The sequence below is a fragment of the Ochotona curzoniae genome, unplaced genomic scaffold (assembly GCF_017591425.1).
Source record: "Ochotona curzoniae isolate NIBS_2020 unplaced genomic scaffold, NIBS_Ocur_1.0 scaffold_4505, whole genome shotgun sequence".
NCBI classification, from domain to species: domain Eukaryota; kingdom Metazoa; phylum Chordata; class Mammalia; order Lagomorpha; family Ochotonidae; genus Ochotona; species Ochotona curzoniae.
In genome coordinates, this window is record NW_024467118.1 from 50116756 (window position 1) to 50188844 (window position 72089).

General features: G+C 39.5%; 1 protein-coding gene across 1 annotated transcript in view; it reads right to left on the reverse strand.

Annotated features, from left to right (window-relative positions):
- LOC121146401 (disintegrin and metalloproteinase domain-containing protein 25-like) overlaps nt 1-1699 on the reverse strand; it is a 2184-nt gene extending 485 nt beyond the window's left edge. Inside the window, exon 1 of the mRNA XM_040965766.1 lies at nt 1-1699. This exon is cut by the window's left edge and continues 485 nt beyond it. Within this exon, the coding sequence (XP_040821700.1) occupies nt 1-1699 (1699 nt within the window).
- Nucleotides 1700-72089: the final 70390 nt, after the last annotated feature.

A 72089-nucleotide genomic window follows, 5' to 3' on the forward strand; every position in this document is an offset into this window, starting at 1 on the left:
GCACAGTAGAATGACTTGCTAGTGAGGGAATTTCTGTCACGTTCTCACACTGAATTCTTCCACACAAAATATCGGCAATAGCACATGCTCTATATGCAGTTGTGGTGGTACCACAGTTACCAAAACGGTCACCACGGGTGTTCATTTCTCTATAGCACATCTCATTTGCACTCCTGGCTTTCTTGCCAAAAATTTTCCGGCACTGTTCATCACGGAAATTACATCTCTTTTCATAGCAGTAACCCATGCCCAAGCAAGGACTTCCATCCTGTACATACACATCATCTGGACACTCATGCCAAGTTCCATTGCACCACTCTGGAAGATCACATTCACTACCTTGTTCTCGACATACCTGGCCTGATGGCACAAACTGGCAGTCCTTACAACAACTGCCAAAAGCACAAGAAGCCCCAGGTACCAGAGTGCAGTCTGTCGAACAACAGGGATCATTTGTACAGGATCCTAAAGACCCACAGTCACATTTCTCTTCTTCTTCAACAACAGCATTTCCACAACGATGTTTTGTGAAGAGAGACTCTGGATTTGGAGGGCTGCGCATACAGTGCGTTCTTATAGAGTATCCCCAATATTGAGCATAACTGCAGTTGCTGAATTTTGTTGCGGCTGATGCAGTTGGATACATTATGCATACTCTATCCTTACATTTACAGGTTGCAGTATCATGATATATACCCAAATTATGACCAAGCTCATGTGCCAGAATGTATGAAAAGCTAACCAGTGCATCAGTCCTGAAACTATTAACTGCACAATTATAAAATGAATTACACACTGTTCCAACATAGGCCAATCCAAGATATATACCAAACCCAGCCTTTATTAAAAGATGAACAACATCATGGGGCATACGAATATCTAGATTAGATCTCTTCCATTTGCAAAATTCTGTTAGGAAATAACTTATGTTTGATGGTGGTATGGGATTCCCTTCATTCCAAATTTCTATTCCAGGTAAAAACAATTCCACGTCCATATGCTCATAAACAGAATTAAGCAGATTTATAAGCTCGATTACTTCATCTTCCACAGCTGAGATATTACTGCCCTTATGAAAGAATCGTTCTTGGTCTACAACCATCGCAAGTTCTATAAACCATCGATGGGTCCACCAGCCCTGATAATCACTTTGCATCAGAAAGGGATTATTAGGTTTATGCTTCTTCAGTTGCTGTGCTATCTCTTCTTCTGTTAATCCACAAGTCATAGTATCCTCACTGTCCACCTTATAAACTAGATGTTCAAATTTGGAAGAAAACGGTTTTGGCTTGATCTCATAAATAGTGTCATTTATCTGTAACATCCCTTGAAAGCCCCCAAAACAGGTGCTAACAGCAACCATGGATTCTGGGTCTCCTTCCACATAACCATGATAGTAGCATCCCTCCCGCACAAAAGGCTGGTCCTTAATGAGAGCACCTTGGTCTGAGTAGGTGAAAATGGAGAAGTGTCTGGTTATCACATTCTTCTTGACTTTCGTGTGGAGGATGTATCTGTGGCCTGCAATTTGCAGTCTATAGGAGAGCCAGCCTTTAGTCTTCATATCTTTCTCAGTGCCAGTTACCCTCAAGGGTATTACCACTTCTGGGTGGCTGTGATGTTGACAGTGCCCAGTCTGGAGCCACCCAGAAAGTAAGAAAAACTCCCCCACCCACAGCATCAGCAGACTGATTCTCATACACGTCATGACCTCAGCCAGGGACATACGAAGCTGTATATGAGAGCAGAGGAGAGGAGGGCAGGAGGCACTGCTGGTCTGTCTGCCGTTTGTGGTGATTCTCTGCAGCCTGACCTTTAATGCTGTGTTTCTGGCAGAGTCAGTGCATCAGAGTAGCAAGCTGTAAAAAGTAAACAAAAACGTAGAGACAGAAGTGGTGTTAGGGTTAGTCACACATTTAGGGGAAAGAGCAGAGTGTGGGTTAAACTTTGCTCAACATATGAATCAGTACATTGCACTGGATTTGTTCTCAAACATTGCTGAGGAACAGTCAGAAAGCACATTAAGAAATGACAATTTGCCTCTGGTTGATAATTAATACAACTAATGAAAGACACATACATTTATTATACTGTTATTCAAATAAACAGATGTATGACATTTTTGCTACAACTTTGAAATAGAAGGATCTCAAGGGAAAGGTAAGCTTATTTTGCTCCTTCTTCATGACGGAAACTTACATGCACTGACTTGTAATAAATATTAACAGTTTTTCCTTTTAATTTCAAATACTGTATCACTCACATTTCTCAGGAGTGATTAAAACAAACCTTTTATCCTAGTCCTTAATACATATCTTTATGCTACAAACCATTATCCAGCCTATCTTCATCTAAACTTGCAAACGTCAGGGTCCAATCAATACAATCATTCCGGTCTGGTGTTGTAACACAGTGGATTAAGCTGCTACATTCAGTCCTAAAATCCTGTATCTGCACTAGTTTTGAGTTCCCGGTACTCTGTTTCTGAGTCACTTTCCTACTAAAGAGCCTAGAGAACATAGAACATAGACAAAAACATTACACAACTGTGGATCACTCAGTATGAGTTTCTGGCTCTTAGCTTTGACCTAGTTCAGGTGAGGAGATGCTATCTGGGGAGTGAAAAAAAAAATGGATGAAAGAGTTTGCTCCACCTTTCAAACAAAGAAATCTTACAATTACTACTGTCTACTTATATATAAGGGGTATATATTTGCTCAATTACACCAATGGAGTAACTTGGAGCTCAGATGTTAAAAGTGTTTGTATTTCATTATATTTGTAGGGGGAAATGGTATGTTTCAAAGACTTTGGCAACATGAAATGCAACTGCAATGAAACTAACTGGGTCAGTAATATCCGGAAATGGGAGACTACTGAAGGCAAAATAAAATACCCTTTTAAATGAAAAGGTAATCGGTGAACCTCAACGAAAACAACAGTTTGGAAAAATAATACTGAATTGCAGCAAAGGCCTGGCTATTACAGGATCATAATGTACCAAACCACTGGTCTTGACCTTCAAGTGTATCTCTCTTATAAATAAAAATGCATACGCAGAGCTCATATAAAGCACGGATCGTTTTATCTTGATTGCAAGATATATTGTCTTTTTCACCACAATTTTTTTTTCAATTATGGAATTTTCCTTCCCCCCCCCCCCAAAAAAATAACCGTTTTCTCTAGACACATTAAAAAAGAAACCATAATCCTAACAAAAAAAAACCTCCATCTCAACAATTGTGAAGCTCAATGGAGTGAAAGCTTTCCACTTTCAAATTTCCCTTATTCCATACAAATCAGACATTTTGTTATCAGAGCGTTAATTACCAAAATCACTGAAGTGATAGGCACCATCTTATCCTGTCTGTAATTATGTTTCTCCTTACTTATACCATTCACACAAATCAATGCCACAGAAACTGAAAACTACAGACTTTACAACTTAATGTTCTCCAATAACCTTACCCACACTCTCACTGAATTTGGTAAATATGTACAACCTGTGTAACAAAAAATTCTCATTTTCAGGTTTATAATTTGTCTTAAAACTTCTCTGGTTATTAACATAAGGCCATGACTACTACACAACAACCCCCATCATCTTTACTTTCATTTGTTAGTCTGTTGAAGAAAATTTTAATGCTAACTGCAATTTACTCCTGAATTCATGATAGATCCTTACACATTATCCTACTCTTCAATTTACCAACACTTTGCCTTTTGATCCCTGGAATCTAGCTATGAAGTTCACGAATTCAACTGCTGTTGATCAAAATCCTTAATTCAATCTAGAAAAAGCCTTTTGTCTGATTTTTTTCTTCTACATTATAGTGTCAATGAACATGGGGAAATAACATAGTCTAATCATGGGGATGCCCAGCATGTTAACACACAGAGAGATAGAAACTCTTATGCTGAGACTTCAGAATAAACAATGAAATACAGTTATTTTCTTAATTTAGACCTTTTTGTAATTTAAGCTTTGCTATCCACATTGATTCTTTTCTTACGATATATTTTCATTAATTTAACAATTTTGAAGAATTTTACCACAGCATGCATAAAACCAGAGCAAACAGCATTACATCGCTGGGGGTATATTTAATGTGACATGTGGGATCAAGTGAAGATTAGAGTGTCCATATATATGAATTAATCATGACCTTTTCTTTATTTAATTATTTCATTCTATGAAACTTTGTTCATAGGCTCTGGGATTCCTTCAAACCCTCCCCAAACCCTCCTCCCACCCCATATTGAATTCCTCTATGTTGTTACAGTAGTACAGTTCATAACTAATCATGATTCCTTCGTTGCGGGCATGGACCATGCAGAGACTCCAGCATCTTATTGTCCAGATAAATTCAACAGCTTCATTGGGAAAGCATCCTTGGTCTGAAATTAGAGCTGGCAGAATATCATCCCCTCCAATGAAAAGCCACTACACAACTTCAGCAAGAATTTACAACATCATGGAGTTAATTGACATGGTATTCAGTGACAGTATGTTAGAAAATGCGAGTTCTTAACCACATCCTGTGACTACTTCAATGACATCTTGATTTTAGTTTATATACAACTGGCTGCTTTATACCTTAAAATGGTTATAGAGTACTATTCAGCTGTCTCATCAACAGGATGAGGATTTTCCGTTGAAAATTAACACTGCCTTTTGTTTTCAACTTCCTATTGCTATCAAAATTAAGTAATCATTGTTTAAATTGTAAAGTCCATAATTCTCAATTTAATGCAAGCATTTTTTTTAAGATTATTTATTTATTGGAAAGTCAGATTTACAGTGAGGAGGAGAGACAGACAGGAAGATCTTCTGTCTAATGATTCACTCCCCAAGTGAAGGAACGACCGATGCTACCCCAATCCGGAGCCAGGATCCAGGGACTTCTTCCAGGTCTCCCACACAGGTGCGGGTCCCAAGGTTGAACCGTCCTCAACTGCCTTCCCAGGCCACAAACAGGGAGCTGGATGGGAAGTGGAGCTGCTGGGATTAGAACCGGCACCCATATGGGATCCCGGGGCGGGTTCAAGGAGAGGACTTTAGCCAACAGGCCACGCTGCCAGGCCCAGAAGCAAGCATTTTCTTAGTCTTTGCTTTATCATTGTAGTTGAGTGGTAGGGAAGTCAACTGGCTGTGAACATTTTTCTCATGATTACCAGCTCATTAGTTGTAATCCAATAAAATAAAGAGTAAAACACAAAATGTGAAGAGCCTACAAGAAGAAAGTTTGCTCACTAGAATATGGCTGTGAGGAAAAGCTCAAATGTCTAATTCTTGAAACTTTTTACATTCACTTCTTTATGAGGCAGAAAGACATTCACACACAACATAGTGATTGGCAGCACAGAGCCAGACAGCTCTCCCATTATTTGGTCACACTCCAAATGCCTGGCCAAAGCCACAACTTATGAACGAGCTGACGAGGTCTTCCATTTATGTGAGGTCCAAACTACCTGAGGCATCTATCTTTCGCAACACCAATATGTATTAGCAATTACTGTATTAATCTAACTCATAAAGGGACCATATTTAACCATGATAGATTTAATATCTAGGTATGATTTCTAGGATTGTCCTAAAACTCAACACAAAAAGAATGGATTAAACAGCAATAACTTACAGACTTACAGTTCTGAGGGCTGGCATAATCTCGCATTGATCTAAATAACAGGTGGTATTGGTGGTTTTCTGTATGTGGCTATTCTTACATTCATCACTTACAAGTTTCTAAGCAAGGACCCATTCCTGTCTCCTCTATTGGTTCCTGGTGGTTTCTGTGATCCATACCAGAGTAACATCAATTTTTTTAAATTAATTTTATTGCATATGTGACACAATGTTAAAGGCACTGGGATTCCTCCCACCCCTCCACAAACCCTCTCCCCATGGTGGATTTCTCCACCTTGCTGCGTTACCACAGTTCAAATTCAGTTGAGGTTCTTTCGTTGGAAGTATTTACCAAGCATCTTATTATCCTAGTGGGTGCAACGATTTCTTGGTGAGACCACCTCAGGTCTGAAGATAAAGCCGGCAAAATATCATCCCAATCAATTAGAAGCCCCGACATAACATCAACAACTATTTACAACCTTATGGCATTAATTGACATGGTATTGATTAACAATATGGTAATAGGAAAATACGGGTTCTTAACTACATCCTCTGACTTCTTCATAGACATTTCAATTTTTGGTTTGTATTCAACCCGGATCACATACACCTCAAAATGGCTATAGATTACTATTCAGCTGTCTCGTCTATTTTTTAGTATTTAGCTGTTTATCATCAGTGGAGGTACAGAATATTTTTTTAGGATGGGTGTGCAGAGAACTCCCCAATACCCCAGTGAAGCGCTTGGTCAGTTGTGCTTCAAATCTTTTAAGTTTTCCATTGCTTTGTGACTAAGGTTTGTGTTAGATGGTGGGAGTCAGGAACCTATCCATTTCATGGAGGTCTTCTGAACTGCTGGCATATGGTTGCTTGTAGTAATTTGCATTTGTGTTAGAGATTCTAACATAAACACAAACAGCAATTCCCTGGGCTAACCAGATGATGACTCAGTGGACTCACTCACAGGTCCTCGCACTCCCTTCTTCACTGATACTGGCAGCTAGCTATAAAGTAATTGCTGGTTTTCCTTCTGCCTGTAGAAGAAGCCTTCTTGGACCCAGTTTAATGGCTCAGCAGCTAAATCCTCACTTTGCACATACTGGGATCCCCTATGGGCACCATTTAGTGCCCTGGCTGCTTCACTTCCCAACCAGCTCCCTGCTGTGGCACAAGAGAGCAGCAGAGGATGGCACAAAGCCTTGAAACCAGCACCCATCTGGGAGACCCAGAAGTTCCTGGCCCCTGGCTTTGGATCAGCTCAGCTCCGGCCCTTCAGGCCACTTGGGGAGTGAACCAGCATATGGAAGATCTTCCTCTCTGTCTCTCCTTCTCTCTGTAAATCTGCCTTTCCAATTTAAACAAATAAGTTGGGGGCCTGGACTCCAATCAGTGTCTCCAGTGCACGAGTCAGGCACACATGTTTCTGAACCATGACTGCACTGGGAATTCATTAGCTTTTATAAGTAGAGCCAGAGCTCAGCCTTAGGAAACTGACTTGAAATAGTGGCTTAAACCTCTGCAGTGAACAGCCACCAAAGTAATTAGTCTATACATCATTGTGCGCACCACACTGATTTCTGCTCATCTATACTGCTCACTAGGATCACTATTTCACTCATGTTTACTTTTCTTATTTCAGATTTTGGTTAGCTAAAAAGAAGCGCTAGTGTCTTAGTTAATTAAGAATGTGGGAGGGAAGGTGTACCCTGTTGGTGGGAATGCAAACTAGTGCAACCATTATGGAGACCAATATGGAGATGCCACACAGATCTAGAAACAGATCTATCATCTGACCAAGCCATCTGACCAAGCCATCCCACCCCTGGAAATCCATGCAAACAAAAGGAAATCAGCAAGAGAGAGAGATATGTACACCCATGTTCATGGCAGCTTGAGCCACAATAGCTAAGACATGAAATTAACCCAGGTATCCATCAGCAGATGACTGGATCAAGAAAAAGTGGCTATATACAATGTGGAATACTACTCAGCCATTAAAAAGGATGGAGTCCTAGCTTTAACAACAAAATGGATGCTGCTGGAAACTATTGCACTCTGAAATATGCCAGTCTCGAAAAAAAAATATCATGCTTTTGCCTGATCTTTAGTAACTAATACACACAACACACACTCTCTCTCTCTCTCACACACACACACACACACACACACACAAATGCAATCTTTATGAGCAAGACTGACATTTCCAAATTTCATTATTGTTTGACTCTTTTGTATATACTCTTGAGGGACAATGAGTTTTTTTTTTTCCCTACTTGACATTTGTTGAATAATGGAGTGACTGTTAAGTGAACTGAAAATGTCATTTTTTAAATTTTTTTTTTATTTCTTTTTAAAAATTGGGGAAGAGGCTAAGTGGAGAACACAGAAAGTAAAGAGACTGGAGTGGAAAATACATGTTCCATAATCTGGATTGTGTAATACATAAAATTTGCTCACTTTATATAACTAACATAATTTAAATACTGAAATAGGTTCTTTTTTCCAGACATAGTTATAAGGTTCTGCCTAAACATCCACAATGAATTACCTGTATTTTAAGTTTGAAATTTCTTTAAATAAGACATATGATACTTACACTTTGGGAACAAAATTCCTAATGAAAATAAAAATTAAAGAAACTGATTTTAATACATACAGTGTGAACTATGCTATAATGCTTTTCCCAAATCAACTCTACTCAGGAGAATTTTCTCAGTTACATATTTCTGCAGTCACCACAAAACATAGTTTTTAAGATTTATGTTTTTATCAGAAAGCTTTATAGAGATAAGAAGAGACAAAGAGAGAAAGATCTTCTATCCACTGGTTCATTCCTCAAATGATGGCAACAGCTGGAGCTGAGCTGAGGCAAAGCCAGGAGACAGGAGCTTCCTCCAGTTCTCCCACATGGGCGCAGGAACCCAAGGCTTTAGACCATCTTCCACTGTTTCTCCAGGTCATAAGCATGGAGCTGGAGCAGAAGCCCAGACACTAACCAATGTATACATGGGATGCTGGCACTTGTAGGTGGAGAATTAGCTGATCAAACCATTGGATCAGCTTCTACTGGATAAGGAGTGATCATTTATTATTAAGCATTTGCCACACAACATAAGTTTAAAAAAATGAAAATCTGAAACGTGGTCAAGTCAATGGATCTGCCTGAGTTTGCTCATCTGATAAGTGATGAAATGGGGCTCTAACTCAAGCTAACCATTCAGTTAGCCAGTGTTTCACACTGTCTAGTCTTCAGCTTGGAAACATAGAAAATGAAACCTGTGAACTAGAAATATGTATTACAAAGTATCTCTTAGGCTGACTGAAGGACTCCTAATTTACAGAGAACTTTCCAACTGGCAGAAAAATGTTTTGGTTTTGCTACTTCACTTTGATTAAAGCATTAAAATATTCTCTCAGATGTCTCTTCAATGTAAAACTTATCTTTTTGGGTAATGGAGGCAGTATATTAAATAAGGCATTTTATTGAGAAAAACAAAAGTGTTTTTTAATTGTAAAATGATACTAACTAAATTATAATTTCATTAGAGCAATTATATAGTTTATGCACCAATAATGAACTCACTAAAAAGAAAGCAAGATATCCTGCTCAAATAGCTACCAAAAAAAAAAAAAACCCTTCATAAATAAATTTAACCAAACAAGCAAAAGAAGTCCACAATGAAAATTACAAAACATTGATGGAAAAAATCAGGGACACACACACAGACAAAAATGAATTTATATTCCTTGCTGGTGAACTAGAAGAATCAATGTCATTAAAATATCTATACTGTAATATACAGATTCAATCCAATCAACAAAATATGAATGATCTTCTTTATATAATTGAAAAAACAATAAAAATCAAATGTAATCACAAAAGACCCCAAATAGCCAAAGTGGCCCTGAGGGTAAAATAAAATCAAGCACAGGCAACATGACATCTGATTTTAAAGCTATAGAACCACAGTCATTGAAACATCAGAGAATAGTAATTAAAACATCACGGTACTGGCATAAAAACTGACACATAGATCAATAAAACAAAATAGTCCATAAATTAATCCATACAGATATCTGATTATTATAGGGCCCACAATACACATTAGAGAAAGGAAAACATCTTTAATAAATTGGACTGGAAACCATACATACATAGGAGAAAGAAATTACTTCTATACCACTCAACATATACAAATACCAAAGACAGAACAAAGACCTAAATGTAAAATGTGAGGCAATAAAATTACTGAAAGAGAGAAACTAGAAAAAGAAAAGGGAAGGGAAGAAAAGAAACAGAGGGGAAATATCTCCAGATGCTGATGTAGCAAATGACTTCTTATATAATACCACCCAAAGCTTGAACAACAAAACCAAAACTATATAAATTGAGTTCTAACTCAGAAGCTTTTGCACAGAATAGGAAATAACCCATAAAATGAAAAGACATGCAAAAGAATGAGAGAAAATATTTGTAAGCTACTATCCTATACAACGACTGATATTCAGGATATATCAGCAGATTAAGAGATTTAAAAACATACAATTCTCAAAATAAGAAAAACAGGGCCGGGCGCGGTGGCGCAAGTGCTTGAGGTGCTCACCTTGCACGCCCGGGATCCCATATAGGCGCTGGTTCTATCCCGGCAGCCCCGCTTCCCTTCCAGCTCCCTGCCTGTGGCCTGGGAAAGCAGTCGAGGACAGCCCAAAGCTTTGGGAACCTGCACCCACGTGGGAGACCCGGAAGAGGCTCCTGGCTTCAGATCAGCATAGCATTGGCCGTTGCGCTCACTTGGGGAGTGAATCATCAGATGTAAGATCTTCTTCTCTGTCTCTCCTCTCTGTATATCCGCCTTTCCAATAAAAAAATAATAATAAAAAATAAATCTTTAAAAAAAAAGAAGAAAAACAAATGACCAACAAACACATGAAAAAATGTTCAAGGTCCCACAATAACCGCCACCAGTAGGAGATGGAGAAGCAAAAGCCTGGAGCCAGGAACTTAATCTGGGTCTCCTGTATCAGTGCCAGGGATCCACCCACTGAGCCATCACTTGCTATTTCCAAGGGTGTCTATTCACACGAACCAAGAGCAAGGGTCAGAGCAGGACTAACTCAGACACACAGATACAGTGTGCAAGCAATCCAAGCTGCAGCTGAAACAAGAGTCAATGCCTGTCCCTAACTCTTCCCACGATTCTCACACTGAAAGGCAAGCCGTTTTTTGATGGTTTCAGTTTTTGCTAATATTTTTCTTATTTTAACTATCTCTTTGCCCTCTTTTCTGCCCCTAAAAATATGTGTAGGTGGACAGCTAGGTTTCAATCAGTGTCAACTAGAGCTGGGATCTTACTTGGTTTTCTACGGGGGAAGGATCCACTTCCAAGTTCACAAGGGTTTTAGTAGAATTCATCTTCTTGCAAGTTGTCAGACTCAGGGCCTTGCGTCCTAGCTGGCTGCTTGCTGACCAGTCCTGGCTTTGGTTCCTTGCTACACCAGCTTCTTCAGCTTCTTCATCTCGCAGCTTGTTTTTATCAGAATGAGAGAGCAGGGAGTCAAAGAAAAGACCCCAATAACAGGAGAGAATTTAGCACTTAATCACAATCTTGCAAGTGGTGACATGCCACAACCTTTGCTCTGCTGATTAGAATCTATCATTAGTTACAAACAAGATCTCACACTTTCAGAAATGCTTTCACACTGGGTGTGAATCCTGGAAGGCCCAGATCACTGGGTTCCAGGAGAGCCCACCTGCACTATTGCTTTGTGACATCTGCAACATTCCAAATCTCCATCAAGAGCTGGCTATCCAGGTCCAGCACAAGAGTCTAGTGGCTCAAGTCCTTGCCTTTCATGTGCCAGGATCCCATATGGACACAGGTTCTAATCCTGGCAGCACCGCTTCCCATCTGCCTCCCTGCTCATGGCGTGGGAAAGCAGTGGAGGACAGCCCAAAATCTTGGGACGCTGTATCCATGTGGGCTTTGGATTGGCCAAACTCTGGCCATCATGACCCCTGGGGAAGTGAGTCAGTGAATAGAGGATCTTTCTCTCTGTCTCTCCTTCTCTCTTTAAAATCTGACTTTCAAATAAAATAAATAAATATATAAATAAATAGATTTTTTTAAAAAGCACCTGGGTACCCTTCTTCAAACTCATTCTTCATTAATGCCCGTGGAAATGCAGTGGATAAGAGCCAAAGCACTTGGCATTGGTCACCCACCTGGGAGACACAGATGGAGCTCCAGATTCCTGCCTACTCCAGCCCTGGCTATTGCAGCCACCTGGAACATCATTCATTGTTTTTTAGATATACTTATTTTTATTACACATTCAGATACACAGAGAGGAGGACAGACAGAGAGGAAGACCTTCCGTCCAATGATTCACTCCCCAAGTGACGGTACGGCCCGTGTTGTGCCGATCCAAACACTAGGACCAGGAACTTCTTCCAGGTCTCCCACATGCAGGTGCAGCGTCCCAAGGCTTTGGGCTGTCCTCTACTGCTTTCCCTGGCCACAATCAGGGAGCTGGACGGGAAGTGGAGCTGCCAGGATTAGAACCGGTGCCCATATGGGATCCCGGGGCATTCAATGTGAGGACTTTAGCTGCTAGGCCACGCCACCGGGACCCATCATTCATTTTTAATAAACATTTTCTCCAATGTACACTTTCCTCACTCTTCCTTGAGCACTGGAAATCTCATTCTTAAAATCTAAATGCCACCCCAGAATTCTGGGCTTGCATTCCTTACACATATTTCTCCTTCTCCTCCTCCAGCTATATGTTCTACTTTTAGACTTTTTCTTCCTCCTTGTTGAAATTCATTTACTTCCCACCGCTTGGTCTGATCTAGGCTTTTCAAGAGCTGGTTAGATGGATGCTCTGGAATTCAACACTGGTCTCTTTGGCAAACAGTGCTTGTACCACATCCCAATTGAGGCTATAGACTAATCTGTTCTCAGACCGAACATTTGTAACATATTTCTTTGTACTGATTTCATGAATAACCAACTCCAAGTCTTATTTGTGTACTGCCACACTTTTGACTCACCTGTTCTCTTAGGTCTCTCTAGTTGTCTGGAAACCTGTTATGATCGCACAGTGTCTGAGCCTGTGTTCTGGGATGTATTTGGTTTCCAGTAAAAAGCTTTACCTCCTATAAATCTATCCCCCCACCCAATCTGACCTGGTTTCCTATCTAGTTTCCTATCACATTCTAGTACACTTATATGAGTCTAGTACACTTATAGAAATCAAAGTTTGTTAAGAATAGATGATGCTTCCTCTGAAAAGCCATAAATAGTATCTAATATCACGTTCTTTAATGCCTAGAGTTTAAATACCACAATTTAGCATTTTTAATTGATATGGAAAATAAATAGCAATCTCAATTTCTGAACTATCTTCCACAAATAACATTCAATAGGCAACTAATTTTACTTTTCTTAGTCTTCTGTCTCTCTACTGAATTTTATATTAATATTTAATTTTGACATATCTGTATCCCTCAAAAATGTATTCTATTTTGTATACATTAAGGATATAATGATCTTTGAAATACTTTACATGTCTCAGAACATCACAAAGCCAAACTTGAGAATCAGCATGTTAACTACATCATTAATAACTTCATAAAGCTGCATATGCTGTGAACTTCTTTGTGGGAATCTGGAGGAAACTGCAGGGTACTTAAATTTCTCAGCTGGATCCCAACTCTAGATAACTACCATTTCCTCCATGATTGGGAATGTTCTTTGAAAATGCACCTTGGGCTCCTTGGCATGGCCTAGAGGCTAAAGTCCTCACCGTGCACCTGTCGGGATCTCATATGGGCAACGGTTCCATTCCTAGCAGCTCAATTTCCCATCCATCGCCCTGCTTGTGCCCTGGGAAAGCAGTCAAGGACAGCCCAAAGCCTTGGGAACCTGCACCCATGTGGGAGACCTTGAAGAAGTTCCTGGATCCTGGCTTCGGATCGCCATAGCATCGGCTGTTGAGCTCACTTGGGGAGTGACCCATCGGACGGAAGATCTTCCTATCTGTCTCTCATCCTCTCTGTATATCTGAATTCCCAATAAATAAATAAATCTTAAAAAAAAAAAAAAGAAAAAAATGCCCCTTGGCTGTCACTACTCTTAGACAACTTCAACTAAAGAACACTACTTCCCCTGAGCCATGCCAACATCCAAGGCAACTGATAAACTGATATCTAATGACCAACCTAAAAGGACCATAAAGGACAAGTACACTCCTACTGGGGGCAACACTGAAAGGTCATCGCAGCTCCACAGCTTTGGATGCGTTTGGCTAAATCCTTCATGACAACCTCAGTACAGTTCAACTTCTCACCAGTCTTGTTTCCTTATCCCCCTTCCCACAAGTGGTAACCCTAAAACTACTCTTTAACAAACACCTTGTTTGCATATTTCCACCTCAGAGTTTGATTCACAGGCTCCAATCCACAGCAAACACTACAATGCTCTAGGCAGGAAACAGCATTTACAAAGCAATAAAACTGTGATCCTTTGCTTTGGTGGTGGTGGTTGTTTCAAACCTGTTGCAGTACTGTCAATATGTGTTGGATAATTATTTGTTCAAGGCGGTCCTGCACATTGCTGGATGTTGACCATCTCCACCTCTACCACTAAGTGTCAACACCACGTACAAACGTGTATCTGCACACAAACATACATAATGTGATTAAAATGTCTTCACACTGGGCCTAGCGCAGTGGCACAGTGGTTAAGGTCCTCATCTTGCACCCCGGGATCCCATATGGGCGCCGGTTCTAATCCCAGCAGCCCCGCTTCCCTTCCAGCTTCCTGCTTATGGCTCGAGAAAGCAGTCGAGGACGGCCCAAGGCTTTGGGACTCTGCACCCGCGCGGGAGACCCGGAAGAGGCTCCTGGCTTCGAACCGGCATAGAATCGGCTGTTGCGCTCACTTGGGGAGTGAATCTTTGGACGGAAGATCTTCCTCTCTGTCTCTTCTCTCTGTATAGACGCCTTTCCAATAAAAATAAAATAAATCTTTAAAAAAAAAATGTCTTCACACTGCCACAAGTCCTGTGGGAGACAAACACTTCCCACTGAGAATGAATGCACTAGAGACAACTTTGGCAACAAGAGACCTGAACACAGCTGAAGGAAGCTAGAAGAACCCAGATGCCAGGAAACAGCAACTGACAATATGGCAGGAAATGGGCAAGAGAAAATGGAGTACAGGGAGTGAGGAACACATCCTTCCCTCTCCACGAGCCAGGGACATACCACCTTACAAACAGGGGTCAGTACATCGTTTTTAAACACATTATGTAGGATCTTTAACAACGCTTTATGCCGAAAGGATGCATTATCCATAGACCTCCTAAAGGTGTCAAATTCTCTAGTGAACCTGACAAACAGTAGAATTCTCCAATGTCAGAGAAAGCTTTACATTGTAATTAGTTTTCTTCCTCCAAATTCTTCAAGTGCCAATGTAATTGGCACTTCTGTAATTTTCAGAAGAAAATAGGCTCTTCTGTAATTTTCAGAAGAACTTCCATATTGTTTCCTATGATGACGATACCAATTTACACTGCCACCGTTAAGTGTTCATTGTTCAAACAGCCATACATACAGACACAAGATAACATCTTCTTTTGGTTTTCATTTGCATTCCTTTTCTTATTAATGATATTTATTTTTGATGGTAGTTGATTAGGGTGATGAGGGTCAAGGGCTACAGGAAGGTGGGTGAGATCCCCATTTCCACATTCTCCTTTTTTCCTTCCTGTATCTGGGGGAAGGGGGCACACAACGGGAGAAGCCACATCCAGCCTCCAAAATGCCTGTGCACCCTGGAATGGAGGATAGCCACCTAACTCCAACCAGAGTCCCCGATGTGGGGCATGCTCTGAGGGTCCTGCTCAAGAGCTTCTGACACTTGAACACTCCTGAATTACTGCCGAGCTCACCACTTCAAACACAACGAAATTGCTCCAGAATCCACTGGTTGACATAGTCTTTCATTTGCATTTCTATATACACAGTTTTATGCGTTTGGTGCAGTGGCTCAACAGGCTAATCCTCTGCTTGCTAGCTCTGTCAAAACGTACGGACGTCAGGTCATGTCTTGGTTGCTCCACTACCAATCCAGCTATCTGCTTGTGGGCTGAGAAAGCAGCAGAACACAGTGTAAGTCCTTGGGTCCCTGTACCCATGTGGGAAACCCAGGGGAGTGTCCTGGCTCCTGGTTCCTGGCCTCGGACTGGCTCGGCCCTGGCCATTGAAACTATTTGGGGAATGGGCGAGCACATGGAAAATAGCCCCCACTCTCTCTTTATTTTCAAATACAAATAAATACATCTTTAAATACACATGCATAATTTTAAAAGGAAATTTAAAAAGCAGGTGCTTTTATGTATATGTGTGCTGAAAAGGGATTATACAAATCAGAAGACATGGCTTCCTCTCAGCATTATCATTAGCACTGTCTTTTGGATCTAACGTTTAGTCAACTTAATTTTTACATGCTTGTTAATATGCCTCAAATCAGGGTGTTTAGCATTAGCAAAATTGTGAGATAAGAAGCAGAAAGAATACCCATGAAATAGAGGCAAGTTTTAATTTTATCAGACAATTTCTTCCCATGAAGAATTTGTAACTTTCTCATGCCTAATCAAATTCCCTGCCATAGGACCACGTTCTAATTAGAGTCATCTGCCCCGGCAGGGTATTTGTCCCAGACCAATGTGTGGCCAAACATTCTAATCCATTTTAAGCACGTAATTTGTTTCTGCACTCAAATTCGCATCAAGGAGCAGTTGCGTGTCACTGGAGACTTTTCTTATACAATAAGGGCAGACAAAGTTAAAACAGAGAGATTCGGTGAGTGGAAACTCAAGCTCCCTAATTACACAATATTAACTTTGGACATACAAATAAGATGAATGACCACGTGCACATATCATGCCTATTAGAGTAGGTGAATCTAGGAAAAACATTGACATCTCTGTTTATAAGCTTTATGTCTCCCTTTTCCTAAGGTCAGAAGGTACAAATACACTAATTTATCCAATAACGTATTCATTCATATTACAAGCTATTTTTTTTAACAAAGCACTGTATTTTGTGCTAAGGGAATATTAACAAACATATATCACTGATCTTTACTAAAATTTCTAACAGTTTTAAAAGTCATTTTCCCCTTGCTATCTTGAGAAGAAAATATACAATGAAGAAGAGTCTATTTTTGTTTTATTTTAGGCATGGAGCTTAAGTATTAAATCATTTCTTCCACAATTTGTACATTACTACATGATTTGAAGAATTTCATATATTTAGTAAAGATGGTACAGCTATGATACGGTTGTTTGCATTCAAAGGTCAGCAGGAACGAGCTCAAACTGAGCAACAGGACAAGATGACAAGAAAAAAGAGAGTTTAAGGTGCTCATAATTTTAAGGAAAAATGTAACATACTGGTTCAAATCTTTATGAATGACCCCCCACTTTCTCTCCGTCCATCCCTCTCTCCCTCACACACACAACACACACTTTTATTTCCTTTGTGAAGGCCTCTTTTGTATCTTTTTTATTCATATAAAGGGAACACACACAGGACACCTTTTGGATTGAGATGACTGTCAATCGTTTCAAATGCCAAAATAAATGAATCTACGGACACGTGGACACCAACCTTCACACAAACACCTATAACAGTTTATTTCAACAGTATACAGTACGCAATGATCTATACACACATATACACACACATATATACACATATACAAGTTAGGCTCTGGAATACATTTTTTTTTCCCATTCTAAACCCAGAAGCAGAACAGCTGGTTGCTACAGTTGATATTATTAAGGTGGTTCAGCTTTGATGGAACCTAGGGTATAGCCTGCTAAGCACAAACATAAATATGGATACAGAAATGCTGTCTATGCCCCAAAGAGGTCCAGTCTTCTCATTTCAAATCGAAGCTGGTACTGTAAACAAATTTCAGAGCTGAAATGATGACATAAGCAATCTCCACGGCAAGCAAAAAAGAAAGCAGTTCTTACTAAAAAATTTTAAGAGTTATTCATTTTTATTTAAAAGGCAGATTTACAGGAAGAGAGACGGAAATCTTCTCTCCCCTGCTTCACTCCCAAAAATGGCCACAACAGCCAGAGCTGAGCCAATCCAAAGATAACAGCCAGGAGCTTCTTTTGGGTCTCCCAAGTGGATGCAGAGTCCCAAGGACTAAACTGAGCCATTCCCCTCTGCTTTTACAGATGTCTTAGCAGGGAGCAGGGTTGGAAGTGGAGCAGCCCGGACAAGAACCAGAATCCAACAGGGATGCTGATGCCGCAAGTGGACGATTAGCTTGCTGAGTCAACCCACCAACTGACAAGAAAGCAGTTCTTAAACATGTCATCAGAGAGGCTTATGTGCAATCATTGCTTGGTAATTCCTTGTCAGCCTTATGCCACTGTTTCTATTACAACAGCATATATTAAGAGGTTTAGTCTGTGAACACTCGACCTGGGCTCATTTCAAATCAGCAAGACATAGGAGACGGTTATAAATAATGCAGTGGAGATGTGGCAAAACGGCTTGAGTGCATGCAAAATGACCATATTATAACCATATTACACACAGTTTACCAAAAGTACATTTTCGTTTGTTCACAACTGAGCAGCTTCTAAGACAAGACATCCATATAGACATTAGCCAAGCCCAGTCTTTCAACAAACCATCCTAATGAAGATATCCTCAAATAATTCAAATGAGAAAACCTTTGCATAGCTTACAAACAACGTATGTGTATGTTCTGAAGAAAATTTACATTACAGTCAGCAAATACCTGTTATATTCAGAACTAACACAGGCCCTATCTCTTTAGTGCCAAAAGTTAATTAAAGAAGATACTTCAACTGCAATGGTGGCAATTGACAGTTTATATTTCTAAATACCCAATAAGATCTTTAGCATATTTCTTCTAGTCAGGTTTGACAACCTCTAACAAAGGCATATAATAATATTAACCAGCTATTTAACGAAGGTTTGGAAAACATTGGTATGTTCTTAAATTAAAAATACCCTTTGACATCATATAGATTCCTGACAGAAAGAAAACAAACATTGAATTCCTAAATTTTTTTTTTAAATAATAATTGTTTTTATTTTGTCAATCTTTACAGAGTTAATTTGGGCAAAAAGGGTCAAGGGCTACAGGAAAGTGGGTAAGACTATTATTTCCATATTGTTTCCTTCATATATCTGAGGTAGAGGGGGATACTGAGGGAGAAGCCTCAACCGGTTTCCCACCCACACCAAGTCCCGCATGTGGGGCATGCTCCGAGATGCTCGTTGAAGTGGTTTCAATAGGTCACCAGTTTGGAAATTGCTGCAAATCTTGCCTCTCCAAACACAATGAGGTTGTTGAAAAATCCATTAATTGACATTGTCCATCATAGCGTCTGTATTTGCCCAGTATTTTGTTGCTGAGGTGGTTGATTAACTTGTTCCATCTTCTGTCCCTTCATGGTTTGGGTTCTGAGTCTAGCATTTCTGAATTCCTAAACTTAACTGGTTTTCTAGAAAGTCAACCTTTGGCAACATCGTTTCTATTTAGCAGAGCAACACAATTCCTTTTGTTTCCCTATTAATACAGAGCCTTGATTATTCTTGTCCCAAGGAAACACGTTATTCCCTTCTATTAAGAGTAATCTTGGGTCCAGCTGAATAGCTTAATTGGTTAATCCTCTCCTTGAAGCACCAGGATCCCATATAGGTACCAGTTTGTGTCCCAACAGCTCCATTTACCATCCAGCCCCGTGCTTGTGTCCTGGGAAAACAGTGGAAGATGGTTCAAAGCCCTGGAATCCTGCACCCACATGGGAAACCCAGAAGAAGCCCCTGGTTCCTGGCTTCAGATCAGTTCAACTCTGGCTGTTGTGAATACTTGGGGAGTGAACGAGCAGATGGATGATCAAATTATTTGTCTTTCTGTAACTCTGCTTTTCCAATGAAAAATGAATAAATCTTTATCACTGCTATTATAAATCCATTTCAATCTCCCCTTATTTACTTGTTTTCTCTACCTTAGAATATACAACTGAAGAAGCACAATCATAGGCCTAGTAATATATCAAATTATTCCTGTTTAGTCTAGTGTATGTGTTGCTTCTAGTTATATGATTAATACTGTGCTAACTTAATAATAATAATAATAATAATAATAATAATAATAATAATAATTTTTTGTCACCTAAATGGGAAAAAAGTCACCTTCAACAAGAATCCTATAATGTGGTTAGGCCAAAGCAGTCATAGCTGCAATCGCATTTCATCTACTTCCCACACTGGAGTACAAGTTTCACTCCTCAGCTCCAGCCTTCAGCAGCCCACCAGTGCTCTGAGGCAGCAGGAAATGCCTCAAGATAACTGGACTCCTGTCACCCATGTGGGAACCGTGGATTACATTCACACCCTCTACTGCTGAGAAAGCAGTAGACAATGACTCAAGTCTTTAAGCCCCTGCACCCACATGGTAGACCTGGAAAGAGTCTCCTGGCTCTGGATTAAATCTGTTCCGTCCCAATCTTCGCAGTCATCTGCAGTGAACCAGCCGATGGAAGATCTCTTTCACTGTCTCTCCTTCTCTCTATGACTCTACCTTTCAAATAAAAGGAAAATAAATCATTGAAAAAACATGACGTGTTTTGCACTCTAGGAGGTCACATGAAAAAAAGCATATAGAGGAAAGTAAACTGTGAACCGCTGCCATAACAGAATTTTTGCTTATGCTAAGGATTAAAAATCTTTTATTCTGTTTAAGGCTGACCCAACTTGCCTTGTAGACCTTCAGATGATGAATGATTAGATGGACGGTAATATTTGGGATTAGGGGTTTTAATTTTAGTCTATAAGTCCAGATTTTACAATGCAGAAAGCACTAACCTCTACTTGCTTATGTATTAGTAGCAAAACGAAATTTCAAAAATTATCCAAATTTGCTCATACCATAAGAGGCCAGTTCATCCTGTACTTGATTAATCTAGTGCATAATTAACTGCATTCACACTATGTGGAAAGCTTAGTTATACAGTGTAACATATTCAAATAAATAATAATAATCAGTACTCATTGTGGAGGAGGCAATCTGGAAGCAGGAGAGACAAATAGTAAAAAATAATTTAGAAGGTATTATAGCACACATACACATCAAGGAAATAATATTGTAGAAGTTTAGGGAATCAAGTATCACTATAATTGACACAGATTTTGATGATTTCACAGAAGAAACATCGTAACTTCAAAGAAGGATGTGTGATTTCCCACAAGGAAGAAAAGATGAGAGTGCATTTCAGGAGTGCATCCACAGCATGAGGAGAATTACCAATACTAGAAAAGCCGGAATATGTTTAAAGGAAAGCATAGATTTCCCTTGCTAAAAAATATTGTTCCTAAAGAGTGGGAAAGGTAGTTGGGAAATGGTATTTTTATTTAGCAGGTAAAGAGCCTTAATTGCCACTTTAGGCTTTCAAGACAATTCTATAAGCTATAGTTGATTACATGATGAAAAGAAGTCATTTTAAAATTATTTTGGTGATAAGTACACTATTGGGTAAGACAAATTTGAGGTAGGATGCAGTAAAGGCAGTAAACCAGTTGAAACATCCTTGCAATAAATCAAGCATAAGACAGTAAGAGCCACACTACAGCGATAGGAACAGAACTGGAAAATGATAAAAATGACCTTTCAGAAGAGAAACCAATGGTACTTTTTGATTGACTGAACTTGACGTGCGATACCAAAGGTCACTTTAAACTAATAAGATGGCTAGAATGATCAGACAAAGTAACGGAAGTTGATGCATCATAAAGAGGAGTGGACCATCTGACCTCTTCAGCGTCATCTAGAGTAAGTTCCAGTCCTCATGCTTGAACTGCTTCCCTGCCAGTACACCCTACCTTCCCAATTATGTTCATCTGTTAAAAAGCTATATCAAATCTTAGCATTCCATGAAAAAGTGGCTGACTACCCCTTACTGTATACAGTCTTCCTGAAGCCCCTGATACATTCTTTCTCCTGCGCATAATTCGGGCACCTAACTGCATCACCCTCTTGCACACCACAGTAATGCTTTTTTTTGTATTACTTCTTCCTACATACAAAATGCTTGATCTTTCTATATCACAAAAAGTTAGCACTGAATTAAATGCTAACTGATCTAAAATACAAACCTATAGATAAAAGTATTAAATCTAAATAAATGCATCTCGGGGCAGGTGTCTAAGCATAGCAAGTTAAGCCTCCACCTGTTTGCCAGCATTTCATGGGTGCTGGTTTATGTCCTGACTGTTCCACTTCTGATCCAGCTCTGTGTTTATGCCTGGAAGGGCAGTAGAGAATGGCTCGAGTTCTTGGGCCCCTGCACCGAACAGGGAGACCTCAGAAGAAGTTCCCAGTTCACTACTTCAGATTGGCTCAGCTCCTTTGCAGCCATTTGGGGAGTGAGCGGCAGATGAGAGACCTCTCTGTCTCTCCTTCTCTCCTTTCAAGTAAAAATAAATTTAAAATAATAAATAAATGTATCTCTTTCAGTAAACAAATTTCAATACTCAAAACAAAATCCAATACTCAAAGGATATAGAGAAGCCTATGGGTAGAATAACTCCAAAAATTTAAATAATCTCTTCTAAAATTATAAGCTAAAAGTGTTGCTAGTTCTCTGATATTACCTACTAAAAAAAGCAAGAAACCTCTACAAAGGGCAGCAATAAACAACTAAAAAGCCTATCAAAGTGTCACAAAAAAAGCACATGTCCTACATCATACGAGGAAAAGAATTCCATGGCATCTTTGTATTGCTAGGAAAAATTGCACAAAGTCACTTTCTACTTTTGAGTTTGCTCTTTGCCCTATGTAAAAAGTTGCCACAGAAATTACTTTATGTTCAGCAGAACTCAACCTGCTAATTCCAGTGACAGGAATCTCTGAAAGTCATGAAGTAAAAGCCACCTGCTGTGTCATATTGTCACAATTCAGAAGTTTCCTGTAACTCAGTATTGATGTGTTGATCTTTTTTTATGAAGTATGTATTTTCACTTAAAAAAAAGCCTAGTTTTGGTTAACTTGCACTTGATAAATAATAATTTATTGAAATTCATTTAAAAAAAAGAAATTCATTTGGATTTTAAGCACAATACTAACGGACTTGAAGAAGTGGTTGTTAAAAACAATTACATACAGAGAAGTCAACTTAATCCCAAAATAATAACAAATATTCTTACCCTGATATTTTATTTTATAAATACAATTGAAAAACATATTGCATAAGAAAAACAGAAATGATCTCTGTAACATGATCCATAAGACAACATAACTTAAGTAAGCCAATAAGACTACGAAAATTGTATAGATTTGCATAGAAACAAGAATATAATCAGTATTTAAAATCATCGAAAGGGAGCTATGCAAAATTTCATGAAGCATTTTAAAGAACACAGCAGAAACCATTCTTCAAATTTCCTCTCTAAATCTTAAATTGCAAGTTTCATTAAATTTGGGTCTTAAAAAATGAAAACTCAATAGCATTTTCAAAATGTTTTTCAATATTTGACTGTGCTAGTCATTTTTTATTAAAAAACATGACAAATAGAAATTACTAAAATAAAAAACTAATTTATGTTAATAAGTAAAAATTTAATATTACTGTTATATGTAAGTGACACCAGACTGAGATTTTTATGTCAATTTTGTCCACTTACAGTACTCTGTTTCATTTACCTTTCTTTCTTTTTTTTAAGATTTATTTATTCATTGGAAAATCAGATATACAGAGAGGAGGAGAGACAGAGAGGAAGATCCTCCATCCGATGATCTCAACGGCCAATGCTATGCCAATCCGGAGCCAGGATCCAGGAACTTCTTCCAGGTCTCCCACATGGGTGCAGGTTCCCACACAGGTGCAGGGTTCCCAGGCCACAAGCAGGAAGCTGGAGGGGAAGTGGAGCAGCCAGGATTAGAACCGGTGCCCATATGGGATCCCAGGGCGTTCAAGGTGAGGACTTTAGCCACTAGGCCATGCCACCGGGCCCTTTATTTACCTTTCACTGAAGTCTATGTTATTAAATCAATTACATGAACTTTCAAAGGACATTCAAAGCCTGCAGGCACATCTCTGAGACTGTGTAGGACATTTATGAGTTCTCCATAAAGTTTTCATTTACTCATACTGTATGCCTAACATTTGACATATGCAAACCATCAAATTAAGTGAAAATAAATCAATTAATGTAGCTTTAATATTTGTGACATATTTCCCATGTCGGTCAATTTGTTTTCAGGTTTATATCTGAATAGATGAAACTGTTCAAAGTCTGCATGTCAGGTGACTGAGATGCTAATCATCTCATACATGTTAATTCACACTGAGGTAAATACACTTCACATCTCAGGGCTGGTGTGGTGACATAGCAAACTAATCCTCAGACTGCAGCACCAGCAACCCAAATGAGTGCCAGTTCTGGTGTTCCACTTTCAATACAGCTCCCTGCATGTGCCTGGGAAAGCAGTTGAGGACAGCCCCAGGTTTTGGGACCCTGCACCCACATGGGAAAGCTGGAAGAAGCTCCTGGTCCCTGGCTTCAGATCAGCTCAGCTCCAGCTGTTGTGACCACTTAGGGAATGAACCAGCAAATGGAAGATCTTTCTGTATCTCCTTCTCTCTGTAAACCTTACTTTCCAAAGTAAAAATAAATAAATCTTGGGGGATCCAACGATACTTGGGACACCTTGCCTGGGTACTTGGACTCGCTTGCAACAACATGTCCTACTGAATGAAAAAGAGCAGTGGACACACAAGCCCTGCTGTAAAAAGGAGAATATGGCAGCTCATTTGGTGCTCTGGCAGAAGAACAGAACTAACTGGATGGACATTGGGAAGGTGACATCATCCTTGGATCAGTAAAAATGGCAGCATTTCAGCACTATCCAAACCACTTGGACAGAACCCTCAGAATATGTACACATTGAGACTCTGGGTTGACATGATATGGTGGTTCCTCATCCCTGGGTACTGGGACATTTGGAAAGTCATGAGCGCTTTCCCCTTTGTCTCGCCCCTTCCCCCCAAAACAACAAGAAGAAATAGCAAATTTGTAAGCAATGATACCCACTTTTCTCTAAACCTCGATCCTTCCTACCCTGATCCACCACAATTTTATTATAAAAAATAAAATTTATTTAAAATTAATATAAATAAATAAATCTTTTTAAAAAGAAAGAAAAAATGTTACCAAGAACAAAAACAAGGGAAGTTGTTGACATACTACTCTTCCGTAAGAGAAAATTTGGATCAAAATAAAGACTGGCTTTTCAACAAACAGGAAGCATTTATCTATGCTAAAGGTGGAAAAGTAAAGAGTGAAAATGTAATTTCTACTGTAATACAGAAATCACAGATGAAGGATGCCTAACCCGCTCACAGCCTAGTGAGTCTTGAAAAAGCCCCTCACTTGAAAACTTACAAGGACTTCAGTGGAGGTAATGTTTTTTAACAATTCCATGGGGAATCAAATTAATGGACACTGAAAAGCAAAAGACTGTGGGCCTGAATTATGGTAAATGTTTCTGGGACCTGATTTCTTATGTGAACCAAATAAGAAAAGGAATGGGGCACCGTGAGCTCAATCCTGATTGTTTCCTGAAGACAAATGAGGGGCTGCTAAGTCAAGACACACTTCATGGGTACACTAGTTGACTTTTATTTTCCCTCTAGCTGTCCATGTTATGGCAACAAGAAGAAAGACTGTCTTTGGGATCTTCTCAATAAATGGTATCATCGTCCAATCTAAAATATGAAAGAAGGCAGTCGCAGTATTTTTATGCCACTTTAATTTTCCGCATAAAATAAAAAACAGTCATCTGGGGACACAAGGTAAAGGACATATTGAGAGAGAAAGAGAAAAAGACAGAGCAAGGTAGATTTTTTTCTGTTTCGAGAGTCAAAAGTGCGAAAACCCACTCAAGGGAATGTGTAAAGCTGAAAGGTTGGTGGAGAAACACATGGAAGAATTAGAGAACAGAGCTGAAGGATTCCGCAAGGTTGGAATTGATAAATATTTCACTACATACATGGTCCTGGATTTGTAGCAAATCGTACAGGTAAAATTTTTCCGTTTTTAGCCAAATAATTTACAAATCTCTGAAAAGGTCTCACATTCTGAAGATTAACTTAAATTGCTCAGAACAGTTGTGCAACCTAAGTATGGGAAATTTTTTGTAAAAATACATTTGTAAAAAATAAAACTGAATGTTAATCTTAGGTTACAGTATTTCGTTATCCTCTTCAGTTTAATAATCAGGAAACAAATCTGTTTCATCGACCAGTGTTTTATACACTTCATTAGGTAGTATAACTTAAGATATTTAGCTATTCCAAACTTTGAATTCATATTTTTTAAGGTTTAGTTATTTACTTATATGAAAGAAAAATGACACTAAAGGAGAGAAAACCAGGGAAAGATCTATACATGGTATCACGCTCTAATTGTTGGCAACAGCCAGGTCTAGAACAAGAAAACACTAGAAAACAAAAACTCCACTCCAGCCTCCTGTTTGAATGCCAGGGGCCCACGTACTTGGGCCATCTTTCTTTGCTTTCCCAGGCAAATTGGTATAAGGTGGATCATAAAAACGGTGGGTGAAACTCATACTAACAATCGTATACGGGTGTTTCTTGTACCACAAGAACTTGTTTAATCAACTCTATCACAGTGCTGACCCTGAACTCACATTTTTTAACTTCATTTAAAAAGCAGTTAAAACATGTACACTTTTCATTACACTATTTTTCCACATTATTTTATATGCTGCTGAAGACATTTTTAGTTTGGGTTCTTTCTCAGCATATATCTGAGCTGAGGAGTACTCTCCTCTTTTTTTCCCTGGTCCTTTGCATTTCCTCAGTGTTGTTTTTTTTTTTCATGTTTTTTTCCAAACACAATAAAGCATATCTCAACAAAGATTTAGATAAAATATGCAGATAAGGAAATAAAATCAGCATTGCAGATCAAAAACAACACATATTAAGTATAAAAGGTTGTAGAATAAATACAGTTTATAATGTTTTGATTTAATGTCATAAAGCATTTCCACAGAGTAGAAAGCAGACTGATTTCATGGAGATGTTTTCTTCATTTTTCAGAAAAAACTGTCATTCTTATTCTAAGATTTAATCAGACTAATGAAACTGAGATAGAAATACAGAGCTCATATTTTTATGCTTTCCATTTACTGATTGTAAAATTACTTCAAAAACTTTACATTGACTCTACATAATAAAGATATCCTGTTTTTTTATATAATTAAATAAATGGGTGATTCTGAAAAATATTTAGAATGCAAATAATAATTTCATGACATAATATTCTTACTGTAAAAGAAAAACAAGTTGAAAAGTGCTGGCTAGCAGCATCAGCTGACGAGTGCTGGAACTGGGAGTAAGTCCTGTTGAACCAGACTGCAGAACCACCTGGAGTGTGCAAGATCCTGGGCAGAGTGTGGGTCCACTGGGGAGGTTGTGGGCACCTCTCTGATGGGCTGCAGCACCCACTGCCGAGTGTGAGAATCAGGACTCTGGGCGGGCCTGGCTGGACAGGCAGTGGCACCCGCTGGCATCAGTGTGGGCTGGAGAGTGGAGTCAGCTGGGCTGAGTTAGGCTTCAATGCCCAATGATGTGTACAAGAGCTGAATAGGATATGGGACAGGCAGGACCAAACCACTGCACATGCTGGTGTTACAGTGTGGGTAAAATGCTATTGTTGGGCAGTGTGAGGTTCCTTTGTGCAGAGAAAACTGCTACTTTGCTAGGCCAGGAGGCGCCTGGAGCTTGGGAGGATTCCACTTTAGTGATAAATCTGTTCTTTGCTTTCCTGCAACTTTGTGAACCCAGGTGCAGGAGGGCAAGGGCACAATTCTTCTCCGGTCCCAGGAACAGGAGGAAGATAAGGGTGTGAGAATGGGATGAGCCATACAGATCATGGGTATGGGAACAGAACAGGCTGCCTGTGCCTGAAGACCATAAAGATGAACATGTCTAAGGTTGTTACTTTTGACGCATTTCCCAGCCCAAAAGGGCCTATATAGGCTTCTGTCTTGGGCTGTTCGGGTCCGACCGCCCTGCTTGGCTGGCCTGTGTGCCCCAAGTGTGGTCTGGCCCCAGTACGCTGGCGCAATAAACTCTGTTTGCTGTTTCCATTACCAGTAAGACTCTTTGTCATTCTCTGGGGCTTGACTAGCTCGCACCCTGACGTCCGGGGGCTTTAGCCCGGACTCTAACACTGGCAGGAAACGGAGACAGAGCTGGGAGCCAGTCCAATGGTGGTTTGTGAGTCTTTTGACCGGACTTCAGCTTCCCCTGGTGTACATGAGGGCAGATCATGTGGTGGGCAGGTTTGGGCTGGACCACAACACCTACTGGTTTGCAAAAGAAGAAGGGCAGAACAAATTGACAACTACCTCGTGATACTTGACAGCAAACTTCTGGGTAAACGGAGACTGAGGTGGATTATGGCAGCCAATTGACCTTGGAATCATTTCCTCATCTGTGGAGTGGCGATATCAACAGTATCTCACAACTATTAAAACCACTTGCGTAGAACCCTCAGAACATGCCCCACAACCAGGACCCTGGGATGACACTGGGAACTGGGAAGGCTGGGAATGGTCTCTCACATTGTATCCTCCCCCTACTCTCCCGTATACAGGAACAAGGAAAAGAAAATGTGTAAACAGTAGTCTTGCCCACTTTCCCCTGATCCTTGACTCTTCCCACCTTGATCACTATGTAAACAACATCAAAAATATTTTTTAAAAAATGGAAAAAAAAAGTGCTGGCTAGAAGCATAAATTACATTAAATCTTAGTAAAAACTTGAATCTATTCATCATACAATTAAGAAATTAAGATGAACAAATAGAGTCTAGAATCTCAGAATTTTTTTTCAATTTACCATGTTCTTAGGACATAATGTTATATGTTGTATATTAAATTTCATGTTTAAGTGTTATATTTTGACATCCTATCTTATCATCTCTGTTCCCTTTTATACTCACTCTATAACATTAAAAATACAAGGGCATTTTGCCACTTAAATGGTGACTTTGTTGTCTGCAATAAAATGGCAGAATTGTTGTTCTAGATCTCATTTTTTAATATTTATTTTATTTATTTGACAAGTAGAGCTACAGTCAGAGAGAAAAAGAGAGAGAGAGCAAGACTCAGAGAGCTCTTCTATGTGCTGGTTCACTCCCCAAATGGCTGTAACAATGTAGGCAGAGCCAACCTGAAGCCAGGAGCAAGCAGCCCAGACAGCTGGACCATCCTCTGCTGCTTTCCCAGGTGCACTGACGGTGAGCTGGACCAGAAATGGAACTGTCATGACTCGAACCAATGCACATTCAGGATGCTAATATCACAGACGGTGGCTTAACTCACTATATACCTCACCAGCCCTGTTCTAGGTTTGTTAGAAAATAATAAATGGTATGTTTTTTAAAATTTCATTTTATTTATTTATTTTTTATTACATTGCATTATGTGACACAGTTTTTTAGGCACTGGGACTCCCCCTCCCCCTCCCCCACATGGTGGATTCCTCCACCTTGCTACATTGCCACAGTTCAAGTTCAGTTGAGGTTCTTTCATTGCAAGCATACACCAAGCAATGGTATGGTTTTACTTGCAGTAGATTTATCAAGAAGATTATAAGCTCAAAAGTAGTAATGTTAAAAGTAATATAGTGAATAAGCTAAACCTAGACATAAAATAGAACCAAAAAAAGCCACATGTTGAAAATAAATGGCAAGACAGTGATTTACAGCCAATCATAACAATTACAATAAATCTAAGTTACATAGTATCTTAATTAAAAGTGACTTAAGGTCTCAAATTCAACATGTAAGGGGCCTAAAAATCATCATATAGATAATCACTCTGTCTCAGCAAGTAAAAACTAGACACAACAACAGCTACTAAGTGAGAAATAAGAAGAATTAATTCTGTTTTTTGACTATTTTCTGGTAATTACAGATAAGGACAACACAGTGTATAGTTCAAAAAATCTTTAAAAAGTATTTTCTGTGTTTTTATCACAATAAAAAAACATGTTAGAGGAGACAGATATGCTTACTCTATTATGTGACTGTGACATAATAGACATTATTTCATCACCTGTGACAAAGGCATTCCATATATGAGCACTGGTCTGAGATCCAGCTGGAACTTCCAAGGCAACTCTCTGCTAATGACCCCTCTCTCTAAGAGCAGGTTCTCTGTTCGTGGTTAAGGCTAAAGTAGCAAAAGATAATCTAGATCACTGAAACCCTGTGGGATCCAGATGAAGCTCCTGGTTCCTGGTCCAGCCCCGTGTGTGAGGCCAAATTTGGGGCTGTTGGGGGAGGGTGATTGGAGCAAACCTGCAGGTAAGGCCACTTATTGGAGCTGAATTTAGAAAAAGTCCACATTATTTATGCATCATAATCTCAAAACACTATGTAAAAACACCTCAATCAAAAAAAAAAAAACCCAAAAACTTTGGTATTTTCAGAAGAGATAAACTAGTTTTATTTTCCCTAATCCAAAATTAAGTTATAATAGCAGCAACTCATATTCTGGGTTGTTAACATTACTCAGTTACAGAGCCAAAGGATTTGATGAGGTATACAATTTTTCCCTCAAGGCTAAAAATGTAATTATGAAAATATCCTGAACTGAAAAGCAGTACTGTCAGCTGTTTCAAGGAAAGATAAAAGATCATTTAAAGGTAAAGAGATTACAGACCAAAGAGATACAAAATTAAGCTGAAACAACCAGTGTAGAAAGAGCAAGTTACACATAAGAATCAAACATTCAAACACTATATTCTAATAAAAGAAAATAGCTTCCATTTTTTCTGAAAGAACAGCATTAAAATATTTAATTCATACCTCTGATGAGCTTGTTCACATGATTAAAGCTGAGCAGCTCCAGGATGGTCACTAAAGTCGCACTGGTGCTAACACATGAGGCCTGAAAGCGCTCCAACCGCCTGCCAGCCTGCCAGTCTGCGCGCGGCAAGCCCCTCATTCAATAGCCAAGGGACTCCTTTTCATAAGTTCACAAAAACTGCGGGCGGTGCTTAATTTTTTTCATTTCTTACCCCAAAACCTATCTCACACAAAGTCCTCTCTGCAAAACGAAGATATTACTATCTGCCTTTACAGAAGTCCTGGAAAAATGAAACAAGGGAGCAAGGATAACATACGTAAGTAAAAACTTTGCCCCGTTGCACAGTCGTGCACAAAATGTGGTTTCACAAAGGACCTCCCTTTTCAAAGCACTCCACACTGCAGGTTCAATTCACAAGCACTAACTCGGGCCTAGCATCAGGCATCCATCAGTAGATGCTGAGGATCTGAGACGCAAAATCCCTTTCCCAAGGAGCTCACAGACTAGACTAGGAAGAAAACAAATAATCATGTCTGTGAAAAAAGAAAAAGCTGTGAGAACTTAGAGAAAACTGGCATCCAGACCCGGCGTGATAGACTAGCAGTTAAAGTCCTCACCTTGCATGAGCCAGGATCCCATATAGGTGCTAGTTCATGTCCTGGCAGCCCCACTTCCCATCCAGCTTCCTGCTTGTGGCCTGGGAAAGTAGTCGAGGACGGACCAAAGCTTTGGCACCCTGCACCCGCGTGGGAGGCCCAGAAGAAGCTCAGGGCTCCTGGCCTAGGATCGGCTCAGCTCTGGCCGTTGCGCTCACTTGGGATGCGAATCAGCGAACGGAAGATCTTCCTCTCTGTCTCTCCTCCTCTCAGTACATCTGACAGTCCAATAAAAATAAACCTTAAAAAAAAATTTTTTTTTTAAGTAGACAGCTCCTGTTCTCAGAACTCAGGTCTTCCACAAACTTCTCTGCTTCACAAGTAACTTGAAATTATCTCATTTGGTCTGCTATTCATCCATGACTGAGAAAAGAGATCATTTTATTTTTTACATGAGGAAAGTGAGGCTTCAAAGAAATAAACAACTTCATTCTGACTAAATAACTGATCAGCCTAGGGACCGCTCACCATTTATGCAACATACTGTTTGTACTAATTGCAAAGGACAAAAATGCGTGAAGTCTTAGAGCAAATACACCATTTCCTCCCACACACATAAGGAGAGTTTTTCCAAAAGTTCGTGGAACATATATATTATAGATAAACTAATATATGAACTTCCAATTTTCTGCATTAAAATAATCTATTTTCCATATACTGTTCAAGCACCTTTTATATTTTGAAACAAATCACGACCCCAAGAATGCCAACTGTCTATCTAAACCAGGGAAACAAAGTAAAAACGTCATCATTAGCAGAAAACGGAACGGGTCACAGAAACAGCTGTTCAGAGTCAAAGTCTTTTTCGGCAGCGGACAGCTCTGAGCACCAGCACGCCCCTTCCTGCGGCACCCCTCCAGCCAGCTGTCGTCCCTCCACTCTAACCCGTAAAACACGAGTTTCCTGCATTGGTGACGCGAGGGAAAAGAGGTAGGCGACATCAGAAAACAAGAGAAGCAAAAATTTACAAAATAAATACTGAAACTGCTCCGTCTTTTCCCTTAGCAGTGGATCAGATACCCTGTGCAAGAAATAAAGGAATTTGTTGCATCTGTAGATTTCTAAATATTGACACTAAGATATTTCCAAAGAAATAGCCTAGTCTATTTAAACTTGAATAAGGCACAAGTTAATACAAAACTATGCGCTTAGAGTTGACCTTATAAGGGCTCTACTGGTCCTTACCAAAAAAAAAAAAAAAAAAAAAAAAAAATTATTTGAAAGACAGAAGAACACAGAGAGGGACAGAAAACAGAGAAAAGGAGATTTTCCATCTCATGCTTCTTTCCCCAGTGGCTGCAATGGGAGTCAAGCAGAAGCTGGGAGCCTGGAATTACACACGCCCATGTGAGTGACAGCTGCCTAAACACTGAGACCATCTTTTGCAACCTCTCCAGAAACATTAGCATAAAACTGTATAAGAAATGGAGCAGCAGGGACACAAACTGGAAAGTCATACATACAGAGAGGAGGAGAAAAAGAGAGAAAGATCTTCCACCCACTGATTCACTCCCCAAGTGGCCACAATAGCCGGAACTACGCCCATCTGAAGCCAGGAACCTCTTCCATGCCTCCCACGCGGGTGCAGGGTCCCAAGACTTTGGGCCGTCCTCAACGGCTTTCCCAGGTCACAAGCAGGGAGCCGGATGGGAAATGGGGCCACCGGGATTAGAAACAGTGCCTATATGGAATCCTGGCATGTTCAAGGCGAGGATTTTAGCTACTAGGCTACTGCACTGGGCCCAGGACTGCCATTCTATTGTAAGATTTAGGGAAAGCAGCCATGGGCACGCTCAGAAATACAAGCAGATTGAAATCCACTTCCAGTTGACAAGAGTAAATGTACAAAATGAAGGATACCACAATTTAACAATCACTCTGTGACTCATCATGTAGCAACAGCCTTTCAAAAGGGGTGCAAAGAGAAGAAAGCAAAATAGAATACAAGCAACTATCTTCCTTCATTTTTCAGGTGCTCCAGAAATTTTATAAATAGAAATTTGTGCCATCCTATCAATATTACAGTTTGTGACAGTAAGTCAAAATATATATTTTTACTTTAAAATAGTAAAAATAAAAGGTTAAATATTATAATGGGCATTCTATTGCATAAAGCGTATTTATATCAGCTCAAAGTATGTATGACTTTAAAAATTGAATTAAAAATAAAATCTTTGTGCCTCCTGTTTTCAATCCTTACAACTGAAGGTCAAGAGAGAGGCAATAAATAAATTGGTTCCACATTCGATTTCACAAGTCAGTATTCCTTTTCACCACCATCTGTTCTGGTTACTACCACGATTTTTATCCCTAAAATGTAATATAACAACATAAACTTGGTATAACTAACCAAATGCTTTCCTTGTTGCATGCATCACAGGAGGCTGGAAATGTGAAAAATTATGGGCATATTTGTTTCAAAACAGTCTAAGTCTTACGAAGAATTCTTGGGCCAGTTTTTAGCACAATGAATAAGACACTGCTCGAGGAGCCGGCATTGTAACTGCAGGTTAAAACGTGATGTGGAATCCCTCACCAGAGCACTAGAGAGGCTCCCGCTGCTCCGCTTTCGACCCAGAATCTGACTACCAACGCCCCCCCCACCCCCGAGAAAGCAACCAAGGATAGTCCAAGATTTGGGTCCCTGCCACTCACATGGAGATCAAGGTAGAATTCTCGGTTCCTGCATAGGACCTGGTTGTTGCAGCTATTTAAGGAACGAACCAGCAGACAGGTGATCTCTCTGTGTTTCCCTCTACGCAGCTCAAAGAAAAAATCTACACACACACACAAAACAAATACTTGTGGTGCCCACATTGCTCCATCACAGTTCCACAGTTCCACTACCAATTACAGCTTCCTGCTAATATACATATAGCAGCTGATGATTCAAATACTTGGTTTTTTGCCACCTAGCTGGGAGACCTGGACTGAACTCCTGGCCCCTAGCTTTAGACTGGTCGAGCCACAGCTGCTGTGGGCATTTGGGCAATGGAATAATGGACAGATCTCCATCAGTCAGCAGATAAATAGAAAAGGTCTCTGTCCCACTCTCTCTCTGCCTTTCAAATTAAAAATATATATGTATTTTTTTAAAAAACAAGAATTCTTCAATGTGATTTCTATTAAGTTACCTAAATCACTGTAACATTTATGAATGAACATTTTTCAGATAATAGTGATAGAGTTAAGATTGTATCTGTATGTGCTTAAAAAATAAAAAACTTTGCATGTACATGTGAAATGTGCAGTACAGCCTGATATTCATTTTGACTCATTTGCCATATCTGAAGCAGTCTCTGTCAGACTAAGCTGCTCGTTGGAAGGATCTTGGCATATTACTATATTGACAAGTTCCTTGACTCCTACAGGCTCAGATTCAGGAGGGTGCTGGTGGTTGTGGGAATCTACAGTCGTCAAAGTTTTACAGATTATGACATAAAGTAAGGAAACAGATGAGTTAAGCTCTAGTAGCTGCAGCATTTACATAGTAATGCTCTTCACTAAACGTGGGGATAAGGAAGTTTGACACAATATTTATTCTTATGCAGCTCATTATTTAGTACAGTGGCTCTGGGTAAAGTAGGAATTTGCCTCCCAGGGGACATTTGGCAGTTTTTGCAGCAACCTCAGGTTGTTACTATTGCAGGACTGAAAAGGGACTAGCGAGGCTGTGGCACAAGCATCCAGGTTGCAGGAGTCAGCAATGTTGTTATGCAGGCTGCAGTGCACGGAACAGTCCCTCACACCAAAGGACTCCCAAGTCAACAGCGTCAACAGAATCAAGATTGAGAAACTGGTTATAACACAAGAATAAATAGGAATGTGTTAAAATTATATGGCTTATAGTATAAAGGTTTAAATATCACAAAGACATAGATAGATATTATATAATATTGCAAAGTAAGGTTACTTACAGCCAGAAAATAAAGGACTTTGGACTTTGCAATAAAGTTATTGTTTTTAATTACAGCATTAGCATTCACATATTAATCATTCAACACTAGTGTAATACCTGTAGGTAGTTGTGGCTACTAATTAAATAAAATCTCTGCTCCCAGGAAGATCACATTCTAGTATGAAGAATTATACACAATAACTAATTTTGTAAAAAAAAAAAAAATTATTTAAAAGACAGAGTTACAGAGAAGGAGAGGAAGAGAGGAAGAAAGAGAGGGAGAGACAGATCCTTCAACCACTGGCTGCTACCCAAATGGCCCCACTAGACAGTACCAGGCCAAGCTGAGATCCAGACCCCTGAACACCGTGTAGCTCTGCCTCATGTCTGCATGGATTATCTTTCACTACTTTCCCAGGTACCTGAGAAGGCAGCTGTTTCAGGAAAGAAGCAACCAGACTTCAAAGGAATGCTCCAGTATGGGATGCCAATTTCAGAGGAAGCAGCTTAACCCACTGGGCCATCATGCTAGCCTTATGAATGGCTAAATTTTTTTTAATGGAAAATCAAGTGCAGGCAGGCAAGTATAGCAATTTGAACATTCACATATTTCTAGTGAGTATGGGAATTGGTACAGCTACTTTGAAAAATAGCTTGACAGTTATTCACTGAAGCAGATTTGAATACTCTGTGATTTTTAACACCACCAACCCTAGATATTCAACAAAGGTAAATATACGTATATGCCAAATACATGCGTAAAGCGGTACACAGCTGCACTATCTGCATCTAACTCTATTCTCACTTCTTCGTAGGAAATGATTCTTTGTAACTCACATTTCTTATCTTTGATCAACATGAAATAGATACTGTGTGCACTGATATGTATATAAAATGTCTGTATTTTCTCCAAGAATTCAATTTAAATTAAACAGAGGTATTTCAATTTTCATATTACTGTTTGAAAATGAATTATAAATAAACACAGGCAACAAATGGTCAACTAAGTACCTTCAGATAAATGTTTAAAAGGTAAACACTTCCAACATAAATTTTTAAATATATTTACTTATTTATTCTTTACATTCTTATTTTTTAAACACTTTTAGAATATAACTGATTGGACTATTCATACTTTTTATGCTATACAGGTGTATGGGATCTTCAAATTTGGAAATAAGAACTATTTGAAATATAGTTTCCTTAATAAAACTTCCTACTATTGATCTTAAATATAAAGAAAGCTACACTAGCCACCTTAATGAGGAATGGGTCAAAACTGAAAAAACACTAAATACATTATTTAAGCTGCCTTTGTATTAAATTAAATGAAAGGAAGGTAAGTTGATGCCAACAAACAAATACAACAGAGACTCCTTATGCAGCTAACTCGGAACATAATTCCTTTAGACTTAGGTAATCTCGGTTTCCACAGCTTCCATACATTCTCCTATACAGTGTTCCTAATGTTACATTGATAAAATACACTATGATTCCCTTTTCTCATCTTAACTTTATCTTTGACCCTATTTTTTTTCACTATGTGTACATCTATATTTTATGGGGAGGTGTTATTTGCCTGTTTGTTTTAGATTTACTTATTTTTATTGGAAAGTCAGACTTACAGAGAGAAGGAAAGACAGAGAAAGATCTTCCACCCGCTGATTCACTCACTCCCCGGATGGCCACAACTGCCAGAGCAGAGTCAATCCGAAGCCAGGAGCCTGGAGCCTCTTCCAGGTTTTCCACTTAAGTGCAGGATCCCAAGACCTTGAGCCATCCTCTACTGCTTTTCCAGGCCACAATCAGGGGGCTGGAAAAAAAGTGGGGCACCAGGACACAAACCAGCACACACATGGGATCCTGGCGCATGCAAGATGAGGACTTCAGTCACCAGGCTACTGTGCTAGTCCTGCTATGTGTGTTTTGATGATGAATAGAGCATAGCCAAAAGTAGTAAACTATTTCTGGAGGAAAATTCATTTTTAATTTAAATGTAGACTTTATAGACAAGAATGAGAAGTTCTGATTGCAGCTAATTTCAGCAAATTAAAAAGAGCCTACAGGGAAAACTGCCTGGTAACGATGAAACGCAATCAAGTGTGCAAGAATATTGATCTTCAACCACGAAGCTGAATAGATAATAAAATACAGTTTGAAAAGCTCATTCATTTTTATTACAAGGATCTAGCAGATGCTGGTTTAACTACTAGAATAAAACAAAGAGCCCATTGATTATTACAGCTGATACTGACAATATTGCATATACATAACTCTCCATAGTTTGTAATAGTTTGTGCATGTCCTCAGGCAAGGTACTAACCCTGAGCTGGCACTAAGCCATCTTATTTAAACAGAATCTCACAAATCAAATATTGAGTTTTCAGTGAGTAAGAAAAGGAAAGCAAGCATTCCGGGAATGTGTGCCTGGAGCATCTGTGGGACTAGAAACACAACATGTGAAAAAAAAAATCCGCTCCTACCCTCCCCCCACCCATCTCACATCTGCACCAACCAACTTCTCTTTGCTTGACAAAGTTTACACATTACGCTAAAACAATGACTTAAAAAATTTGAGGTACAATCAAAAAATAAAAATTTAAGATTTATTTATTTATTTACTTGAAAGGCAGAAAGAGTTACAGGGTAAGAGAGAGAGAAAGACAAAGACAGAGAGATCTTTCATTCATTGGTTCCCTCTCGAAACAAGCACAAAGGTTGAAGCTGGGCCAGGTTGAAGCCAGGAGCAAGGAACTTCTTGTTGGTTTCCCACATGGATGCAGGATTGCAAGCACTTGCAACATCCTCCACTGCTTCTCCAGGTGCATTATCAGGAAGCTACATCAGAAGTGGAGCAGCCATGACCCTAACTGGAACCCACATGGAATGCCAGAACTTAAAGCAATGGCTTCACGTCACACAGCACCAGTCCCCAAAAAAATTATTTTAAGAATGGTAAATGAGGGGCCCAGCGCAGTGGCACAGTGGTTAAGGTCCTCGCCTTGCATGCCCAGGATCCCATACGGGCACCGGTTCTAATCCCGGCAGCTCCACTTCCCAGCCAGCTCCCTGCTTGTGGCCCAGGAAAGCAGTGGAGGACGGCCCAAAGCTTTGGGACCCTGCACCCGCGTGGGAGACCTGGAAGAGGCTCCTGGCTTCGGATCAGCATAGCATTGGCCGTTGCGCTCACTTGGGGAGTGAATCATTGGACGGAAGATCTTCCTCTCTGTCTCTCCTCTCTGTCTATCCACCCTTCAATAAAAATAAATCTTAAAAAAAAAAAAAAAAAGAATGCTAAATGAGTTCAAGCAAAATTTCCTGGTACCACTTCAATGTTTCTGACAGAAAGAAGGATGATTGAAGTGTACAAATTTTGATAAATTCTTCAAAACTGCAAAACAACACACAAAAAATGGATCTGGCAGACAGAAAGCTCAGAAGTCCCAAGATAAATTAGCCTCAAAATAATTAATGTAAATCACCCCAATATGAAAGAAACAAGGGAAGTGAAGTTCTCTGTAGTAAAACGGCCAATAATGGAGAAAGTGGAAAGCAGATAAGTTTGACAATCATGTTGAAAAGATCTGAACAGAATTTTGACCCAAAAGAGGTGTAACTATTTTCCTAGGCTGAGGGATTCAGTGTCCATGATTTAATTAGTTGTCCAGATTAAACCCAACTTTCGGTAGAATGATTCCAAACAGTAATTGTCAGGAGCCTTCCTGTATTAATGTAAAAAATTAATCAGTGGGAAGTTATTTATGCTGGAGAAACTTTGTTTAGTATACAATGGTTCCCATTAGAGTAGCAAAGACATGATTTTCCCTAAAACAAGGAGTGATAAGCACTTTCTAGTAAAAATGTGCAGGAATAACGCTTCAGAAAAAAATCATTTAGGTCAATAAAAGGACATGCCAGAGAAAGCATAAAGTATCACAGAGAAGTATGACAGTCAAAAATACCTTCCGATTCAGTGGTGTGTTTAAAACGTGAACCCCTCACCAAAAAGCTGCCGTACGAAGAGAGTATGAAGGAAACGTAACCTGCCGATGCTGCATGCATTGCAGACTACATCACCAGACACAAGCAAACATACACACAGACATGCGTCAAGGATCACTACGGAAGACAAAGAGTTAAAAACACGACAACACTACTTGTAAGGAAGAGAAAACAGGCTAGCTTCTTCAGCTCCAGTACAACATCAACTCTATGTAACAAGAAACTTCTGGCATGAAGGAGGAAGCTGAGTTGCCATCTAACAATGAAAAAGGAGAGGCAGTGTTTAATGACGCCATGGCCTTTTTCTTTCAGGAATAACACAAATGCTAGGCTATCCTGAATATACTGCACAAATATGCTTTCTCTGTGTCTTTCTAGGAGAAAACACAAACAGCCTCTTTCATTCACTATACTATGCACACATATTAAAACTATAAAAATAAATTTTTAAGGCTGCAGTGAATAAAAAATGCTAGTGTTAGTACAAAAGTTTGAACAAATTGCATGGGTCTTTACTTTTTATTTTTACTTATGCAGAGAGAGCAAGGGTCACATATTTCACATACACAGTTTTAATAACATAATGATACTTACCAACCTACACTTTCTCATTCCTACCCTCTCTTCCTCCTTTGTTATTTTTCTTTAATTTTTTGCAATAACTTATCTTCAATTTATTTTATAATGACATACTTAATCCTCCACTAAGTAAAAAAATTCTGCAACTAGTAAATAGAAAAAAACTCTTCCTCAGGACCAAGTTCTCTAAGCAATAATCAAATCTCAAAAAATCAATTTCACTCATACACATGACTTTTTTTAAACTCTAAATTAGTTATCACAAATCAGAGAAAACATAAATTTGGGGGGATGAGCTTATTTCACAAATGCCGTCCAGTTGCACCCATTTTGTTGTAAAGGTTGGAAGATATCATTCCTTGTAATGGCTATTATTCCATCATGCATATATACCACAATTTACTTAATCAAACTTCTGGTGACAGACATTTGGGTTGATTCCATATCAGCTATTGTAAATAGATCAGCTATCAACACAGGGGTATGGAAAAGTCTTTCATATGATGGTTTCATTTTATTCAAATAAATCTCAGGAGCGGAATGGCTGGGTTGTATGGTAAATCTATTTTCAGATTTCACAGGAATCTCCGTACTGTCTTCCATAATGGCAGTACTAGTTTACATTCTGATCAACAATGAATTAGGATTAACACTAGGATTTTTCCCCACATCCTTGCCAGGATTTGTTATTTTTTGATTTCTGGGTGACAGTCATTCCACTCGGGTGAGGTGAAAGCTGACTACACTTTTACTTACATTTGCCTGATAGCCAGCAATCCTTAGCATCTTTTCATGTGTTCTAGGAAATTTGTATTTCATCCATTGAAAATGTTGTCAATTCAGTAAATGGCCCAAAAATACTTCTGAATTAGTTTGGGTTGTGGAGGGCATGTAGGCCCTGAGTTCAGAATTTTACTTCTATTTGCAAGGCATCCCATTTTCCATCCTTTCTCTTTTAATCTGTTTATATCCTTGTTGTAAGATGTGTTTCTTATTAATAGCATATAGATGGATCTTATTTTTTAATCCACTCAGTTGGCCTGTATTTTTTTTAAATTTAGGTCATTTAGATTCAAGGTTGTTAATGACTTGGTCACGACATTTTTCTGTAAACATATCTATTGTTTGTTCTGAATTTACTTTGTACTTTTACTAGGTTTTACGCTTTCATGTTCTTTCATGATGTTCATTATCTTTCTCTTTTTCTGTGTGTAGTACATCCTTAAGTATCATTAGTAATACTGTCTGAGCGGTTACAAATTCATTCATTCAATTTCTGTTTGTCTTGGAAGGTCTTTATCTTATTATTATTATTATTATTATTTTATAAATCAGAGTTCCACTGAGTACGATATTCTGGGTTGACAGTTTGTTTCCTTTAAGGACTTGAATTATGTCTCTCTCTTCTTTTCTAGCCTGTGAAGTTTCTGATGAGAAATCAATTCTCAGTCGAATTGGAGATCCTTTGAAGATAATCTGGCATTTCTCTCCTGCATATTTTAGGATCTCTTTTATTTTTGAAAGTCTCTGTGCAATGTATCATGGTGAAGATCTTTTCTAATCATGCCTAGCAGGAGTTGTGTGTGCTTCCTATGTTTCAATTGCCGTATCTTCCTCAAAATTAGTAAAATATTATCCTATAATTTCACTGAATAGGTCTCTTAATACCATTCTATCTTTCCATATGTCCAGGAAATCCTATGACATATATCTTATTATTTGATGGCATAAGCCTCAAACACTGTTTTCAGTGTTACTAATTTTCTTTTCTTTCACATTTTTTGTCTGAGATGTTTCTAAAGGTTTGTCTTCTAGCTGGGATATTTTTTTTCCTGCCTCACTAATTCTGCTTTTAAGGCTTTCTCTGTAATTTTTATTTAACATTTAATAATTCTTCATCTCTCATATTTCAGTTTCCTTAAAAGAAAAAAAAACAGATTCATTTGTTTTTAAAAGAAAGGAAGGCATATGTTTTAAAGAGCAAAAGCCCTTCCATCCACTGGTCGACCCTGCAAATGGCCACAATTGTTGGAGTTGAGCCCAACCGAAGCCAGGAGCCAGGAGTTTCTTCTGGGTCTCCCACATGGGTGCAGGGTCCCAAAACTTTGGGTCATCCTCTGCTGCTTTTCCAGGCCACAAGCAGGGAGCTGATGGTAAGTAGGGCAGCCAGGCCACAAACTGGTGTCCAAATAGGATACTGGCACTAGGAGGTGGAGAATTATCCAGTTGAAGCAATGTACTGGCCACTCAGTTTTGTTTCTTTAATGTCTCTCTGTCCCAGCAAAATCTCTCATCCATGTCATGTGCAGATTTCTTAACTCATCGATTTGCCTGTGTTTCCCAGGGTAGTTCTAAGATCATTCTTTTGAATTTCTTTTCAGGCTATTCATTGACCTTTTCATCTTCACAATCTTACATTGAAATGAAACCAGGAGCCAGGAGTTTCTTCTGGGTCTTGCACATACAAGGGCCCAAGGACCTGAGATATTCCCTACTGCTTTCTCAGGTTATAAGCAGAGAGATGGGTCAGAAGTATAGCATCTGGGATTAGAACCAGCACCCTTATGGGATGCCTGCAGTGAAGACAGAGGATTAGCCTGTTGAGCCATTGCACCAGCCACCAAAACCATTTTAAATACCATATTATGTCCATCTGACTAGCTATAACCAAGAAGATAGACAGAAAGATTTGGAGATATGGAGAAAAAAGAAACTGTAGACAGGAATGTAAAATTCTGTATCTGCTTGGAAAGCAATCTAAAAAAATCGCTCAAATGATTATAGAGTTATCACAGATAACTCTATATTGCAATTTAGCAATTAGGAATCTATCCAACAGCAGACATGTTCACATGAAATTTTTAAAAGTGGCAATATTCATAGTAACCATAAGCAGAAATAACACAATTGCCCATCAAGTGTCTAAAGTGGTATATCCATGTGATAGAATATTACTTAGCCATAAAAAGCAATAGACTGCTACTATCCGTTATAATATGGATGACTCATGAAAACAATGCTAAGAGAAAACAAGATCACTCCTAGAAGTTCATATGTTGTATAACCTTATTTATAGAAAGCATCCAGAACAGGCAACTCTACAGACAAAACAGGAAAGCAGTTACCTGGGACTAGGAAGAACAGGCAAATAGGGAGAAGATGGCCACAGGGTGATGGTGTTCTTTTAGGGAAATGATAAAAAAAAAAAAAAATGCTGTGAAATTGTCTGTCATGCTGGCAGCACAACTCTGAATATACCAAAACTGTGGGAATGACATATTTTAAATGGATGGATTGCACAGCATGTAAATGATCTCTCAGTAAAACTATAATAAGAACATAAAAATGAAATGCTTAACATTACTTTTTTTTCAATTCCAAAGTCATATGAAGGTTCTTCTAAAAGTCTGTGGGAAGTGAAAGTAAGAGCATAAGTTTGGGGAAATTACTATGATGCAGTGGGTTAAGCCACCACCTGCAGCACCGACATCCCATGTGGGAACTGGTCAGTGTGCCACCTGTTCCATTCCTTATTCAGCTAATGTGTCTGATAAAACAACAAATGGCTCAAGTGGTTAGCCCTCTGCTACCCACATGAAAGACCCAGATGAAGCTTCTGGCTTTGCCTAGCCCAATCTTGGTCACTGTTATCATTTGAGGGGTGAAAGAACAGATGGAAGAAGATGTCTCTCTCCTCTGCTTCTCCCTCTCTTTCTGCAATTCTGCCTTTCAAATAAATAAATAAATCTTCCAAAATAAAATTACTTTGGTGCAAAAAATTATTAAAGGGCATGCATAACATATTTATATATACCTAAGATTATAAAAATTAGAGGTTTGGAGTGAACTGTTCATTCTTTTTTTTTTTGTTAGATATTTTATTTTGATAATCTTTACATAGTTGATTAGGGCACAAATGGTCAAGGGCTACAGAAAAGTGGGTAAGACCATTGTTTCCACATTATTATTTTTTTTCTAGATCTGGAGTAAGGTGAGAATAAAGGGAGAAGCCCCACTCAGCCTCCCACCCATCCGAGCTCCCAGACATGGAGCATGCTCTGAGGGTCCTGCTCAAATGGTTTTGATAGTCCAACAGTTCTGAATTCCTGCCAGTCTTACCATTCCAAACACGATGAACAGTCTACCTTAAGAGTCTCCATTTGCCCAGAGTTTCACTGCCAACACTTGGCTGGGGTAGATACTGATTTGTTCTGACCTCTGTCCTGTTGTGTTACCAGGTGTCCTCTGCAGGTTCCAATAGACTGCCATAACCTCCATGTGCACCTGGATATGATGTCTACTGTTACATCTGAGTCTCTGAAGAGGTTCAGCTGCAACACTTGCACTCCATGGTCAGACCATGGAACTTGCGCTTATCTTCATGGTTGGGGTTCTGAGATCAACAGTTCAGTTGGAGGGATCATCAAAGAAACTTCATCTGAGGTGATCCCAGGCCTGATTCCTGTGTGTGCATGCCAGTACTGAGTCAAGAACAGCCTGCCGCCTCAATCAGCTTACGCATATGTTGGTGGTTGCAATCGCTAGGTCAGTTCTGTTTCCAGCCCTGTCTTCTACAAAAACCAATGGGTGGGCCCGGCGCGGTGGCGCAAGTGGTTAAGTCCTCGCCTTGCACGCCCGGGATCCCATATGGGCGCCGGTTCTAATCCCGGCAGCCCTGCTTCCCTTCCAGCTCCCTGCCTGTGGCCCGGGAAGGCAGTCGAGGACGGCCCAAAGCTTTGGGACCCTGCACCCGCGTGGGAGACCCGGAAGAGGCTCCTGGCTTCGGATCGGCATAGTATCGGCCCGTTGCGCTCACTTGGGGAGTGAATCATCGGATGGAAGATCTTCCTCTCTGTCTCTCCTCTCTGTATATCCGCCTTTCCAATGAAAAATAATAAAAATAAATCTTTAAAAAAAAAAAAAAAAAAAAAAACCAATGGGTGCTTCAGTCCAACCTGATCCTGCCCACCACACAACTGGCCCTCACACAAACCAGTGGGAATTGCAGCCTAGTTGGGGCAACTCCCAATAACCCCCAACAGACTCGCCCCCTGCCCTGGTTCCTGTGCTTGCCAGTATGTACAGCAGACTGGTCCAATCTGTTCCACATCCTACTCAGCTCTCCTACATGTCAATGGGCACTGAAGCCTAATTCAATCCAACCAGCCCCAGTATCCATGTAACACATATGCTGGTGGGTGCCATTCTATCTAGCCACCCCTGACCCAGTCCTGGTTTTCATGTTCCCCTCTTGGAGTGGTAACCCAAGAGAGAGGTTTTCCATTCTTTCCATGCTTATACCAAAATACAAGTGTACATAGGTGTGTGTGTGTGTGTATATATATATATATATATATATATATAAACACATACATACATATATAGGGAGGTAGAGGGGAATCCCAGAGCCTATGGGATTATAAAATTATAAAATTATCATAAAATTATAAAATTATAAAAATTTAAAATTATAAAATTATAAAAATTTAAAAATTAAAAAATAGATACATAAATACGTACTGAAAGCTTGTTTTTTAAGAAAATGAAACTTTACTGGTATTTTTCCACAACTTGAAAAATAGTCGTTTTAATTTCCTACCCATATATTTATACTCCTGCCTAGAATTTCAATGAAGTAGACACCTTTTATACTATAGGAATGCAGATAGTACCGGTGTACACAAAGAGGATAAGTACATCATCCATTTTGGTTTTCAATCTTCACACCTCATAGTTGTTACCTCCTAGTCCTCTGGCTATGGAGGGTGGAATGAGCAGAGGAATTTTAAAGAGCAAACAGAGCAAGTTAAGACGGTAGCTTGGCAGCCTGTGCTGCTTCCTTCTTCCCATGCCAGCTGGTTTTCCAGCATAGCTTCAACACCACAACACGGCCATCACCAAGCCTGCTGCTGTGTTCTTGCCCTCGGGTAGCAACAGAAGAGCATCATCCTGGAAACTGTCCTCCATTCTCTTCTGCCTGTAATGACAGGGTCTCTTACACATGGAGCTGTCATTTACTCAGGGCCAAGACAGTGTTTCCTGCTCATGAGGTCCACAATTACGATAACAAATCTGACACATTGATCTTGCTCCCTGCCATTTCTTAGACTAAGTGGGAGAGAGGGGAAAATCCCCTGTTAGTGGGTCAGCTTGTCAATTACAAATGATGATTAATTTCCACCTAATATGGTTGTTTTGAGGATTAATAGCAAACACAAAGAGGCATGCAGGAGACTTCAGGAAAATGATTACAACTTTATTTTCAGAGTTCCAAAGCTAATTAATGTCAAAATCACAATTATGCCACAGATAAGCTTTTTCAATATTCAGTAAACTATTTTTATTTATTAACTTACACTTACTATTTGAGAGGAAATAAGGGATAGAGGGTGACAAATAAACAGAACTCCTATCCAGAAAATGCCTCCCAGGGCCAGAACTGGGTCAGATGAAAGCCAGATCTCCCAAGTGGGTGGAAAGAACTCAACTATTTGAGCCATCACCTTCTGCCTCCCATGGCAAATGTTAAGAAACTCAGACTCAAACACAGGCGCTCCAAAATGGGAGTGTGTCTTAATGATAGGCCATATACCAACACCTACTTTCCAGTTTAATATTAATATTTCATTGAGCAATACTCCAAAATAATTACTAGGGTCATATATATTACAAATAAAAATATTTACAAAGATGAGGGAGGAGGATTAAAGTCATAAGGGAAAAGGAGATCAAGGTTCGAGCAGCACCTGGTGAACACCTAACAGCTAACCTGCCACATACTAGACAGTGACCTTGGGCAGGTATCTAATCATTCTGTGCCTCAGTTTCCCTATCCAGAAGATGAGGACAGCATTGTGGTGTATCAAGTTAAACCACCTGCAAGGCCAGCATCCGATATGCGTGCTGGTTCTAGCCCCAACTGCTCCACTTTTGATTCAGCTTCTTACTAATGCACGTGAGAAAACAGCAAAGGGTGGAGCAAATGCTTGGCCCCTGCGCCCATGTAGGAAACCTGCAAAAAGCTCTGGCTCCTGGCTTTGATCTGATACAGCCCTGGCCATTATGGCCATTTGGGGAGAGAATCATCAGATTAAAGACCTCTTTCTTTCTTTCTTTCTCTCTCTCTCTCTCTCTCTCTCTCTCTCTCTCTCTCTCTGCGTGTGTATGTATATAACTCTGCTTTTCAAATAGATCAAAATAAATAAATATGTTTAAACATTATAGAGGCTGTTTTTTTTTAAGATTTATTTATTTTTATTGCAAAGTCAGATATACAGAGAGGAGGAGAGACAGAGAGGAAGATCTTCTGTCTGCTGATTCACTCCCCAAGTGGCTGCAATGGCTGCAGCTGAGCTGATCTGAAGCCAGGTGCCAGGAGCTTCTTCTGGGTCTCCCATGCGTGTGAAGGGTTCCAAGGCTTTGGGCTGTCCTTGACTACTTTCCCAGTTATAAGAGCTGCATGGGAAACAGGACCATTGGAGAACGAACTGGTGCCCATAATGGGATCCCAGAGCATTCAAGGCAAGGACTTTAGCCACTAGGGTATCGCGCTGGGCCCAAAGAAGATGTTTTTGTTTCTTTGTTTTAACATATATTAGTATAATTTTAGCACAGAATGTGAGTACAGATGTACCACTATGGAATTTTTTAAATAGTCAACATTTCTTTTGTCCATTTTATAAGCAGAGTCCATGTTCAATAAAATATGGTATTCAGTTTACAACATCACTTCATGTTTTTCATTTCAAGTATGCATTCTTTTCAACAAGTATGATAAACTATTTTCAGGTTTTAAACAAGATTATAGCTATAACTCCTAAACATAATTTTTTCTTGAGTATAGATCATAAAAATCTATCACAAGAATGGAAAGCTTAGCCATTTAATCATCCATATTATCAGCAATTCTACAAAAGAAATTTTTGAATAGGAAGAAGACAGAGAGGGGCGTTGCTGTACAGTGCGAAAGAATGCCACATCAGCCCGCAGCGCCAGGATCCTATATGGGCACCAGTTCGAATTCTGGATGCTCCACTTGCAATCCAGCTCTCTGCTAATGAACATGGAGAAACAGCAAAAGATAGCCCAACAGTCTGGGTGCCTGCACCCATATGGAAGACCCAAATGAGGCTCTTGGTTCTTGGCTTTAGACAGGTCCAGCTCTAGTCGCTATAACCATTTGGGGAGTGACAAGCAGATGAAAGATCTCTCTGATTCTCCCTTTCTCTCTCTCCCTGTAAGCCTGCCTTTAAAATAAATAAATACATATTTAAATAAATAAAAAGGGGTACAATTAAAATGCTAAATATTAAGCTAATGTTAAGTTAAATGTTAAAAATTAAAAATATTGAATGTGGGACACTAATTACTTGCCTTTATCTCCTGTGACAGGTTTCAAACTTCATCATCCTACAGGTATCTGTGCAAAATTAAATAGCTATTCAAGTGCAACACAGCATAGATACTAAGCTAAACCAAATGCAGAGCACAGGTCAGGGCAGATCAATTCTGCAAAAAAGGAATATGAAAGAGTTGAAATAGGCGTTCAGAATTAGAAGCATACATTTATTTCTTCAACAGAATTAGGACTATTATTTTTTATCGCTAATGATATGGGAGAAGTTTGGAACCAAGTAGACTGTCACCTGAAAACATTCTCTAGAAGTTGAGTGAATGGATTCCTGGATGTGCTTAGGACAACAAAGTTTCAAATAATAATTTCAACGCCCTGAACATTAAAAATGTGTCAGGTTGATAAATTACATCATCACCTTACGTGCAGTGATTCCGACAACCACTGCAGAAGGGGCAGGCATTTGACAAGTGGCTGAAATCACCTGGGACATGCACATCCACCTCAGTCCAAGGACAGAATCTCAGCTCCTCTGCTTCAAATCACTGCTCATGGGGCCTGGCGGCGCGGCCTAACGGCTAAAGTCCTCGCCTTGAACGCCCCGGGATCCCATATGGGCACCTGCGTAGGAGACCTGGAAGAAGTTCCTGGATCCTGGCTTTGGATCGGCATAGCATCAGCCTTTGCGCTCACTTGGGGAGTGAATCATCGGATGGAAGATCTTCCTCTCTGTATATCTGACTTTCCAATAAATAATAAATCTAAAAAAAAAAAACCAAAAACAAAAAAACAAATCACTGCTCATGAACACCTTGGCAAGCAGCATGCCACGGTTCAAATATTTGGGTCCCTGCCACCTGTGCGGGAGACCTGGATCTAAGACTGGGTTCTGTGCTCCAAGCTCACTTTAGGCCCGGTCCTGGATGTCATGAAAATTTGGGAAGTGAACTAACAGAAGAGCTTAAAAGAGCTTTTCTCTCTCTCTCTCTCTCTCTCTCTCTCTCTCTCTCTCTCTCTGTGTGTGTGTGTGTGTGTGTGTGTGTGTGTGTGTGTGTGTGTGAAGGGAAGAAGGGGGGGACCTAAAAAGCACCAGCAATATTGTTCATGACGCAAGTTCTGTTCCCCCTTCACTTAGACTCTCAAAATAGCAGAATGGTAAATATACAAGGGACAATTTTAAATTGGAATAAAATCTGTTTTAAAGAACAAAATTTGGGAGAGGGAGAAGGGGAAATCTCTGAGCCTATGAAACTGTATCATGAAAAACAAAAGCTTAAAGCAAAATTTGAGTATTTTAGGAAGTTAACAGAAAAGATAACTATTTAACTTGTAAAACCCACAAACATATGGTTAAACAATAAAATTATACAACAAAACAAAATATGATCTTACTTAAGACACAATATTTTCACACGTTTTGAAAAGTCTGAATGGTTATATTATCAAGCATTAATAATTAGTTTGTAAACTGGGTAACTTGTTATTTGCGTTAAACATGATTGTATACTTAACACTCCCTTAACATGTATATTCCCCTTCAGTCACAATTAGGATTTCTTCTTTGGGTTAAAACCAGAAACGAGAAAATTTACAAAGCCAGCAGAACTTAGCTACTTATAAGTCCACACACAATCTGAATAAGAACACAAGCATAGGGCCCAGCATGACAGCCTGTGGGTAAAGGCCTCACCTTGCCCGTGCCAGGATCCCATATAGGCACGAATTCATATCCCGACCTCCCCACTTCCCATCCAGCTCCCTGCTTGTGGCCTGGGAAAGCAGTCGAGGACAGCCCAAAGCCTCGGGACACTCCACCCTCATGGGAGACCTGGAGGAAGCTCCTGGCTCTGGCTTCAGATCAGCTCAGCTGTGGCCAGTGCAGCCACTTGGGGAGTGAACCAGCAGGCAGGGTATCTTTCTCTCTGTCTCTCTTTCTCTCTAGAAATCTGACTTTCCAATAAATAAATAAATAAATGTTCTACAGAGAAGGTAACTAACAGAGGTAGTTATCATCTGGTTGATACTACTTATACATTTTTCTCTTTTTTTTGTAATGAAATGAAATTTTTGCAATGAATTTACTTTTGTAATGAAATAAACATTTCATAATAAAACACTTTTTTTTTTTAAGATTTATTTTATTTTTATTGGAAAGGCATCTATACAGAGAGGAGAGACAGAGAGGAAGATCTTCCGTCCAATGATTCACTCCCCAAGTGAGCGCAACGGGCCGATACTATGCCGATCTGAGGCCAGGAGCCTCTTCCAGGTCTCCCACGCGGGTGCAGGGTCCCAAAGCTTTGGGCCGTCCTGGACTGCTTTCCTGGGCCACAGTCAGGGAGCTGGAAGGGAAGCGGGGCTGCTGGGATAGAACCGGCGCCCATATGGGATCCCGGGCGTGCAAGGCAAGAACCTTAACCACTGCGCCACTGCGCTGGGCCCATGAAACACTTTCTAATCAAAAGAAGAGGAAGAAGGGAAATGGAAGCGGTTGAGGGAGAAAAATGGAAAAAGGAGGAAAGTGAGGGAAGACAGAAAGGCAAGGAAAGAAGATATGAGAAGAAAAAGGAAGATAAAAAATGAAACTGCACAATACCAACAAAAACTACAGGATTTTCCCCAACCTTTTTTCTCCCTCTTATTCTCCAGGCCCAAAGTAGGTGCAGACAGCACCAAACTAGCGTGGCAGAAAATGATCTCCTGAGGTTTCTCGTTATTTTCATTGTGAAAAACAGATACATTATCAGATATGTGTACCATTAAGGTTTGTACTTTGGATAGCATCTTTGGTTTATTTCAGCACACATTACCATATCAAGTTCATTTTTTTAAATCTGAGCCTCTCAAAATGTCTTTTCAAACCAAATTAACAGCCTTAATCCACATTAATTCACAATGGACTACAAAACACAATCAGGTCACAATGGAATCAAGTCATTCAATATAAATCACTACACACTTCATTCAGTTGCAAACCAATTGAAAAGATAAAGTAGTCATGACAACCAAACAAATCAGTCTTTCTTAGGTCCAATTCACAAAAACAGAGACAATGGTTTCCTTTCTAGGAGATCCTGGCACACTCTTACTTTGTAGAGATTATGAAGGTGTGCCCTCCTCTCTCCCCCATTTCTCCTCACACAACCTCATTCAATCATGATTTTAGTTACCATCCATCTGGTGATATTATGATCATCAAATCTGTCATTTAAATTTAAAAAAAAAAAAAGCTCTCTAAAAGATCTATTTCTATCGCTTTCTCAGCCTTTTGGCTAAGATCAAGAGTAAGACCTAGATTTCTGGGCCAGGGACAGTAGCCTTGCATGTGACTAGGATCCCATAAGGGCACCAATTGCATCCCAGAGGCCCCGCTTCGCATCCAACTCCCTGCCTGTGGCCTGGAAAAGCAGTGGAGGACGGCACAGAGACTTGAGGCCATGCACCCATGTGGGAGAACTAGAAGAAGCTCCAGGCTCCAAATCAGCTCAGCTGCAGCCATTGGGGCCACTTAGGGAGTGAATCATCAGACAGAAGAGCTTCCTCTCTGTCTCTCCTCCTCTCTGTATATCTGACTTTGCAATAAAAATTAATAAATAAATAGGTCTAGATTCCTTCAAATGCAACTGTTTCCTTGAAATTTCACATAGGCACACTGAATCAGTCAGATCCAAAATAATTATTTTCTTAAGCATATTTTTCTTCAGTAAATGCAATGATTATTCATCTGTTTGCTGAATGACCTCCAGAGCTGTGATCTTGATTTAAATAGCCAAAATTCAACCCATTATCATTTATACAACTATAAAAAATTTAGTCCTTGGATAAGTATATTCCAAGGTATTTAAGGCTTTTGTTGCTTTTTTGGATGGAACTGATCTTAAAAGTCCTTTCTCAGAAACAGAATTGTTTGTATATACTAAAGCCATTGATTAATGATTTTGCATCCTGTGACCTTGCCAAACTCTGAGTTCCAACTGTCTCTTAGTTGAGTTTTTTGGTTCCCCTTTATACAGAATTATGTCATCTGCAAACAGGGGTAATTTGATTTCCTCCTTTCCAACTTCCATACCTCAGATTTCTTTGTCTAAAACACACACACACATAAACTGAAGCTTATAACTGGGAAAAGAACTTGGGAAAAAATAGTATGAGAGGAATAGAAAAACAGAGGAGGAGAGAGGATCCCCTATGCTCCTAAATCTGTGTTGTGAAAAGTAAGAAAGTCACTTACGTTTATATAGACTTTTTAAAAATAAATATCAGAGGAAAATATTGTTATAATATAAGTAAGAACATATAAAAATCAAAAATCTTCAAAAGCAGATGGAAGGTATGCATATTAAGATTCCCAACAAGTTTTAGTTTCCATAACCTATGTTCTGGAAACTCGTTTTTCACTATGACAATAAATCTTTTTCAAAAGGATACATTTCCATAGGAGAAATATTCAGAACTAGAAAATATGTATATATAGAAGACTCAAAACCAAGATACAATACTTGTAATGCAAAAATACATATTTTGGACTTCACATAATGATAATGTTGAAGATCATTTAAACAATTAGAAAAGAAACACAGCCATTTAAGCCTGATTTATCATGTGTAAATACATAAATATATAAACATTATGTGTAAATACATAGTCAGTTCTCATCCAAAGAACTCACAAATATCTATCTCCAGATACAATTTTTGCCCAAAGTTTTATATACTCAACTCTCAATCTGACTTTTCCACCAGTCTCAAATGTAAGGTGTCCAAAAGTTAGTTCCCAACTTTCTCTCAGAATCTGCACCCTTCCCCATTTCGGTTGATAACAAGTCCATCCCTTTATTTGCTACAACTAAAATTTCTTGGTGTCACCCTCAACTCCTCTGCTTTTTTCACTTTGCATATCCATTCCATCACGGAATCTTAATTAACTGGAATTCGAATGTGTTTCACATGTGGCCTCATTTACTTATACCAGCATTGCTTCTGCCTCAATTGCTAACATCTTTCCTTTTTCCCTATAGCCTACTCTTAACTAGCACTGTCAGAGTAATCCAGTTATAATGTAAATCTTATACTGTTTCTCTATTTAACTCAGAATAAAAGTCAAAGTCCACAAAAGACCCACAACCTTCATCCCCCATTACCTGCCTAGCTTAATTTTCTAGTATACTGCTTGTCAAAACTCTGCAGACACAATCCTCATTACTCCACTTAGGTACATAGAATTCATAAATTAATTCTTACAGCTTAGGACTTCCTGTGCTTAGTATTTCCTTGGTAAACTATCTTGTACCATCTCGGGGTGGCTCAACCAGACCATACCATTTAAAATAGAAACTGCCCCAGACCCCAATTTCTCTTACCATATTCTGTATTTTCCTGCTTTTATACCTCTTATCACATCATTATCCTATGGTTTATTTATTTTTTACTTTTATATTTGCTGGAAATAAATAACATCTACTCAATGAGGATACAGGTATTTGTTGACATTTCTCAGGTGCTAAGATCAGAACCTAGTGACACATAGTGGCCACTCAGTAAGTATTTATTATTGTTGACTTTATGTGACTTTCAGTAAAAATTGTACTAGATTGATGAAAATATCATACAATAGCACATAATTAGCATCCTAGGAATGCATAGATTTTCCTTCCCTCATTTAAAACTGTTGCTAACTCACCATTTTTAAGTAATCCATTACCTTTTATGTTCACACACTTACTACCTCAAAATAAATTCAAGAAACAAACTCACATTCTGACAGTATATTTTACTTACATCCTTATGTTCAAATTTAGTACTATATCCTACGATAATTTTAGATGTTGCATAAAGTTTAAAAAGAAGATTATAACGTCAATTTTTTTCAACTCTGCTCAGCACCACTTTTCTAATCTTTCTCTAATCACACCAATAATTTTGACAGCTTGGAATCTGTCCTGCCTTCTTTCAGCCTAGGATGAAGCCGATTCCCCCTGAACATGACCAACAAGGTCCTTCACAAGCATGATTATGTTCATTATCAAGACCCCTCTTTTGACACAATGCGTTCTCATTAGAAATTTTAACTACTCAAATTTTCCTTTTTATTGCCTATAGGTTTTTAAATATGCTATTCCATTTGCCTAAACCCCTTTATTTTAATGTCTGCTCAATCATCTGGACGTAGCTTTTATTTTCTGCCCTTGAAAAAGACTTTCAAATCCAAGAACTGGAAAAAGGGTTCCTTGGGGTCTCATGACTTTTTGCATTGCCTTATCCTAAAAATACTCTCTCCAACTAGTTATCAGATAAAGTGGTGCAACATAGCAAGTACAAAATAGACACATGCTGAGTAAATAAATTCCCCAAAATAGAAGTCAGTGAAACTCAACCCGCAATTCCACTCTCAACATTTCTTTTTGCTGTGTTTTTTAACTGGACTAAAATGCTATTATGTGAAATAGTAGGCCCTTCTTGGTTTCTAACAGAATTTCTCTCAAAATAACAATGAGGTTTTTACATAACTAAATATTTCTATTACTGTTTTTGCAGATATTTTTATAAGATGCTTACATTTTTATGACTGCTACTGACATTTTTGACAAACAGTCAAACTCAGGGATTGGTTTGTTTCTATATTATGGATCTTCTCATCTTACATTACCACTTTTCTTAACTTCATGAGTTTACTTTGTTTCCTCTTCAACTCTAAAATTCAATGACCAAGATAATGTAACAGCATGAGCACGGTCTGTGACCTCTCTTCAGAAGAATTTCATTTCCACCCAATATACACAGAGTTCGGTGAAGGATGAAACTTCGATGCCCTCCCCATGGTTATCAACTAACAAAGCAATTCACGATGCTTTATTATTTTTTTCTGAATGGCTTTTTCTGTAATTTCCATTCATGCCTTCTGATCTAATTAGTGTAATTAGCCTTGGACACACAATAAACAAAGCAAGAAACAAAAGAGCCCACAAAATTTCATCTCAATAGCCTGTCTTTCCTCTCTAGACATTAGGGATCCAAGTTTTCAGCTGTCTTCATAGCTCATAACCTTTAATCCCAACATCAATCTCAGCATTCTATTCAATCACAGCTGCTGTGTATTGAAAAGCCGCAAAGGTTTCGGAGAGTTTGTGGGAACATGGAAGTTGCCCCATTCATTTTCATTAGCTAACACCGGAGACACAGATTTCATAAAAATTGCCAAGAAGGCTCCTTCTGTGTCTGCATGATTTATTATCATACATCGTATTTCTTTTCACAATATGGTTAAAAGAACTCAAGAAAATCATGTGATTGTTTTACCTGAACCATTTTGTCATTTTATTACCTGCACACTAAAGTTGCTGACTAGAATTCTGAGACAGAGTAGTACAAAAGGCTTTGCATGGCAAGAAGGAAACAAATAGCAAGCCCCATAACTAGCCTAGAGAGCAACACAGTCCATTCCTGTGTGAAGGTGACAATAGAGAAGAAATTACATGTTTAAAAAGGACAACTTGCCATACCTTAACAAAAACTAGAAAATGATTGCTATTTAAAAACAATTTGTAAAATTTTGAGGCAATTCACTGGCACTAAAGGACAAGTGTTGACATTTATAAAAGCAATTAGCAAAACTGTTAAGCTGTGGTGCCAGGTTAAATGACCCATTCCTGTCCCTGAGATGCCTTGAGGACATAATTTCCTTAGAACAATTATTTTAGGCCCTCCATACCTGACCCAACCTGCCTGTCACGGCTCGTAACACACCCTGCCACAAGAAGCAGCCACACCACAGGTGTGTGTCGTCAGCCAGTGTTCCAAGGCAGAGCCACCCTCAGCATCACTTTTCAAGTTTCCAAAATGGTGCCTCGATCCAGCCCATACCGATCCCATCAGAATCCCAGGGCAGCGGATGGAGAAACCCTCGGGGTTACGCTAAGGCCCGGGCAGGGCTGAGAGCCACTGCTTTCAGCAGACTGAATGATTTACCTTCTCTGATCAAAGAACCCTTCTTCTCCCTCTGTTTGTAATACTTCGTTAACCTGCTCTTATAAAAGTATAACTTTGCTCTCCAGACTTGAATACCATTTTTATAACACAATCCATACATTCTTCCAGCTTTTCCTAAAATACTCCCTTGGATTAAGTTGGATCAGCAAAGAACTAGGAGCCTAACCTAAACTATATCAGGTGGATTTACCCTTCTTCAAGTAAATCTATCCATCATTTTCATCCTTCCAATGACTCACTAGCTGTGACGGTATTCTCAAGGACTTAAAGGACCACATAACACAATTTTCTCTTCAGAATAAATTCTGAGGCATAATTTCTACTAATTCTTTGTTTCTAAAGGACTGATTTTCCTATGAGTGAAAGGGGATTTTTTGGTGTCTAGCCGACTTTAGGAAGCAAATAACTGATCATTTTTCCTTTTATAAGTTTGCTACTGAAAAGTTCAAACCCAATCTATAACTGATAGAATGCATGGCCCTTCTATGCATATTTTCATATTATTTCTGATTTTTTAGTTGTTCCAAAAGTAACAATTCCAACTTTCTTTCTATTATTCATTTATCCCAAGTTTATTGTGTTTAAAAAAAAAAGTCATTTATCTACTTGACATTCAGAGTGACAGGGAGTGAGAGACAGAGATCTGCCATTCACCTGTTCACTCCCCGGATGGCTACAATGGCCAGTCCAAGGCCAGATAGAAGCCAAGGGCCTCATTAGGTCTCCCACGTGGGTAGCAAGCACACAAACATGTGGGCATTTTTCTGATGTTTTTCTCAGGTCATCAGAAGGTGGCCAGATTGGAATTAGAGCAGCAGGACACGAACCAGAGCCCATACGCATCACAGATGGAAGCTTAAATCGCTAAGCCACAACACTGACAGCCCCTTGTAATTTACTGCACCTTACATCATTTACAAAACAGAATAGTGAGAAACTTAGATTTAAAAAAATAAATTTCCTTTGTTTCCAATATTTATCCAAAATGATCACTGTTTGTACTTCCACAATCTTTTTTCTTCATATTATAAACCTGATTTCATCTTACTAATGATCATAGAGCATCTCCTCCTCTGGACTGTAAGTATCTCAGAGGAAAAGGAACATATTGATTTTGACAAAACCAACTGTAATGAACAGATTGGGACAGACATGGTTTACAGCAGCTGTGACACCATTTTAGACACTCACACGCCATATATAGTGACTGGTTCCTTCACTTCCGGTCCAGCAACCTGTAGGAGGATCTACAAAGATCTCATCTATGACTCCATTATAACCACATGCATATGCAGAGAGGGAGAATGAACCCAGGAACCCTGGAAAATGCCTCAGATGATGGTTGACAAGATAGACAGAAATGAGATTTATTAAAGGCCTTTACAGCCAGGACAAAAGCTTCAGGATCATTTGGGGATAAGGAAAATCCCAGATCCTATGGAACTGTATCGTAAAATAATAAAATGAAAAAAACAGAATAACAGGATTCCACTGAAGACTTTTAAGCAGCAGTATTAATAAAATCATATTTAAGACACTGGAAGTGGATTTTGGGGATAGGCATTTGGCCCAGTAGTTAAGATGTCACATACACGACTCATGTCACATATGGTTCAAGTCCCTGCTCTGCTTAGACACCCTAGGAAGCAACAGTTAATGACTCACGATCTTAGGTTCCTGCCACCCACATGCAGAGCCAGACTGAGTTCCATTCTCCTGGCTTTGGCCTGGAGTAGCCTCAGCTCTTGTGGGCATTGGGGAAATAAACCAGCAGATGGAATAGAGCAATCACTCACTTCTCCCTCTCTCTTTTTCTCTGTCGCTCTACCTCAAATAAATAAAACTTTTTTGGAAAAAAATAAAATGCTTTTCAGAAAAGTTTACCCAGATCTGTAGAGCTCAGTAAGTGTTATGCAGATGGAGGTGATGACAATGAAGAAAACAGTGAGCTCCTCTAAGGGGCTCTTACAACAGCAAACAGGAAAGAGGTATCAATTACAGCAATCTCATAATGATCTAGCCACCCTGAGATATAAAGCAACTTTATTTCATGTTAAATGTATATATATATGGGGCCCGGCGCAGTGGCGCAGTGGCGCAAGTGGTTAAGGTCCTCACCTTGCACGCCCAGGATCGCCTGTTCTAATCCTGGCGGCCCTGCTCCCCATCCAGCTCCCTGCTTGTGGCCCAGGAAAGCAGTCAAGGACGGCCCAAAGCTTTGGGACCCTGCACCCGCGCGGGAGACCCGGAAGAGGCTCCTGGCTTTAGATCGGCATAGCATCGGCCATTGTGCTCACTTGGGGAGTGAATCATCGGACAGAAGATCTTCCTCTCTGTCTTTTCTCTCTGTATATCCGCCTTTCCAATAAAAATAAAATTTTTAAAAAAGATTTATATATATGATTCGACTTGTCTCTTGAAGGCACCTTTTTCTGTGGAGTTAACTAAAATATTTCAAGCTAAACATTTCATCCTCACATAATATTTACAACACTGGTTGCTCTGAAATTAAGAATTTTTTTTCAACTCTTAAGAAGAAAACTCCAAATCAAAAATTTAGAATTTAAAGATTTTCAAAATTTTCCCCTAACAGAATATCACGAATCAGTCTTTCATTTCTCCTCACAGCACTGAAACACTGCCTGCATTCTGCATCAGCACCAGTTACCGACTCGGACATGAGAGCAGGAGACTCTCATCTCTTGGGTGTTGCGGGCTAGCAGGGAGCATAGGGACCACATACAGTTTAACTACCAAGGGAAAGCACCAGAGCTTTTCAAATGCACAATAAGCAAGAATTACAAAGGAACTTTCAAAAGTCTGCAGAAAAGCCAACCAAAAGATGTTTACTTTGGCACAAAAATTTTTTCAAATTTGGTATACCTTTTTCACAATAACCATTTTCATGTACTTTCTGAAGATAATTCTTATGTACACATTTCAACACTGTTGGCACCAAAAGTATCTTTTAATTTCATTTTTCACAAACTGTCTGAAACACCTGGCAGTTCTTAGCCACGGCTAAACGCACAGAAATGTGGAAGTCAGGAGAGCAGCGAGAACCAAGATAGATGAAAAAGAAAGCGAGTTGGAGATAACAAAATCATACTGACTTAGGTGAATTAGAGAAAGCCAGAACCATTCATGGTATAAATATTTGCTAACTGGAGGACGTTTAGAAGTTAAACTTCAAAGTTGAATTTTCCATCTATGTGAAAAAAATCACCCTTGCAGTTAGTTTTAAGAATGAATGAGGGGCCCGGCGCGGTGGCGCAAGTGGTTAAAGGTCCTCGCCTTGCACGCCCGGGATCCCATATGGGCGCCGGTTCTAGTCCCGGCAGCCTCGCTTCCCTTCCAGCTCCCTGCCTGTGGCCTGGGAAAGCAGTCGAGGACGGCCCAAAGCCCTGGGACCCTGCACCCGCGTGGGAGACCCGGAAGAGGCTCCTGGCTTCGGATCGGCATAGTATCGGCCCGTTGCGCTCACTTGGGGAGTAAATCATCGGATGGAAGATCTTCCTCTCTGTCTCTCCTCTCTGTATATCTGCCTTTCCAATGAAAAAAATAATAATAAAAATAAATCTTTAAAAAAAAAAAAAAAAAAAAAAAAAAAAAGAATGAATGAGATGATGCATGCTGTACACACAGTTGCCTTCATTATGATTATAGGTATCAACACTGTATCAAGAATTATGTTCAGAAGGGAAGGAAAGAAACAAGGCATCAAGGGAGGGAGGGAGGGAAAAAGAAAAGAAGAAAAAGAAAGACGGAAACAGAATGCGAAAAGGAAGAAAAATTAAAGAAAATAATTCATTTGTACAGTAACCCCTTTTCACTCCATATTTTAAGTTCAATTTTCTTACTGACTTTTCCTTGGATGAGAATTCATCTCAGAGGGGATGGTGCAGTGCTGTGTCAGGTTACGCCAGCACCTACAACACAAGGATCCCATCCAGGCACTGGTTCAAGTCCTGGCTGCTCCACTTCCAATGGAATTCCCTCCTTGTGTACCTGGGAAAGCGGTGGAAAACAATCCTAATGCCTGGAGCCCTGCACACACGGGAAACCCGGAGGAAGGTCCTGGTTCCTACCTTTGCCCTGGTCCAGCATTACCCCCTGTGGCCATTTGGGAAGTAAACCAGTAGATGGAGGATCTCTCTTTAATTATGACTTTCTAATAAATAATTTTTTAGATTCATCTCAGAAACATATTTTCTTCATGCATTTCTATAAAAAAAAAAGGTCTGTTTTTGCATTTCATGGAGTTTATTCCCAAAAATAAAAAGCATGTTTACATTATATTAATACTGGTTCCTGATATTTTAAGGAAAGTAAAACTGTCACTTATCATAGTTATGCCTGGTAAACATACCTTTACTGAAGAACTGGCTCGATGCCAATGTCACCACCCAGGTCAACACTTAACACTAATTTCAACAGTTCACCTTCCACAGTCAATCTTTCGTAAGTATTATTTAAGTCATTTGCTTTCTCATACATTTTAATAAGATTTATTAGCAGCGCTGAGGGATTTTCTTCTTTATGGCTGTCCTCTCTCGGCCTTCTTCATACTTGCCTTACACCTTCAAAGAATTCTCTGCTCCTTCCTTAAAACTGTCTTAAACTCTTTTTAAAAGAAGCTTTATTTATTTCTACAGGAAAATCAGATTTACATGAGGAGGAGAAACAGAGAGAAAAATCCATCCACTGATTCACTCCCTAAGAGGCCACAACAGCCAGAAATGAGCTGATCCGAAGCCAGGAGCCAGGAGCTTCTTCCAGGTCTCCCATGTGGGTGCAGGATCCAAAAGCATTGGGCCATCCTAGACTGCTTTCCCAGGACACAAGCAGGGAGCTGGATGTGAAGTGGCGAGCCAGGACACAAGCCAGCACACATATGGGATGCCCAATGCATGGAATGCAAGGACTTCAGCCACGAGGCTACCACGCTGGGCCCAAAACTGTCTTAAAGTCTTAACATTTATACATAGAAATTTGCTTGCTTGTGTGACTATCAACTGTACTTATCTCAATCCCTTTGGAACTGTAGTTCTTGGGACCCATATGAATTGCACTCACACCTTGCCTACAGAAATGCCCCCTGGGAAATGTAGATATGGGGATTGTACATGAAAGAACAGACCAAAAAAAAAAAAAAAAAGTACCTAAAACTATAATAGGTTAAATCCTTCTTAAGCTAGATTAAGATTTTTTTCCCAGCCATAACATTCCAGCTACAAACCGTATTACTGTTTCAGTAATAATAAATACTTCAATGTTAGCTCCTGGGAGGCTACTACCAATGAAAGCTCTAGTACCCAGCAAGTCCCTAAGAAACATTAATACTGTCAGCGGGGCCAAGAAAGAAACTCCTCCAAACAGTGAGCTTGGACAGCCACATGTGAGCAAAGGACATCTTATCCTAGTCAAGCAGAGAGAGCTACCCTTCACCCTATCTCCCATAACCCTCCTATAGTTCACCTGGGTCTCTGCTTGATCTTCTACAAAGACAGGGGATGAATAATTAAGCAGTCAAATATCCAGGTATTTCAAATGGCATCACATATAGGAAATTAAAAGGAAGAAAAGAATAGGAATTAATAAGAAATATTTCAGAAAAGGGAATCCTTCAAAAAAACAAAAAACTTTTTGTTCTTGGTTGATTATTCTCTGAAGTTTTACCATAGCCTCAAGAGAATTCTTGGTTCAGACTACCTGCCCCAATAGTTCTTCCTCAAATTCGTAAGGAGCTTTAAACATCCTGTGGCCATAAAAAAGATCAGTCAAATGGCAAAAATCACAGTAACAGCAACTAACGTAAAAAAAATTCCACCTTTTCAAAAACATACAGGTAATACAGTTTCAATTCCATTCTGTAGAAAAATTATAATATGATACATTTAGAATATATGTATTTATATAAGCATTTTAGAACTTAAAATCACCCTTATACTCTATCTCCCTACAATACCTTCTAGTTTATTTCCCTACGCACATGTGGTCATTGCTTATTTCTTCAAAACATTTTCCTAGACATCAGTGTGTCCACACACACACACACACACACACACACACACACACACACATTTTAAGCATAAAATGTTTGTCAAAAAATGTAATTATACCATAGGCAATGTTATATGTCTTGCTTTTATCCATTTAATGTACCGTTGAAAACTTCTATATACATGTAACTATCTATGCCTTACTCCTTTCAAGCTCTGCTGCATTCCTTAATACACTTCACTACAGAAATCCAATTTTTCACTGTTGAAGAATATGATTTACATCCATCATTGAATATAGATGTGACTACAATGAATGTACTTGCTGCAGGTATGAACCCTCGCCCATATGGAATACCAGCATCACAGGCAACAGTTTTACCCACTGTACAAGAATGCCAGCACCATGAAGTTATATTTCGGCATGATTAAGATTTTACTTCTCTGAAGTCTAGTGATGTTGAATATCTGCTGGTCACTTGCCATCTTTGGCTTGTGAAGATATGTTTATTCAAGTCCTTGTCCACTTTTTAATTAGAGTGATTGATAGCTTGATATAACTGAGTTGTAGGAATTCTTCATATATTTAGAATTTGAAACTATTACAAGATATAATTTGCCCCCAGCTATAAGCAACTGGCTAGGTTGCCTTGTACCTAGTTAAGTGTTACATTGCCGGGAGAAAAGCAGCCAGTAGCTGCAGCGCATTCTGAGTTTGTGTTAACTATACCAGTCTGCCAGCATAGCTACCTATTCTATTTTAATTCTTTTATTTATGTGGGGAAGGCATGGAGCACAGCCCTCAGGTAGGGGTGCTGTAGATTGCCTGGGGAGAGGGATCTGGGGACATATTGGAGTGGGGATGGCTGAGGGTGTCTGAGGGAGGAATGACTTCTGGAGTCTTGCACGGACAAGGCCATTGCACTCCTAGGTAGGCCAAGGAGTTGAGATGGAATGGTTTAGAGGGGAGAAGCTAGAGGGCATGTCTGGGTCAAGCCAAGGTATCCACCCACATAGGAGACCTGGGATGAACTAAATAACATTGCCCACTGCATGTTGGCATACAAAAAAAGCTGAGGCTGGCAGGGGCAGGAGGGCAATGGAAATGAAGGGTGAAGAGCATGCCTGTCTAAGCTGGGCCACAGTAGCTACCCATGAGTGTTGCAACAGGGGATGGGCCACATCAGGCTAGGTTGCAGCGCCTGCCAGCAAGTGCCAGGACTCAGTGTGAGTCATGTCAAGCTGGACTGCAGTACTCCTGGCAGACTCAATATCAAGTGCTAGGAGTGGGCTTGGTAGGGGAACTGTGAGCACTGCCCTGCTGGGCTGCAGCTGCCACTGGTAATCATGAGAGCCAGAGCTGGGGGCAGCCGAGGCTGATCAAGACAGTGTGCAATGCCCATGAGTTTGCATGAGAGCTAGATGGGACGTGGGATGCATGCACAAGCAAAAAAACACAAAATCCATGGCCAGGGACAGGTCTGGTAAGGATTATTAGGGGTCAGCCCTACTAGGCCACAGCACCCCCTGGTGTATGTGAAGACTGGACTTGTGACAGGCTGGGCTAGACTGGGCCACAGCACCCATCAGTTCATGTGTGAAATGGGGCTGGGGACAGAACTGACCAGGAAGCTGCATCCATTGGTAAGTGTGTTGGCTAGTACAGGTAGCAGACCACATCTGATGCCACACTGGCTAAAGCACACAAGAATCTGAGGTCACACCATACTTGACTTCTTTTGGGATTCTCCAACTAGATGGCTTGACTCAAACTTGGACTATAAGGAAAAATCACAATGTATGTAGGCTGACCTTAGAGTATACATATCAGGACTGGGCCTTCTCAGCTATACAATAGAGAGCATGCCCAGATGCACAAGAGGAACATGGTGGCTAGTTTGTCTAGACCAGCAGAGGAGGTCAAGTACCTTGTCTGGGGATGGAAAGTAGAACAGGTTGGACAATTCACCTGGCAAAGCTTTGCAACATGCTCCTAGGTGTGTGGATATACTAAGGTGGACTTTGTCAGCAAACAGACCTTGGAAAGATTATCTCAACTTTGAAAAATGAAACCATCAATGTTTCAGGACCATCAGAACCATTCAAGTAACACCCTTGGATCCTCACTTTGCAGTCTCTACGGCATCATCAAACCAACGTCCCCCATCCCCAGATGCTGATGTGGCTTGACAATAAGGAGCCCCCTACTCCCCTTCCCTCTGCTGACACAGGAATAAAAAACAAATATTGAAGCATTTGTCCCACCCACATTCCTCCATGCCTCTGCCCTCACTAATTGCAGACCCACATGAGTGTACATCATTCTCATCTAGGTGAACAATATTAAAAATAAAATAATAAAAATTTTAAAGGATACATAATGTGAATATCCCCAAAGATATCTAAAAGCAAATCCTAACAACTTCAAATAACAGAACTTCAAATTCCAATTTTAAGTAAATTAATTCAGAGAACAGAAAACACGGCTACTCTGAAATCCATTCTATAACGGTTGTTTCATTCAACATTTAACTACAGAGAGGAAATAAGTGGGTTTATTATAGAGAACTGGCTTACATCAATATGAGAGCTGACTAGATATGACTAAAACCCACAAGGCAGAATATAAAAACAAGCAAGCTGGAAGTATTAGGAAGGACTTGCAGAGAGAATTTATACGTTCTCAGGAAGTCTCACTTCTGTGCTTAAGATCTCTCAACAGGGCCCAACGCAGTAGCTTAGTAAAGTCCTCGCCTTTTCATGCGCAAGGATCCCATATGGGCACCAGCTCTAATCCCGGCAGCCCAACTTCCCATCTAACTCCATGCTTGTGGCTTGGGAAGACAATCAAGGACAGCCCAGGGCCCTGGGACTCTGCACCCACGTGAGAGACCCAGAAGAGGCTCCAGGCTCCTGGCTTCGGATTGACTCAGCCCCAGATGCTGCCGTCACTTGCAGAATGAATCAGCGGAAAGAAGATCTCCCTTTCTCTCTCTTCTACTCTCCGTATATCTGACTTTCCAATGAAAATAGAATAAATCTTAAAAAAAAAACAAAAACTCTCAGCAAATCAAATTATGCTTACTCCGGAGAGTCTAAAATAAGCAAGGAATAAATGTTTTAGGATAGTCTCCCTTATTTCACACCAACTGCTCATAGACTTCAAACACATCTACAAAATACATGGACACCAACAATTACTTTCTCATTTGAATAATTAATGACCAAGGGATAGCCAACCTGATAAATGTGACCAACATAAAAGTGATAGAACATACACAAAAAGCAAGAAACCAAAAAAAAAGGAAAAAAAGACCAATTTTAGTCACATATTAACTTTAGAATTCTCACCCCAAAAACTATAAAAAAATTAATAATAAAAAAACAAATCAAATCCAACAAGAGATACCAAGGGAAAAACCTTGTCTAAAATTAAAATAACGATTTATTTTATTTTTGGAGGAATCAAGATGGTAGAATAGGGTAAGGGCACATTTAAATAGAGAAGCATTAACCAGTGTGAAACAGAGAGGGCACATTCCAGGAAATAGAAGATGGAATGACAGCAGAGGGGGTTCCTGGGACAGACACGGGAAAGCAGCGGACACAATGGTGTGATGCTGCAGCGAACTGTGATTTGAACTGCACCAGCAGCCGGAACTCCACCAGAAACAAGATGGGAACGGACGTTTACCAGGAGCTCAGGAAGTGAACTCAAAGAACTAATATGTTTGATTAGACCAGGAGCAGAGACAGAATGAATCATTGGACAGAAGATGTTCCTCTCTGCCTCTCCTCCTCTCTGTGTATTTGACTTTGTAATAAAAATAAAATGAATCTTTAAAAAAAAAATCAATACCACCAACAACCTAGCTACATAGGACACCTGGTGGCTCCTTAACACTGGAAACTTAAGAGGAAGAGGCCCCTCAGCGCGCACACAAGATGTCACCCGCCACTCGTTTCATCCAGCAGCTGCAGACCTGAGCATCTAGGCAAGACCTGCAGGCAAAACTGCAGCTGTGTCACCAGGCGACCACCAAACGCACCCAGCCTCCTCCCAAGCTGCCCAGGGGCCCAGCCACAAACTCTCCAACAATTACAACTGCAGGACAGCCACACTGAAGCCACGCCCCCCCTCCATCATCAGGTGCTTCCAGAAGGCACTGCAGCCAGGCAAGACCACAGACATGGTGCCTCCCATGTGGCCATAGAAAATCACCAAGGACCAGCCTTACCTGTGACCCCACCACCAAGACCCCTGGGCAGGTTACTACTGCTTGGATTTCATTCTGAAAGAAAGAGACTTAATTTGGGCGTGGTGCAATAGCATAGCAGTAAAAGTCATTGTCTTGCACATGCCAGGATCCCATATGGGCGCCAGTTCTAATCCCAGCAGCTCCACTTCCCATCCAGCTCCCTGCTTGTGACCTGGGAAAGCAGTGGAGGACAGCCCAAAGCTTTGGGACCCTGTACCCACATGGGAGACCAGGAAGAGCTCCTGGCTCCTGGCTTCGGATTGGCTCAGCTCCAGCTGTTGTGGCCACTTTGGGAGTGAATCATCGGACGAAAGAAATTCTTCTCTGTCTCTCCTCCTCTCTGTATATCAGTCTACCTTTTAAATAAAAATAAATAAAATCTTAAAAGAAAAAAAGTGACTTAATTTTTGACAAATACATGGACCTCATGTGTAAAAAAAAAAATTAAAATGACACTTAAGAGGGAGAAAAGTTATACAGACAACAGTGCAGCCTCAGCACGGTATCCCAGGTGTTGGGCTAGGAGATGGGGCTACAGGGACCATGGCAGAAATCTAACATAAGAACCCAGACCTGAAACTAACTGCAGGGAGTGGCAAGAGTGACTGCAAACAAAGAGCCATGTGTCTACCACAATAAATAAAATTGAATCGTAGACCTGTGGGTGACACAGCTTAGAAACCTGCCCTAAGGAGAAGAATATGCTAACCAGAAGCACAATGACCAAGTGCAAAACAAGAGACAAAGGCACAATGAGTATTACTGAAGACTCCCCTGCAAAGGAGCAAACACCTTTGCCAACCTCAGAATTCACTAAGGAAGACATAGAGAAAATGGGGGATACAGAATTCAAAACACTTGTTATAAAGCTTCGTCCTTTTGTTTTTGTTGTTGTTGTTGTTGTTATAAAGCTTCTTATCAACAAGAAGCACATAAAGCAGGCATTCAAGGAATTTAAGGAATATGTTACACAGGAAATGAACAAATGAAAGCTGATATATGAGAAATGAAGAGTACAGGGGAACAAGTCAAAACTACAGTGGAGAGTCTCCAAGGTAGAATGAAGGAGGCAGAAGAAAAAAAATCTCAGAATTGAAAGATATTTTCTGTCACAGGGGTTAACAAACAAAAAGCTGAAGCAGAGCTAGGTCAAGTTAAAACATGTATTCAAGAATTGAAAGACACTATTAAAAGGCCAAATATAAGAGTTATGGGAGTCCCAGAAGGTGCAGAAAGAGAAACTGGGTTTACACATATATTTAATGAAATAATAAGGAAAAATTTCCCTAATCTAGAGAAAGAGTTGAGAAACAACATCCAGGAGGGGCACAGAACTCCCAACAGGGTTGATCAAAGGTGATCTTTACCAGGACACATGATAATCAAGCTCTCTTCAACTGAAAAAATCCCTAAATGTGCATGTGAAAAATATCAACTGACATAGAAGGGAATGCCAATTAAATTCACAGGAGACCTCTCACAAGAAACTACAAACCAGAAGAGAATGAAGCGACATATTCCAGATTCTAAAAGCAAAAATACGTAGGCCTAGGATAACATACCCAGCAAAGCTTTCCTTTGTCTTTGAAAATGAAATAAAATTCTTCTACAGTAAAGTTAAAAGAATATGTCTCTTCCAAACCTGCCTTTCAAATGATACTCAAAGATGTTTTCTTGACAAAGAAGAGGAATAGCACCCACCAAAACCAAACGCAAATGTGAAGAGCATACCAGTTAAATAGCAACTGAAGACTAAATCAATGAATAACTTGTTGCTAAAATGCTTAAACTCATCAATCAAACATCATAGACGAGTAGACTGGATAAAACACAAAACCCATCTATTTGTTGCCTACCGGAGACATATCTCACCAACAAAGATCAGCAGAAACTATATATAATAGATTTTGGGTTTTTTTTTTTTAGTTTCATCTCTCTAAAATGGTCATTAAATTTTTCATTGACTCATAGATCATACAGTAGCATCATTTTCTTCAAGAAGGTTCTTGATTTTCTTTTACATTTCTTCAATGACACATTGGTTACTCAGTGGTTTAATTACCCGGCGTTTTTAAATTCTTTTCCTCCTGTTGTTGAATTTGTTTTGTGGCTTTTCATCCAAGGGCATGTATAGTAACCATGTAATGGAGACTATCATATCCAATAGCATGTTATTTAACTTCATGACACTGTAAACTTCCGTTTTTCTTCCTGTTGCTGATTTTGTTTTGTGGCTTTTCATTTTTAAGAGAATGTACAGTAACTGTGTAATAGAGACTATCATATCCAGATATGAGGATACAATGCAGTACACATCTCTAGTTCCAGATCGAAGCTGGACTCTCAAGGAAACTGTAAACTATATCTTAACAACAGGATGCTGGACTCTCTGCAATGAGTCAATCCCGCGATGATGGACGATTGTTTATGAAGGACCATACTGCAGAAATCATGTAGGGGAACTCACTGGAGGAGAAGGGACTTTTGAAGGGGGTAAATGAAATCACAGGGCCTAATGAATTGTATCATAAAATGATAATAAAAAGAAAAATAAATAAAAATACTTGCAAGAAATGTCACAGCTTAAAAATTGACATATCTCTTTATATTTTACTGCAAAAAGTATATATAAACTATCTTCAAAATATGAAGATGTATTCCTTCTATCACATTTTAAGGTATTTCATAATAAGAGCAATTCCTTGTTCCATAGTTCAGAACAATGAAGCGACACTGAAGGCAGAAAATGATACAGATAAGACATCTGTTTATATTACTTCTCCTTCCTGAATATGAGTCCTACAATTATTCACAGCAGAATTGCTTTCACTGCTTCAATTTACTAAATGATACTTTCTTCTGCAATTTAGTATGAATTACATGGCTTAATATGTGCAATAACAGTTGTGAAAAAAGAAAAACAAGAAATGTTTGTGGGATTCTATCTAGAATTAAATAAAACTGGTGCTTTAACATTATGGTTTATATTCATTTTGCCAGCACCGGAAGTACACATTAATTTACTTTTGAATAATTCTCATAAAATACAAATTTTTGAACTAAAATATCCACCTATAAAATTAGACAAATGACTAAAAAAAGTCATCAAAGCAATAATCCTAAAAGAGATATCGAACTTAAATAACAATTCTTTTCAACAGCCAACTTCATTATGACCTAAGTGATATTTTAGCTAAAAAAATACAGTACAAAAAATTCAAACTAAATGGAGCAATAATTTCTGAAATGCTTAAATGGAAAAGTATTCATTCCATCAATATTTCCTAAACATTCATGTATTGAATAGCCAATGTTTATTGCATGAATAGACTAGCATTAGAGATGATGGAAAAATGAGATACTATCCTTTCTGTAAGAATTTTATAAATCTTGCGATAACCTCAAGATCATAAGCTCATAACTCATTTATGCATAATAAATTGTATAAAAATATGAACAGAAGCTATATTAAGAAGTAATTGGGCCAGGCAGCGTGGCCTAGCAGCTAAAGTCCTCGCCTTGTACGCACCGGGATCTCATATGGGCGCCGGTTCTAATCCCAGCAGCTCCACTTCTCATCCAGCTCCCTGCTTGTGGCCTGGGAAAGCAGTCGAGGACGGCCCAAGGCTTTGGGACCCTGCACCCACGCAGGAGACCCGGAAGAGGCTCCTGGCTTCGGATCGGCATAGCACCGGCTGTTGCACTCACTTGGGGAGTGAATCATCAGACAGAAGATCTTCCTCTCTGTCTCTCCTCCTCTCTGTATATATCTGACTTTCCAATAAATAAATAAATCTTTAAAAAAAAAAAAAGAAGTAATTACTTGGAAAGTAGAAGAATCAATAACAATTTCTTGGGTAAACGATTTCAAATCTGTATCTTCAAGAGAAATACTAGTTGGCTCAGCTGATGAAGGGATGGTAGATATTCCACACAAAAGAAATATATATGAGGGAAAACTTAATAACAGGGGAAATTTTCCAAAGTGATCTTATCGTCATGTATTAGACGTCTGTGATCTTTTCCGGGGGAAAAGACATGATTAAATAGATTTCTGGAAATCAATAAACATTCTGATCATGTAACAGTAGCAAATCATTCCATTTCCCACATATGCCAGGATACTGTAGATAGGGAGTCTGTCTCCTTCAGTTTTCAAATTGTTTTCTGTTAATAAGCTCCCTCATTCCTGTGAGAAATGTTTTTTCTTTCCCCTCACATTCATGGATGGAATCTGCCATGTTTTTCCATAATAGGCAAGCTGTATAAAAATGAAGCAGGATGGGAAACTACCCCAAAAGTTGGACTAATAATAATACCCAGTTCTTGCTGTACCAGATGACAACAGAAATTAATCCTAAACTGTACCAAGAAAGCTCTTTTGCAGAATTTGTAGTTTGGAACACAAAAATTCAAGTCTGTCCCTTTCTAATGTCTTTAACTATTATTTTTTCACAAGTATAAAAACAGACACAGAGTGGCCGGCAGCACAGTGTAGCGCACTAATCTGCCACCCACATGGGCACTGGCAACTGGACTGCTCCACTTCCTATCCAGCCCTCTGCCAATGGCCCGGGAAATCAGCAGAGGATGGCCCAAGGCCTTGGGCCCCATGCATGCATGTGGCTAGGCTGGGAAGCAACTCCTGGCTCCCAGCCTCAGATCAGCACAGCTCTGGCCACTGCAGTTCTCTGAGTAGCAAACCAGCGGATAGAAAACCTCTGTGTGTGTGTCTCTCCTGGTCGCTCTGTAAAGATCAATGGGAGAAAGCAAGAGAGGGAGGGAAGAAAAACAAACCTAGAGAAAGAAAGCGAAACAGAAGAAAGCAATGCAAAGAATCAGATGCTCCCACATCCTCTCCAGAAGGAAACATGAGCGGTTTACCTATGGAGACCTACTTTTTAACTTAGTAATATGTGCTTAGTTGTTTTAGTTAATAAAAACCCAAATGGCTAATTTCAGAGGTTCCTGCAAATGCCCTTGCTATTTTACTTCCTTTTTTCCTTTCCTTGTTTTCTACAGGTACAACACTCTTTACAGCACTCTTTACTCTTTAAAAATCTGTTACGTAACTAGATAACAATTATAACCTACACATTTATATTGAGGAATAGTATCACTAAAAACAAAAGTCAAATAACAATTTGACCTCTAGTTACTCTTCTTGTTCTTGGGGAACTAGCAATCACCAAGCGTTCTGTATTACGCTCCCATTCGCTTGCTCAGAGAACAGCACTATAACTTCCAAAGTGCCTTCCCAGGAAGCAACTCAATTCCAACCTTGGAAAAAATTTTATTACCTCAATGAGAATATAACTATTGTCTTCCTAGTCTCTCGAGGTGTTAACTATCTTACTCAATGTGATTCAATATAATAGGTATCAAATGTTAATGTGCCAATTTGCATACAACATCAAAAGGAAAACTAAGGTTCTCCGGTAGTAGACAACACAATTTTAGGATAATAGTGTCACTCTCGTTGCCAGCATTAAAGGAAATGCTGGATAATTTCCTAATGGGAAATTTATAAAGGACACACTTTCTTTAGAACAGAGATAATATTAAGTAATCCTATAGAGTTGTTTCTATAATAATTTTAGTTAAGGATTCATTTATTTATTGGCATGTGGAGAGATACATGCATACAAATTAAACATATATGATGCCAATACATAGAGGAACATCATTAAAAAAACCATTCTGAATTTACTCCATGAAATTATGCCACTTGGTTAGATTAACATTGCCTAAACCT